The sequence below is a fragment of the Bufo gargarizans genome, chromosome 5 (genome assembly GCF_014858855.1).
Source record: "Bufo gargarizans isolate SCDJY-AF-19 chromosome 5, ASM1485885v1, whole genome shotgun sequence".
Lineage (NCBI taxonomy): Eukaryota > Metazoa > Chordata > Amphibia > Anura > Bufonidae > Bufo > Bufo gargarizans.
In genome coordinates, this window is record NC_058084.1 from 307720792 (window position 1) to 307792880 (window position 72089).

Sequence of the window (72089 nt, forward strand, 5' to 3'; positions counted from 1 at the left end):
TATTTTTTTTAAAACATTATTTTAAAAAAAAAATGTTTTTATATATATCTTTATTTTTACCCTTGATCCCCTTTATTCATTGATCTATCTTCACTATATCCATTTTTTGCAAGGGCATTTTACTATTATTTATTTATTTATTTTTATTTGTTATTCATATTGAGTATCCTCTTGGATTATCATCACTGGCTCACATGACTGAACCATTGTTAATTCATCCACATCTATCCTGAAAGACTTTTAGAATTATTTGAACAGCTGTTGGTTCCTTTAAGACATCTCACTGATACCATTGATGATCATTGACTATTTATTTTACATTTAACACCAACCAAAATCACATTTTAAATAACAATCACATTTTTCACTTTATCCTTACATTCATTTTTTGTATTTTTATATCCATTTTACAATAAAGAATAAATCCAAATATTCTAATTAATCAATAATAAATACCTTCTAGTTTAAACCAAATGCGAATGTGCCATCACAATTCTTCTTCTTTTTAAGCCCATATATTCATAGGTTTTTTAGGTGTACCAGTGATCGAGCACCTCTATTCATATTGGTCAACTGGTGAGCCACTGAGCAATCTTATTCTCTTTCTCCAATACAGGGAGTGCAGAATTATTAGGCAAGTTGTATTTTTGAGGATTAATTTTATTATTGAACAACAACCATGTTCTCAATGAACCCAAAAAACTCATTAATATCAAAGCTGAATATTTTTGGAAGTAGTTTTTAGTTTGTTTTTAGTTTTAGCTATTTTAGGGGGATATCTGTGTGTGCAGGTGACTATTACTGTACATAATTATTAGGCAACTTAACAAAAAACAAATATATACCCATTTCAATTATTTATTTTTACCAGTGAAACCAATACAACATCTCAACATTCACAAATATACATTTCTGACATTCAAAAACAAAACAAAAACAAATCAGTGACCAATATAGCCACCTTTCTTTGCAAGGACACTCAAAAGCCTGCCATCCATGGATTCTGTCAGTGTTTTGATCTGTTCACCATCAACATTGCGTGCAGCAGCAACCACAGCCTCCCAGACACTGTTCAGAGAGGTGTACTGTTTTCCCTCCTTGTAAATCTCACATTTGATGATGGACCACAGGTTCTCAATGGGGTTCAGATCAGGTGAACAAGGAGGCCTTGTCATTAGATTTTCTTCTTTTATACCCTTTCTTGCCAGCCACGTTGTGGAGTACTTGGACGCGTGTGATGGAGCATTGTCCTGCATGAAAATGTTTTTCTTACCTTGCAGACTTCTTCCTGTACCACTGCTTGAAGAAGGTGTCTTCCAGAAACTGGCAGTAGGACTGGGAGTTGAGCTTGACTCCATCCTCAACCCAAAAAGGCCCCACAAGCTCATCTTTGATGATACCAGCCCAAACCAGTACTCCACCTCCACCTTGCTGGCGTCTGAGTCGGACTGGAGCTCTCTGCCCTTTACCAATCCAGCCATCTGGCCCATCAAGACTCACTCTCATTTCATCAGTCCATAAAACCTTAGAAAAATCAGTCTTTAGATATTTCTTGGCCCAGTATTGACTTTTTAGCTTGTGTGTCTTGTTCAGTGGTGGTCGTCTTTCAGCCTTTCTTACCTTGGCCATGTCTCTGAGTATTGCACACCTTGTGCTTTTGGGCACGCCAGTGATGTTGCAGCTCTGAAATATGGCCAAACTGGTGGCAAGTGGCATCTTGGCAGCTGCACGCTTGACTTTTCTCAGTTCATGGGCAGTTATTTTGCACCTTGGTTTTTCCACACGCTTCTTGCGACCCTGTTGACTATTTTGAATGAAACGCTTGATTGTTCGATGATCACGCTTCAGAAGCTTTGCAATTTTAAGAGTGCTGCACCCCTCTGCAAGATATCTCACTATTTTTGACTTTTCTGAGCCTGTCAAGTCCTTCTTTTGACCCATTTTGCCAAAGGAAAGGAAGTTGCCTAATAATTATGCACACCTGATATAGGGTATTGATGTCATTAGACCACACCCCTTCTCATTACAGAGATGCACATCACCTAATATGCTTAATTGGTAGTAGGCTTTCGAGCCTATACAGCTTGGAGTAAGACAACATGCATAAAGAGGATAATGTGGTCAAAATACTCATTTGCCTAATAATTCTGCACGTAGTGTAGTGTCAATTGGTGAGCATTCAAGGCATAAAATGACAGATTCAAAATTTTAACTGTTCCTGTGCTGAGTGGGGGGAAGGGGAGGCTTGACAGGTTATAGCTCCATCCTCCCATTCTCCCCTTCTTTTGAGGTTCTTTTGAGGGATAGGACTGTTTTCTAGTTGCCAACTCTCAAGAAAGTACTCCCAAAACGTCACCTTTAGGCCTCATGCACACGACCGTTGTTGTGTCCCGTGGCCGTTGTGCCGTTTTCCATGATTTTCTGCGGACCCATTGACTTTCAATGGGTCTGTTGAAAACTCGGCTAATGCACCGTTTGTCAACCGCGTCCGTGATTCGTGTTTCCAGTCCGTCAAAAAATTGATAACCTGTCCCATTTTTTCCATGGAAAACGGTTTCGCGGACCAATTCAAGTCAATGGGACCGTGAAAAAACGCGGTGGCACACCCGATTGACATCCGCATCCGCGTCCATTTTATTTCTATCTTTTGCCATGGCCAAACTGTCTGGCAAAACTTGTGCCAATAAAATGAAAAAAAAAATATATATACAGGAAGTTTAAGGTCACAGGTTATGCTTATTGCTAGCCACCTGTGCTGAAAAGCTGTAGTGTGGTGAGGCAGCCATTGCAGCTTTAATTTCTTCAACCATGCCACGCTGGAATGTTGAAAAGCTTATCAATTTGGTACAGGAGAGGCCCGTGCAATTCCTTTCTGGACCGAGTGAGAAAGGATGCTGCGTGGGAACAAGTGGCCCGTAGTATGAGACGGGCCAAATGGGCCAAAGCAGATAGCCGAGGCCGGGCAGATTTAGGTAAGTGATGGCAATGTAGTTGTGCTGTCCTTGCCCTGTGTGTGCCAAAATGATGTAGTTATAAATTCCCCGAGGTCACAATAATGTTTATTTTGTGGTCCAGCTTCATTTTGCATAAAGGCCTGTACATGTTTTTTTTAATGAGTCGTGGTATAAATACCATACCCCACCATTTCTAACTTTAAATGGCTGTCCCTCCCTTTGCCACAGCATACAGTACTCATGTCTAATCACATGTATGGGCACTTTTTAATTGGTGACATGTGTCCTTTTAATTGAGCATCTTATTTTAGTCCAAATGGCTTGCACGACTAGTCTCCTCCTACCTGAACTTGTTCATTAGTATCCCCACACCTGCAGTACTGTACTATGTGCTGTTTAATCTGGCCAATTCAGATAATTTTGTGATTTGTCTTCTTGAACTAGGTTAACATTTCTTTTTATTTTTTATTTTACTATTTGTATGTATTTTTGGATTCTATATTTTTTTTTTATTAATTTGTATATGATGTCATTTTTTAACAGTCAAACAGACTAAAACACGAAGGGCAAGTTGCCGTGACCAGTTTAGAAGGAAGGTCACCAGCAAAGGCTGGAGTGGTGAGGGAACCTCCAGGAAAAGGTCATATATTTACACTGCACAGTTGCAGGCCAGTTATGGATTTGAGGCCGTAAGTATTTTTAATGTTTTTTTGTCATTAAAAATGTTGTTTAAACTTAGGTTAGAATCTTGGTGAGCAATAGTGGAAAAGAATGTAATGGGTTGTGTTGCGTTGTACTATTGATGACCTATCCTTTGAGTAGGTCAGGCATGTCAAAACTGAGGCCATCCAGCTCTTTCCAAACTGCAACTCCCAGCATGCCATAATAGCTGTAAGCTATCCAGTCCTGCTGGGAGTTGTAGTTGTGCAACAGCTGGCGGGCCACAGTTTGGACATGCCTGGTGTAGGTGGTCTCCATCATTTTTGTGGGGGAGTCACACCAGGCACCACCGCAGATGAGCTGTTTGATGAGACGACACGTGCAGTGCGCATATGGCACGTCCCCTCTCTCTTTTGTTCCTGTGAAGCAATATTTTTATGGTCAAGGAACATAGATGTTTGCAATCTGATCAAGAATAGAGAAGGGAGATGGCACGTACGCACTGCACGCATTATCTCCTCATACAGTTGATCCTTGTGTTTGACGGCTGTTGGTCACACACCAATATATTCTTGTGTACCTATCCTATGGATAGGTGTCAAATCTCCAAAGGTAGGATAAACCCTCCTTTTTTTGTGAGCCCTGAATAGTGTAGCCATTTGTGTTTGTTTGGGTTGTGGTTATATTTTTTCCATGGATACCTGTTATCTTTCTTTTGTATGTTTTAGAATTTGATACCCATTAGGTATTCTCATTGTTATTTATATAGGTTAAATGGTATACTACAAACCACAACATGGATTCCTAAAATGTATCATATAAAATGACAATAACATAATACTATGATAATGGAGTATAATGATGTTCCAACTACGTTTGACCAGCAGAATTAAAACTACTACTCCCACCATGGTCAAGTGTTGCCTGGTACATGTTTCTCTGTAAATGATGTTCTACTAGGTTTACATTACATCCTGTATGTTTGGATGGTGGAAGCAGGCCACATACAGACGAGATGGCCTGAATATCAGCACTGGTTTTGGTCCTTGAATGAGTAATCCTCTTCTGAGGCTGGACAGCTCCAAACGCAAAACAATGTGTTCCAAATAGTGTTACATTAGGCCTTTACATGACATGTCCCATAGTTTATTTAAAAAATTTAACACCAATTTTAAATGGAAAAATTCACATAGAAGCTGTTATTCATTGTGTAAAATCAAATATCTGATGTATGCTGCCACACCGTATATATATTGTACACACGCGGCTGTTTACACTTAATATAAATTATGTACTTTTGCAATGATCAAATCAAATTATATAATATATTTTTTTGTGTTTCTTTCAAATACAGTACTGTGGACAGTCTGGATGCCTCTGATGAAACCCCGGCTGTTTTCTCCCCGGCCACAAGTCCCGCACCAACGCGGGCAGAGGACCCTGAAGATTCTACACTGGCCCAGGCCCCCCTACCACTGGCCAGTCCACCAAGAGTTCATCAGCCGCAGCCCAGACGTCGCCGCCAAGTCCCTCCCTCTACCTCTGGGCAAGAGAATCATGAAATGATTGACGCACGCGTCATAGAATTTCTTGCCCAGAGGAGGAGTGATGGCTTGGAGGAGAAGATGCTTAGGGGACTAGGGCCACTAATGAAGCAGGTCACTTCTGAAAAATACCATGAGTGTCTGGCTTCATTGGCCCTAGTCATCAAGATGTATAGTACCCCTTACCAGGGAGACATTCTTGCGAAAATTAATGAGATACTAAATGCTGCTCAGCAGCAGCAAACAGGCACCTATCATCTGCCTCCCCAAACAACCCAAGGGCCATCTTCCCCCCCCCAACCACAATACCAGCAATCTCAAGACCCAACACATCATGTGGGTTAGCACTTTGCCAACTAGGGCAACACAACAGGACCATGTACGGCCACGGTCGTCATTTGCTCCTGGATTGTTTACCCAGGACCTATTTGAATTATAAATATTATATTTTTTCTTAAAAATATTCTAGCACTTTTTATGTATATGTTTTTAATTTATCTACATTGCTATTAGTTTTGGATTTGTGATCCAGATATTTTATTTAAAGTTTGTTTGGGAGAAAACAATTTGACTGGTGTTTATTTTCTCAATCCACAAAACATTTAGAGTTCAACACAATGTAAAAACACTTCCACACGCACTGTTGCTCACAAAGCAACACTTTATTTTAAAGAACAACATCTTTATTTTAGGATACTGTGATCATGAGGTATTAGAAAATTTTTCGACCCATATATGCCAAATAATAAAGATGTTTAAGTCAATTGACATTTGATGAAAACATCTTTAATATTTATTTATATGCAGTTTAAAATATGTGATGTCCAAAAAATCTCAGCCTGCAAGCCCACGTCAAGGGTCCTCATTCTCTTGCGAGTCCCTACACTCAACTACCACAATAAATTTTAGTAATCTATCTACAAAATAATAAACAACTAATGAGACCAGAAGATTTAAAAAAATGCCACAAATAGGGTCCCTCTGCCTCTGGGCTGTAAAAGTAGTCTGCAAAGAGTTCCCGAACTGCAATGCCTGCAGTCCCAGGTCGTCTATACAGGGTCCTTTCCAAACAGGGCCGGCCTTAGGTGTTCAGGCGCCCCGTGCGAGCTAACCTTGTGGCGCCCCCCCCCCCCCCTCAAAAAAATAAAATAAAAAATATTGTGTGGCACAGTGTATGCTATATGTGTATAACAAACATATTTCACATGAAAACTTACAATTACTTGGCCCTTGGGGATCTCGGACGCCACTTCCACCCTTGTAATGCCCCCATTTGAGCTTATGTCCTCATAGTGCCCCCATAATGTGCCAGTGTAAAATATCCCTATATAGTGCCCCTAGTAAATGACCCCATAGTGCTCCACACCCTCCTTCCTCCTAGTGCCCCCCATAATGTACCAGTATAAAATGCTCCAGTAGATGCCCTCAGTGTCCCCCATAATTTGCAAGTATAAAATACCCCTTCTTAGTGCCCCCCGTAGATGACCCCATAGTACTCCTCTCCCCCCTTGCCCATAGTACCCACCATGTGTCCCAGTATAAAATTGTACTGTACAGAGAGCCCATATAAAATACCCCTTCTTTGTGGCCTCAGTAGATGCCCCTATAGTGCCCCCAATCATGTGCCAGTATTAACAGCCCCCCCCGTGCCAGTAATAATAGCCCCCTATGCCAGTAATAGCAGCCCCCCTGTGCCAGTAATAGCAGCCCCCAGTAATAAGAGCCCCTCTGTGCCAGTAATAACAGCCCCCAGTAATAAGAGCCCCTCTGTGTCAGTAATAACAGCCCCCAGTAATAAGAGCCCCTCTGTGCCAGTAATAAGAGCCCCTCTGTGTCAGTAATAACAGCCCCCAGTAATAAGAGCCCCTCTGTGCCAGTAATAAGAGCCCCTCTGTGTCAGTAATAACAGCCCCCGGTAATAAGAGCCCCTCTGTGCCAGTAATAACAGCCCCCAGTAATAAGATCCCCTCTGTGTCAGTAATAACAGCCCCCAGTAATAAGAGCCCCTCTGTGCCAGTAATAACAGCCCCCAGTAATAAGAGCCCCTCTGTGTCAGTAATAACAGCCCCTCTGTGTCAGTAATAACAGCCCCCAGTAATAAGAGCCCCTCTGTGCCAGTAATAAGAGCCCCCAGTAATAAGAGCCCCTCTGTGTCAGTAATAACAGCCCCTAGTAATAAGAGCCCCTCTGTGCCAGTAATAAGAGCCCCTCTGTGCCAGTAATAACAGCCCCCAGTAATAAGAGCCCCTCTGTGCCAGTAATAACAGCCCCCAGTAATAAGAGCCCCTCTGTGCCAGTAATAACAGCCCCCAGTAATAAGAGCCCCTCTGTGCCAGTAATAACAGCCCCCAGTAATAAGATCCCCTCTGTGTCAGTAATAACAGCCCCTCTGTGTCAGTAATAACAGCCCCCAGTAATAAGAGCCCCTCTGTGCCAGTAATAACAGCCCCCGCCAGTAATAACAGCCCCCCCTTTGCCAGTAATGTTATGGGTGATCTGTGGATGACAGACACTGTTATGGGGGGATCTGTGGATGATGGACATTGTTATTGGAGGATCTGTTGATGACGGACACTTATGGGGGGATCTGTGGATGACGGACACTTATGGGGGGATCTGTGGATGACGGACACTTATGGGGGGATCTGTGGATGACGGACACTCATGGGGGGGATCTATGGATGACGGACACTTATGGGGGGATCTGTGGATGACAGACACACACTTATGGGGGGATCTGTGGATGACGGACACTTATGGGGGGATCTGTGGATGACGGACACTTATGGGGGGATCTGTGGATGACGGACACTTATGGGGGGATCTGTGGATGACGGACACTTATGGGGTTGATCTGTGGCTGGCACTGTTACAGGGGGATCTGTGGCTGGCACTGTTATATATGTACCATCCACAGTGCCCCCCCCAGCCCATAACAGTGCCACCCACAGACCCCCACCCCTTAACTGTGCCATCCACAGATTCCGTGTGCCCCCCGCCGCCGCTTAAAGTTATTAAACATGCCCCCCTCACTCCTAATAGTACCGTACACTACGTGCAGAATTATTAGGCAAATGAGTATTTTGACCACATCATCCTCTCTATGCATGTTGTCTTACTCCAAGCTGTATAGGCTCGAAAGCCTACTACCAATTAAGCATATTAGGTGATGTGCATCTCTGTAATGAGAAGGGGTGTGGTCTAATGACATCAACACCCTATATCAGGTGTGCATAATTATTAGGCAACTTCCTTTCCTTTGGCAAAATGGGTCAAAAGAAGGACTTGACAGGCTCAGAAAAGGCAAAAATAGTGAGATATCTTGCAGAGGGATGCAGCACTCTTAAAATTGCAAAGCTTCTGAAGCGTGATCATCGAACAATCAAGCGTTTCATTCAAAATAGTCAACAGGGTCGCAAGAAGCGTGTGGAAAAACCAAGGCGCAAAATAACTGCCCATGAACTGAGAAAAGTCAAGCGTGCAGCTGCCAAGATGCCACTTGCCACCAGTTTGGCCATATTTCAGAGCTGCAACATCACTGGAGTGCCCAAAAGCACAAGGTGTGCAATACTCAGAGACATGGCCAAGGTAAGAAAGGCTGAAAGACGACCACCACTGAACAAGACACACAAGCTGAAACGTCAAGACTGGGCCAAGAAATATCTCATGACTGATTTTTCTAAGGTTTTATGGACTGATGAAATGAGAGTGAGTCTTGATGGGCCAGATGGCTGGATTGGTAAAGGGCAGAGAGCTCCAGTCCGACTCAGACGCCAGCAAGGTGGAGGTGGAGTACTGGTTTGGGCTGGTATCATCAAAGATGAGCTTGTGGGGCCTTTTTGGGTTGAGGATGGAGTCAAGCTCAACTCCCACTGCCAGTTTCTGGAAGACACCTTCTTCAAGCAGTGGTACAGGAAAAAGTCTGCAAGGTAAGAAAAACATGATTTTCATGCAGGACAATGCTCCATCACACGCGTCCAAGTACTCCACAACGTGGCTGGCAAGAAAGGGTATAAAAGAAGAAAATCTAATGACAAGGCCTCCTTGTTCACCTGATCTGAACCCCATTGAGAACCTGTGGTCCATCATCAAATGTGAGATTTACAAGGAGGGAAAACAGTACACCTCTCTGAACAGTGTCTGGAAGGCTGTGGTTGCTGCTGCACGCAATGTTGATGGTGAACAGATCAAAACACTGACAGAATCCATGGATGGCAGGCTTTTGAGTGTCCTTGCAAAGAAAGGTGGCTATATTGGTCACTGATTTGTTTTTGTTTTGTTTTTGAATGTCAGAAATGTATATTTGTGAATGTTGAGATGTTATATTGGTTTCACTGGTAAAAATAAATAATTGAAATGGGTATATATTTGTTTTTTGTTAAGTTGCCTAATAATTATGCACAGTAATAGTCATCTGCACACACAGATATCCCCCTAAAATAGCTAAAACTAAAAACAAACTAAAAACTACTTCCAAAAATATTCAGCTTTGATATTAATGAGTTTTTTGGGTTCATTGAGAACATGGTTGTTGTTCAATAATAAAATTAATCCTCAAAAATACAACTTGCCTAATAATTCTGCACTCCCTGTATATCCGAATTTCTTCTGTATAATGCCGGCAGGCGGGCCGGGCGGCCAGCGCGTCCCTCAGTGATGTCACTTGTCTGCGCCGCCTGCTTCATTCATAAAGCAGGCGGCGCAGGCACGTGACATCACTGAGGGACACGCCGGCCACCCGGCCTGCCGGCATTATACAGAAGAAATTCGGATATACGGTACTATTAGGAGTGAGGGGGGCATGTTTAATAACTTTTAATTCAATAATACATTTTATATTAGTATACCGGAGGGAGCAGTGGGGAGGGGCTATAGTACAGTGACTGCACCGCCCCACCTTTGTTGCCAAATTATTGCCATATAATACTGATAGCTTTTACTTGGTCACCTACAGTGCATCCTTTAGCATCAAATTCCATCTCACTTGTAAAACAGAGCATGTCAACAACATGTCTTATTTAGTGCAAATGTGGGGTGCAATACTTGGGCCGTAAAAAACCCACGAACTACATAACTGGGTGAATCAGCAGTGGCACAACATTAAAAATGGGTATTTGAAACATGGCTTATCCAAGCATTGTGCCTTGAAACAAAGATGAACTGGATTGTATTTCTGTTACCCCCATCAATCTATGACCTACTGTACTTGTGACACGTATAATCGATTTGAAGTCCTCCGGCGAAGGGAAATTTATTCAATGTACTGTATAAGTTGGGATCCATCTGCCCGTTTGGACTTTTGGAGAATCCTGAAACAGTCCTGTAAAGTGATTTTACATTTTATTTAGTTTTTTTTTTAAATGTAATTGTATTATTAAAAAGCTATGCTTTATTACTTCTCCTTTCTTCCGTACAGGACTTCCCTGACCCCTTGTGGCCATTCTCTAGTACTACAGGGCTTACTCTAAGTACTGTATATCATAGAATAGTTAATGTCCTTATTTGGTTTTATTTTAAAAATTGTCGCTTATACCCCCATATGCTTTTATGGATTACATAGCCACATGCCTTACAAGTGTAAACAACCATTGTTTATTTTGGTCTTAATACTGCATTAACCCCTTCTACCCCAGGCCTATTTTCACCTTCCTGCCCAGGCCATTTTTTGCTAATTTGACATGCGTCACTCTGTGGTAATAACTTTGGAACACGTTTACTTATCCAAGCCATTCTTAGATTTCTCATCGCACATTGTACTTCATGAAAGTGTAAACCTTGAGTCGATATATTTCTCTACTTTTAAGGCCTCACGCACACGACCGTTGTTTTGGTCCACATCCGAGCCACAGTATTCACTTCAATAGGCAGTTATATTAATGGCTGTCCGCGCCGTTCCGCAAATTGCGGAATGCACACAGATGCCATCTTGGCTGTAAAAATGAAAAGCTAAATTTCTTCTAATAAAATGTTGCTTTAGCCCCAAATTTTAGATTTTCACAAGGGATAACAGTTGAAAAATGTTACCCATGTTGTCCTGAATACAACAACACCCCATATGTGGTGGTAAATTGCTGGAAGGGCACATGTCAGGATGAAGGAGTGCCATATGGCTTTTGCAGCGCAGATTTAGATGGATTGGTTATTATGGGCGCCATAGATTTTTTATTTTTTTGGGCGATTGTCTTTTGTAGGGGCTCATTTATTGCGGGATGAGGTGATGTTTTCATTGGTACCATTTTTGGGTACATATGACTTTTTGATCACTCGATATTAGGCATTTTGTAAGGTTAGGTGACAAAAAATTTTACTGTTTTGACGCTGTTTTTATTTACTACAAGAAAATTTTGACTAGAACATTCAGAATCACAGGTGCATATCCATAAAGGAAACATGATTGGTGAAAAAGAAAATGGCTGCACACCATTATACATACAAACAATAGAACTAAGAAATGGGGTTCATTCTAATTAAAAGTGGTACAATACCTACTAGAATGAATGTCAATGGAAGCTCTTAGCGTATTATTATGTGCAGCTGTTTTTATTTATTTATTTTTACAGCCTTCACTAGATCATGCAATATTTTTATAGAGCCGGTTGTTACGGATGTGGCAATACCTAATATGTCTATTTTATTTTTTTGTTAAGTTTTACGCAGCAAAAGCATTTTTTAAAAGAAAAAAATCTTGTTTTTTGTTGCCATTTTCTGAGTGACATTTTATTTTTATTTTTGGGTGATTGTCTTAGGTAGGGCCTCATTTTTGCAGGATAAAATGACAGTTTGATTGGTACCATTTTCGCATACATACGACTTTTTGATCACTTGGTATTACACTTTTTGTGAGGGAAGGAGACAAAAAATAGCTGTTTTGGCATTGTTTTTATTTATTTATTTTTACCGCATTCACTTGACGGGATGGATCATGTAATATTTTTATAGAACTGGTCGATACAGATGTGGCAATACCTAATACAGGTGTGTGTATTTCCCCCCCCCCTATTTCTTACAATTTTATATAACATAATTATGTGAAACATACAGTCCTATGTAAATAATATCACCCCTCAACATTCAGTCCCAGTTAAATAACCACAACTCCCAGCATTACTCTGCCTCTCACACTGAGAATCTACCCTTTCGCTTACCTCTGACACACACCTCTACACAGCTTCTTTCCAAGGACTTCTCCTCTTCACTGCTGAGCCGTCCTCTCCTGCACTGGTCACATGATGGTGACATCATCCCAGGTACTTCTCAGCCACTGCATTTAGAACTGATCACATGACTGATGTCATCACAGGTCCTTCAGCTCTTGCAGTGCATCAGATTCTGTCCTGAGGACGGCAATACAGTTGTATCTAGCTGGCAGGCAGTACATTCGGGACCTGGGACAAAACATCCAGCGCATAGCTCCTGAATGTTTTAACCTAGCAACACCCCTGCTCCACAATCACCATCTATGCCACGGTCAGCCCTGACCATGGCATAGAAGGGGTTAATGAATCTGCATTGTTGTTTTCACCGATTCTGGCATATACAGCAGGAACTCAGCTGTCAGTGACTTCTGGGCCCTTGCTGCTGATCAGTCAAGCGCAGCTGTACCTGTAAAGCCTGGTCAGGAAGGAGTTAATATAATGTTTTTTTTTATTATTTACCTTTGTGCATTTTAATTGATTTATTTATTCATTTATTTCCATTATTTATTCATTTATCTCACCCAGCTCAGGTATCTGTGTGGGATATACACGCCTCCCAGCACTTGTACTGTACACATCACCACAAAGGTTTAAGGTGCGGGGAAGGCAGGTTCCCTGATGTCGTGACGCCAACACCCTTGGGTGCAAATGAGGTGGTAAAAGAAAGAGACGTCCATTTGAATAAAGAAATTGAACATTTACTTGCCTTTAGATAGATGTACAGATGTAAGGATTATTGCAATACAAAGTGGTAGTTGTAATCCATTCAAAGGACATCACAAGTTAGTTATATCTGAAATCCTAATAACAGGCTCTTGGTGAGATGTTGACTCTGGTCACACATTTAGGCTATTGTAACTTCTGGCTAACTGTCTATCTTCCAAGTGTGGAATATACATCAATAAAATTTGCTATTTCACATGGCCAGTACATATATCTTCTTTAGCTTACTCACAATTTCCAATAATACGTCCACACTGTCTATAGGGGAATGCGTCTCCAAAATACAGGTTGTACTTCACTGTAGACTGTGAACAGGCACTGTAGGCTAACTCCTGTCTCACATGGGTGCTAATGGAGTCTATCGGCTGAGGTGGCACTATTACCTCCACTAGCCTATCTTTATACTCCTCAAAAATCTGGGTTTCTGTTCTTCCTTTCTTAAGGCTTACCCTTTGTCTGCGCACAACTCAGAGGGATAGCTAATTGTCAGCTCTTTAAGGTTCAGCAGGTCCAGACCTAGTTTTGGTCATCAGGCTCTTTTTGTCTGACTGTGCAGTCTGGCTGAGGCGTCTGACTTTTGTGTCTGACTCCAGAGGTAGCGTTCCTTGGCTGTGGACTAAACTGATGCTGCCCCTTTCTTTAAGCCACAATTACTCTCTGCACTTCACTTCTCTGTGTCTCAAATGCACACTTCTCACTCCACACACTAATTTCCTTATCCTCCTTTTCTCCATATATATGCGATGCCAGCACCACCTAGGGGTGACTGGGTGTATCTACATGCTCTATCTAAATACATCTTATTAAACAACATACTGCAAATACCCAAATATATACAGGGCCCCACTACTAATACTGCACATGAGTCTACAATATTGAACTTTTTCACAATATTCTAATTTTCTGAGATACTGACTTTTGGATTTTTATTAGCTGTAAGCCATAATCAACATTAAAAGAAATAAATGATTGAAATGGATCACTCTGTGTGTAATGAATCTATATGACATGAGTTTCACTTTTTTATTTGAATTACTGAAATAAATTAACTTTTCGATGATATTCTAATTTATCAAGATGCACTAATATATTCCTTCAGTTTACTGCCAGTAGTTCTATCACATATTATGGTGTTGCCGTTTGCTGGTGCTAGGTGGATAGGTTGATATTAGTTGAGAGCGTGTTATCATTTATGCTACACCTCATGCTGGAAAAAGTGAAGTCAGCTTCTAATCCTATATTTTATGTTCAAAGTTTAATTAATCTGGGAGTAAAAGGTTGGTGGTGGTGGTGGGGGCGGTGGGGGGGGGGGGGGGTGCGGAGAGAGGTTTTCAATTGGGTATACTGCAAATGGCATGCATATCTGATGAGCAAGAATCAGAGCAGTGACATAGCTATAGCGGAAGCAGAGGAATCGACTGCTTTGGAGCCCAAACAGAAGGGGTCCATCCAGGAGGAGGACTGCAAGATTTTATTGTCAGGGTCACTCAACAGTATTATATATTGACATTATATACAGTGACACTATAGTAAACGTATAGCTGCACGGCTTGGTCTGAGAGAATGATTTTTACTAGACAGAGTTCGGGTTGCAAAGGAGAAAGGGATTGTGAAGTTGCTCTGAGGGGGGGCCGTCCAAATATAGGCCCATTCATATCTAGTTATGCCACTGACTGGGCTGGATACTGCTTATGGATTCCTGGAGCAGGTACGTTCAGTGCAGAGGTGCTAAGGACATTCAGTACTAGCACAGAATGTTGATTGGACAGACAGGCATATTCTCATTCTGCCTGCTCCAAAATCTATAAAAGGTTTGGTAGCTCATGGGCATGGGTGTAGGAAACCCCCCAAAAAATATGCAAAATGAACAGTTCTTTGTTTATCAGGTCACAGAAATTAACCAAACGTTTGGCATATATTTTAGTTATTCCGGGTACTTTCTCTGCCCCCCCCTTCCCCCCCCCCGCCGAAACAATAATCTCCCCTTATATAAAATTTACTTACAGTTCTGAAGACTCAGGGGTGCTGGCTGGCTTGGCCTCAGGGGTGCTGGCTGGCTTGGCCGGGAAGAAGGAGTGTGGGAGACTGTGAGGCCTTTTTCTCCAAGATGCTCCGGACCAGTGCTCTGGGCAGCTGGCCTCCGGGCTGGAAGTGGGCACAATAAGAAAAAAATATTTTTCATTACACCACAGGTCAGACCACCAATCAGACCCCCAATGTTATTCAGACCTCAGCTAACAGCCCCAATAAGATCCCCAATGTTAATAAGACCTCAGATCACACCTCAGCTCAGACCCCAATATGAATGACCCCCAATCAGACCTCAGATAAGAGCCCCATGCCTCATAGCAGCCCCCGTGCCTCTCATCAGCCCCCCGGCGCCTCTCATCAGCCAGTAATAACAGCCCCCCCAATCATGTGCCAGTAATAACAGACCCGCACTCATGTGCCAGTAATAACAGACCCCCCACTCATGTGCCAGTAATAACAGACCCCCCCCAATCATGTGCCAGTAATACCAGGGCCACCCCAATCATGTGCCAGTAATACCAGGCCCCCCCAATCATGTGCCAGTAATACCAGGGCCCCCTCAATCATGTGCCAGTAATACCAGGCCCCCCCAATCATGTGCCAGTAATACCAGGGCCCCCCAAATCATGTGCCAGTAATATCAGGGCCCCCACATTCATCTGCCAGTATTACCAGACCCCCACAATCATCTGCCAGTAATACCAGACCCCCCATCATGTGCCAGTAATACCAGACCCCCTAATCATGTGCCAGTAATACCAGACGCCCCCAATCATGTGCCAGTAATACCAGACCCCCCCAATCATGTGCCAGTAATACCAGACCCCCCAATCATGTGCCACTATACCAGACCCCCCCAATCATGTACCAGTAATAGCAGACCCCCAATCATGTGCCAGTAATACCAGACCCCCCAATCATGTGCCAGTAATACCAGACCCCCCAATCATGTGCCAGTAATACCAGACCCCCCCAATCATGTGCCAGTAATACCAGACCCCCCAATCATGTGCCAGTAATACCAGACCCCCAACCATGTGCCAGTAATACCAGACCCCCCCAATCATTTGCCAGTAATACCAGACCCCCCAATCATGTGCCAGTAATACCAGACCCCCCAATCATGTGCCAGTAATACCAGACCCCCCAATCATGTGCCACTATACCAGACCCCCCCCAATCATGTGCCAGTAATACCAGACCCCCCAATCATGTGACAGTAATTCCAGGGCCCCCCCAAATTCCCCAATCATGTGCCAGTATAATACCAGGGGCCTCCCCATTATGTGCCAGTAATACCAGACCCCCCAATCATGTGCCAGTAATACCAGACCCCCCAATCATGTGCCAGTAATACCAGACCCCCCAAACATGTGCCAGTAATACCAGACCCTCCAATCATGTGCCAGTAATACCAGACCCCCCAATCATGTGCCAGTAATACCAGACCCCCCAATCATGTGCCAGTAATACCAGACCCTCCCCCAATCATGTGCCACTATACCAGACCTCCCCAATCATGTGCCAGTAATACCAGACCCCCCAATCATGTGCCAGTAATTCCAGGGCCCCCAAATTCCCCAATCATGTGCCAGTATAATACCACGGGCTCCCCATTATGTGCCAGTTAAAAAAACTGTATTGTATATAGTTAAAAAAAATAACACTAAGTTATACTTACCTCTTTGGAGCGATGTGATGCATGCCTCTTCCGGCCTGTGTCCCGGCGTCGGCCTCTGATAAGCTGCCGGTCTAGTAGTGCTGGCAGCCTATCAGAGGAACAGGAAAGGGACACACTTCCCTGTCCTGCTCCTCCTCAGCCTTCTATTTGTATCGCTGTCCTGAGGACGACGATACAAACAGAAACAGATCACTATGGAGATGAGCTCTTCGCTTCCACAATGGAAGCGCTCATCTCAGTGCCTGCCCCGCCGCCGCCGCACACACTGCCGCTGGCCTGGGGGGGATTTGACCAAACCTGTTCCCCCAGCATTGTTTCCTGGGGGGGGGGATCCGTCCCCCCGCTTCCTACACCCATGCTCATGGGACATGATGAGGTGTAGACCCTAAAATAATCCAAACCTGCATTGCAGTGGCCAAAAAGCAAGAACCAGTAAAGGCCCGGCACTTCCCCCTTTGTTAAGACAGCAGGTGCAGAGGGAAACTCTTCAAATGGCCATTCCAATCTGCACAGAAGCACCTTTTTACATCCAGCAAATCTTCCCGTAAACTGACACCCTTGTTTGACGCTCTCAAAAATGCACCCTTACCTGTTGATTTGCGCCGTCACCTGTTGATGTGCATGGATCCACACCTGACTGAAGAATGAAGCATCTTGGCTGCTGCCAGGCAGGAAAACAGCTACAGTTGTGTTCAAAATTATTCAACCCCCAATGCTGTAAAGGGTTTTAGGGAATTTAGTGTACATTTGTAATTGTGTTCAGAATGAAATCTTACAAGGACTTTTTAAAGAACCAAATGCAACTAAAATGACATCAATTGTTTTTGTAATACAGTATTAAATGTTTTTTTTTGTGATTTTTTCATTGACACAATTATTCAACCCCTTAAAGACTACCACTCTTAAGAACAGAGGTTCATTCAAGTGTTTTCGATCAGGTATTGAAAACACCTGTGGATGTCAAGGAGCAGCAATCAAGCATAATAATTACCAATTAGGCAGATTTAAAAGGACTGTGATACTCAGCTCCTTCTAGACATTTACTGGTGTGTTTACAAACATGGTGAAGTCAAGAGAATGGTCCAGGAAGACAAGAGAAGAGGTGATTTCTCTTCACAGGAAGGGCAATGGCTATAAGAAGATTGCAAAGATGTTAAACATACCAAGAGACACCATAGGAAGCATCATTCGCAAATTCAAGGCAAAGGGCACTGTTGAAACGCTACCTGGTCGTGGCAGAAAGAAGATGCTGACTTCGACTGCTGTGCGCTACCTGAAGCGCAAAGTGGAGAAAAGTCCCCGTGTGACTGCTGAGGAACTGAAAAAAGATTTGTCAGATGTGGGTACTGAAGTTTCAGCTCAGACAATAAGGTGCACACTGCGTAATGAAGGCCTCCATGCCAGAACTCCCAGGCGCACCCCCTTGCTGTCTCCAAAGAATAAGGAGAGTCGACTGCAGTATGCCAAAAGTCATGTGGACAAACCACAAAAGTTTTGGGATAGTGTTGTTCTGTGGACTGATGAAACAAAATTAGAACTGTTTGGGCCCATAGATCAACGCTATGTTTGGAGGAGGAAGAACAAGGCCTATGAAGAAAAGAACACCTTGCCTACTGTGAAGCATGGCGGGGGGTCAATCATGCTTTGGGGCTGTTTTGCTTCTACAGGTACAGGGAAGCTTCAGCGTGTGCAAGGTACCATGAATTCTCTTCAGTACCAGGAGATATTGGATGAAAATGTGATGCAGTCCGTCACAAACCTGAGGCTTGGGAGACGTTGGACCTTTCAACAGGACAATGATCCCAAGCATACCTCCAAGTCCACTAGAGAATGGTTGCAGATTAAAGGCTGGAACATTTTGAAGTGGCCATCGCAGTCACCAGACTTAAATTCGATTGAGAACCTCTGGTGGAACTTAAAGAAAGCAGTTACAGCACACAAGCCTAATAATGTGACTGAACTGGAGGCTTTTGCCCATGAAGAAGGGGCGAAGATACCCATAGATCGCTGCAAGACACTTGTGTCAAGCTATGCTTCACGTTTAAAAGCTGTTATAACTGGAAAAGGATGTTGTACTAAGTACTAAGATTGAATGTCACTTGGGGGTTGAATAAAACTGATAATGATGTGAGCACAGAAAAGACATTTGTGGTTATTTCATTATAAATGTTATGTTATATTTGTCTGACTTACAAGTGCCTATTTGATTTAATTGTAAACAAGATGACTGAAATGATCAAAATCAATGTCAAACTGGCCAAAACACTCAATTTCAGTGGGGGTTGAATAATCTTGAACACAACTGTAGGTCCCATTGTGATGTCATCATCCATGGATTTTGAGGGGTTCCATTGTGACACGCTCAGTGTTCCGTCTACTGAAATTTTCATGGGGGCTGCCATATTGATTTTCTGGAGGCTGCCATTGATTTGCAGCTAAACAGAGCAATGAATTCAATGAACAAGCAATGTTGGTGTAAGCCGTGTACCGGGCTAGGCTCCCCAGGACGCGACGTCACGAACGTTGAAAGCAACTCTGACACCAGCTTTTGCAAAAACAGAATTTTACTAACACGTGATAATAAACACAACCACAAATGCTGAGAACATAAAATAAGTTTACATACACCCAGCCCAAAGGCTAGGACCCCTGTGTTGCACAGCACAGCACCCCCTGATGGATGCCAGCAGAAATTTCACGGTAATTTACCTACTGGTGGGCACAACTAAAACTACCTCTCCATACCTATTATTACCCTGAAACAAACATGAACAATTGGTTGGGTGCTTAGTATGGGCTGGCCTGCGGTGCAACACAACAGTTCACAATCTTAACGTGCTCTATATAATTCCCCCTCCCATAACTAGTCCAGTAGCACGTGCCTGATTATTTCTCCTGAGCAAAACGCTGAACTGGATAGAGTTCGTGGGAGTGTTTATCAGCTCTCAATGTCCCTGTTAGTAATGGAGTCCTTCTAGTACAGTAGCAACACTTTAGGCCTGAAACAAAGCAGAGACCCTAACTATCTAGCTACAGGCCTGGTCTAAGTCTCTAGGCACCAACACTGCAGTGTGATGCGTGCACGATCTTACCGACGCGGGTCTGCTCTTTATCCACTGATGTCTCTGAACCAAACAACTTTGATTCCTGGAGCAGATAGGGAAGGTGCAGAGGCGCTAAGGACATTCAGTACTAGCACAGATCATTGATTGGACAGACAGGCATATTCTCATTCTCCCTGGTCCAAAAATCCATAAAAGGTATTTTATCTCATGGGAGTTAGTAAGGTTCAGATGCTAAACTGATGGATGGCTGTTTTAGGCTTGCTAAAACACACTGGACAGTATTCCAGGCTGCACAGAAGCACCTTTTTGAATCAAACAAATCTTCCCATACTCTGACACCCTTGGATGACACACAAACAAACACTGATGTGCACCCTTACCTGTTGATGTTTGAGCATTATTGATTTAAGCTGCATTAGAATACTGGGCTGGATCCTGTTTATGTATTCCTTGAGCTGGTTCAGAGGTGGTAAAGACATTTGGCAATAACCACACAATGTTAATTGGTCAGACAAGCCTCATTCTCATTTTCCCTCATCCAAAAATTCATAAAAAGGTATGGTATCTCATATGAGGTGGTGAGGTGCAGACACTAAACTGATCTAAAGGTTGGTGGCCGTCTCCTCCCATTGTGTTGAGAATTCGAGTGCAGAGGGAATGGCCATAACATCAGAAAGAGGTAAAAAGATTTGTGTGGCCTGGGCATGCTAAAATATGCGTGACATTATTCCAATTTGCAGAGAGGAGCCCTTTTTCCATCAAACAAGTCTTCCTATAAACTGCCACCCTCGTTTGACACACACAAAAATGCACACTTACCTGTTGTTTGTTCCCTTACCTGTTGATGTGCATGGATCCGCACCTGAAGAATGAATGGCTGCTGCCAGGGAGGAAAACAGCAAGAGCCTGTAGCTGGCCAGCTAAGACCTCTCCTAGGTTGCTAACATAGCTTATATGTTTATACAGCTAGACCTGCCAATAACCTTAATACAGTTCCTATGTAGTGATGGACGAACATCTGCCGGGGCGGTTTGCGAATGCGATCAAATGTTCGCGAACCGCAAGTTCGTGGCGGGTCCCATTCATTTTAATGGCAGGCGAACCTGAAAAACCTTCAGCTCATATTTGCAGCCAATAAATAATTACTAGAAGTGCACAAATAGTCCCACAACATGAACTGACATACCAGATGTATTATTCGAATTTGCGATCTCCATTCATTTTTGTTTTCAATGCGAAATATCGGCAATATACAGGGAGTGCAGAATTATTAGGCAAGTTGTATTTTTGAGGATTAATGTTATTATTGAACAACAACCATGTTCTCAATGAACCCAAAAAACTCATTAATATCAAAGCTGAATATTTTTGGAAGTTGTTTTTAGTTTGTTTTTAGTTTAAGCTATTTTAGGGGGATATCTGTGTGTGCAGGTGACTATTACTGTGCATAATTATTAGGCAACTTAACAAAAAACAAATATAAACCCATTTCAATTAATTATTTTTACCAGTGAAACCAATATAACATCTCAACATTCACAAATATACATTTCTGACATTCAAAAACAAAACAAAAACAAATCAGTGACCAATATAGCCACCTTTCTTTGCAAGGACACTCAAAAGCCTGCCATCAATGGATTCTGTCAGTGTTTTGATCTGTTCACCATCAACATTGCGTGCAGCAGCAACCACAGCCTCCCAGACACTGTTCAGAGAGGTGTACTGTTTTCCCTCCTTGTAAATCTCACATTTGATGATGGACCACAGGTTCTCAATGGGGTTCAGATCATGTGAACAAGGAGGCCATGTCATTAGATTTTCTTCTTTTATACCCTTTCTTGCCAGCCACGCTGTGGAGTACTTGGACGCGTGTGATGGAGCATTGTCCTGCATGAAAATCATGTTTTTCTTGAAGGATGCAGACGTCTTCCTGTACCACTGCTTGAAGAAGGTGTCTTCCAGAAACTGGCAGTAGGACTGGGAGTTTAGCTTGACTCCATCCTCAACCCGAAAAGGCCCCACAAGCTCATCTTTGATGATACCAGCCCAAACCAGTACTCCACCTCCACCTTGCTGGCGTCTGAGTAGGACTGGAGCTCTCTGCCCTTTACCAATCCAGCCACAGGCCCATCCATCTGGCCCATCAAGACTCACTCTCATTTCATCAGTCCATAAAACCTTAGAAAAATCAGTCTTGAGATATTTCTTGGCCCAGTCTTGATGTTTCAGCTTGTGTGTCTTGTTCAGTGGTGGTCGTCTTTCAGCCTTTCTTACCTTGGCCATGTCTCTGAGTATTGCACACCTTGTGCTTTTGGGCACTCCAGTGATGTTGCAGCTCTAAAATATGGCCAAACTGGTGGCAAGTGGCATCTTGGCAGCTGCACGCTTGACTTTTCTCAGTTCATGGGCAGTTATTTTGCGCCTTGGTTTTTCCACACGCTTCTTGCGACCCTGTTGACTATTTTGAATGAAACCCTTGATTGTTCGATGATCACGCTTCAGAAGCTTTGCAATTTTAAGAGTGCTGCATCCCTCTGCAAGATATCTCACTATTTTTGCCTTTTCTGAGCCTGTCAAGTCCTTCTTTTGACCCATTTTGCCAAAGGAAAGGATACTAATTATGCACACCTGATATAGGGTGTTGATGTCATTAGACCACACCCCTTCTCATTACAGAGATGCACATCACCTAATATGCTTAATTGGTAGTAGGCTTTCGAGCCTATACAGCTTGGAGTAAGACAACATGCATAAAGAGGATGATGTGGTCAAAATACTCATTTGCCTAATAATTCTGGACTCCCTGTAATTTTCGCGTACGGGCATGCGCAAATGCACTATACAGTACCCAAATGCACTATAAAGAAAGTATATTGGTATATAACAACCCGCTTCAATCTGTTTTTTTTGGGGACAACTGGTATATCACACTAGTAGAAATTATTTGTCCCAATAACGCTTGTCCCTCTATACACCTGCAGTATCGCAGCAGAACCGCACACAACTGCCGCACAATACAAATGCACTATAATATACTTTCTAACATAGAAAGTATATTATAACATTGTACAAGGAAGGCAATCCATTAGAATATGCAGTACAGACCAAAAGTTTGGACACACCTTCTCATTCAAAGAGTTTTCTTTATTTTCATGACTATGAAAATTGTAGATTCACACTGAAGGCATCAAAACTAGGAATTAACACATGTGGAATTATATACATAACAAGTGTGAAACAACTGAAAATGTCATATTCTAGGTTCTTCAAAGTAGCCACCTTTTGCTTTGATTACTGCTTTGCACACTCTTGGAATTCTCTTGATGAGCTTCAAGAGGTAGTCACCTGAAATGGTCTTCCAACAGTCTTGAAGGAGTTCCCAGAGATTCTTAGCACTTGTTGGCCCTATTGCCTTCACTCTGCGGTCCAGCTCACCCCAAACCATCTAGATTGGGTTCAGGTCCGGTGACTGTGGAGGCCAGGTCATCTGGCGCAGCACCCCATCACTCTCCTTCATGGTCAAATAGCCCTTGCAAAGCCTAGAGGTGTGTTTGGGGTCATTGTCCTGTTGAAAATAAATGATGGTCCAACTAAACGCAAACTGGATGGAATAGCATGCCACTGCAAGATGCTGTGGTAGCTATGCTGGTTCAGTATGCCTTCAATTTTGAATAAATCCCCAACAGTGTCACCAGCAAAGCACCCCCACACCATCACACCTCCTCCTCCATGCTTTACGGTGGGAACCAGGCATGTAGAGTCCATCCGTTCACCTTTTCTGCGTCGCACAAAGACACGGTGGTTGAAACCAAAGATCTCAAATTTGGACTCATCAGACCAAAGCACAGATTTCCACTGGTCTAATGTCCATTCCTTGTGTTCTTTAGCCCAAACAAGTCTCTTCTGCTTGTTGCCTGTCCTTAGCAGTGGTTTCCTAGCAGATATTCTAACATGAAGGCCTGATTCACACAGTCTCCTCTTAACAGTTGTTTTAGAGATGTGTCTGCTGCTAGAACTCTGTGTGGCATTGACCTGGTCTCTAATCTGAGCTGCTGTTTACCTGCGATTTCTGAGGCTGGTGACTCGGATGAACTTATCCTCCACAGCAGAGGTGACTCTTGGTCTTCCTTTCCTGGGGCGGTCCGCATGTGAGCCAGTTGCTTTATAGCGCTTGATGGTTTTTGTGACTGCACTTGGGGACACTTTCAAAGTTTTCCCAATTTTTCGGACTGACTGACCTTCATTTCTTAAAGTAATGATGGCCACTCGGTTTTCTTTACTTAGCTGCTTTTTTCTTGCCATAATACAGTCTATTCAGTAGGACTATCAGCTGTTTATCCACCTGACTTCTCCACAACACAACTGATGGTCCTAACCCCATTTATAAGGCAAGAAATCCCACTTATTAAACCTGACAGGGCACACCTGTGAAGTGAAAACCATTTCAGGTGACTACCTCTTGAAGCTCATCAAGAGAATGCCAAGAGTGTGCAAAGCAGTAATCAAAAGGTGGCTACTTTGAAGAACCTAGAATATGACATATTTTCAGTTGTTTCACACTTTTTTGTTATGTATATAATTCCATATGTGTTAATTCCTAGTTTTGATGCCTTCAATGTGAATCTACAATTTTCATAGTCATGAAAATAAAGAAAACTCTTTGAATGAGAAGGTGTGTCCAAACTTTTGGTCTGTACTGTACATGAAGACAAAACGTAACCTTTAATAATTTTACTATGAGGGTCCATTCACGCGTCCATAAGTGTTTTGCGGATCCGCAAAACACAGACACCGGCAATGTGCATTCCGCAATTTGTGGACCGCACATCGCTGGCACTATAATAGAAAATGCCTAATCTTTTCTGCAATTGCGGACAAGAATAGGAAACGGAAGCACAGATGCGGAAGTGCGGATCCGCGGATGTGGCCCCATTTTGCGGACGTGTGAATGGAAAAGATATCCCTCAAAATGAAAATAAATGAAGTTAAGCAAAAAGAATAGATGTGGTAGGCAATAACAAGTGCTCGGTGGCACTAAATCAGGTACTCGGCGGCACCAAATCAGAAACCATATGTCCTACCACAATCTGGGGGGTTCCAATGCACATCGATGAATCCAGGAGGGAAAGCAAAAAAACATCCATCCCTGGGCTAGATGATGATGTGGTATTGAAGGACAGGGTGGGCAAGGAACTGTCCCTGATATTGCCCTACAGGGGGGTTCTATTCTGGCCCTGATAGCCTAACCACAGACCACCCACCCTGATAAGAGCGACCCCGTCCGGAACCTTACCCTATATAAAAATGGCCCTAGTAAGCCCCTAGCCCCTAGGCCCCTGACTTCCAGGTGATCACTATATAGATCTATGTGAGTAGTAAGAGTAGGGATGTTTCGTCAAAGTGACAGGTACCACGCCCCTTTTACACGCCCCCTTTTTATATAGTTTTATATAGTTTGATATCAATTTTATATCAAACTATAGACTTTTTATATCTATTTATATAGCTTGATATCAATTTGATATTAAAATATAAAAATTTATAGGACTCGCTATTAAAATTTATAGGGCTCGCTATTATTTATAGGTCTAGCGATTAAAATATTTAAATTTATAGGGCTCGCTATTATTTATAGGTCTAGCTATTAAAATATTAAAATTTATAGGGCTCGCTATTAAAATTTATAGGTCTAGCTATTAAAATATTAAAATTTATAGGGCTCGCTATTAAAATTTATAGGGCTCGCTATTAAAATTTATAGGGCTCGCTATTATTTATAGGTCTAGCTATTAAAATATTAAAATTTATAGGGCTCGCTATTAAAATTTATAGGGCTCGCTATTAAAATTTATAGGGCTCGCTATTAAAATTTATAGGGCTCGCTATTATTTATAGGTCAAGCCATTAAAATATTAAAAATTATAGGACTCGCTATTAAAATTTATAGGTCTCGCTATCGCTATTAAAATTTATAGGACTCGCTATTAAAATTTATCGTGTTTGATATTAAAATGTATAATGCATGATATTTTAATATAATAGTATTAAAAATCAAAACAATGACAAATATAATTTGGTTAAAAAGCTTTATTCATTTTCCTTATTTACAACATCCCCGTAGGGACAGACACGTTTGACTGTAATTATAGCAGCGTATACATAACCGTTTCATGCGTTTTGTTACAAATGATAGCACAATACGGTCATTTTTTCTAAAATCGTTAGTGAACATTTTTAACACATTTTCAAAAGAGCTCCCTTTAGCGAGGCATTGCAAGATATAGATACAGTAATGGCCGCAGACCGTACTAACGGCGTCTTGTATTTGTCTGTTTTGGTACCTTATAGTCTTAGAATTTTTATATAAAAACTGCATAAACTCGCCCGGAAATATTTCATTTTCGGGGGATAAACCATAACTATCAAAAAAAATAGATATATCATTCGGGTATAATATAATTAAAATCCAATGCTTCCCCCGCTGATACGAATTATCCGTATTTACAATGTAGGCCGCGGGCCTGTCGATGATCTTACCCCCCGGTAATAAATCACACGGGAATACACCTTTAAATATGCGCCTGGCGTTAATATCAGCATTAATAACACATGCAATTTCATAATTATTCATGTCTATTGAAAATCATATAATACCTCACGACGATTATTTATTTCAATAATATTTTCATGAACTGAATATACAATCATATTAATTGTGTTCGCAATCGGCTCGGCAAATCTAATTTCAGCTCGCAGATTGCCAGTTTTTACTAGAGAGAAATGACCGCCGGGCTCCTGATCCGGCGATAAATCAAAAGCGAACAAAGTGTAACCGTTCAAAAACTCGTGTCGATCGACTGATAAAGCGTTGTCGGCCTTGTGTTTCCCCGAAATATGTACTAGTGACATATATTCACGAACAGCTGACTCGTCTTGGAAGTTAGGTTGAAAAGGTTTTGCAGGTATCTGTTGACCATCCAAATATAAGGCTGCATAATTCACATTATAGTGGTTGAAGCACAAAGGGTTTCTTTGGTAACTCCCGGAAAATGATTCGTTATCCACAAATGCTAGTATTACTGTTTTTGGTAGGTTGCCGAGGAAAAGATTCTCGTGGTTACATATGCGAGTACCGGCGGGGACGCTATACACTTTAAGCGACGCCCGATCGATCGAGTACTTTGCGTTAGCGGTTAACAGAGCACGACTGTGACCGATTCAAACAGGGAAGCGTGCTGTATCTGTACTTTAAAATGTGCCGCCTCGGCCGACATAAGGCAGAAAGTGTCTTTGTTTCTTGTCAATTTTATCTTTAGATCTAAACCGTTCAGTATTAACTTTGGTTGATTAAATATATCGGCGTAAATGGGGCCCATTAATTCAACACTCCTAGAGCGGGCTGAATACTTTGCTCTCTTGCTGAAGCCGTCATTACGCCCGTCGAGAACCCGGTCATCATGATGTCCCGCTGTGTCTTTATAGAATAAACCGGCTGTAAATTGGGACGCTAAAGTTTGTGAATTATAATTTATTAGGGACTCTATATACGCTCTATACGTATAAAGGTTGTCGCTTCTTGAAATCAACGTGTCGCCGAGCGTTATATCCAGCTGATTAAAAAGACTCGCTATAGGGTAGTTTAATAAGTGCAACGCGGGATCCTTCCGGTATGGGGGTGTTGTCAGGACTAACGATTTTGCAAACGACGTGTAACAATGTGTTATTAAGGTCGTAATAATATTCACCGCTGCCCGTGATGTAGAATTCCAAAGGTGCATTGTCAGTTATTGCGGCGATTGGCTGCACCTCTACATAAAGCGATTTTTCAATGCTTGTTTGGGTAGGTGGTATTTGAAAGATATCCAACTCTGATTTGGCGTACTCGGCGGAGGCGTCATGCACGAAAGCCATAGCGTCTAACTAGAAGATGTCACTCGGTGAGCGACTTCTTGTTTTCTGGCGGCGACGTCTCTTAGGTTGTGCTACTTTATTCATAAAAGATGGTAAGACAAAGGCCGCTCGTTCACGTTTTCTTTTACGCGTTTTTTTACGTATTTGAACGACACCAGAGCCCTCCTGGTTCTGCGCCGACCTATTTACACGATCCATAAAGGCGGTCGAAGCCGTAGTAACAACGTCTTTAGCGATGTTACGGGCGGCTGTTTTCACATGTGGTTTTGCAAGCTCCAAACCTCTCTTAAATAGGGGAACGACACGGCGGAACAGACCCCGAAATAACCCGGCGAGTCCAGAACCATGCATGAATTCAGTACCGTGGAAGCCGTCCAAGCCATGACCGGCTTGCGTTATGTAATAATGCGTATAAGCGTCCGGGTCACCGTACACTCTCTGGGACAACATTTTAGTGCGTCGTCACCGCGCGCGGTCTAAAGTGTAATCGCACAATAGTCTTACCGTATTTGAATTTAACAGGTTTAGCCTGATCCGTCAGTATCGATATTGTAACCGTGTCAAAATGATGTTTACAAACAGGTATATAGTCCGGCCGGTGATACTTTTGCGTGACGATATCACCATTCTTGCCGCCTAACTCGACAGTTCTTAAAAGTTGTACGTAACTATCGCCAACAAGTTGATGTTGGACGATATCGGTACACACAAACAATGTATAAAAACCGGCTTTAATATCGGCATTAATTTTTTTCTCTTTTGATGAAACTAGAGCAAGCCCCTTTATACCACCAACATGATGTTCTAAAACAGGTAATCCGGGTCCTTTGTAGCGGAGAGTGATGTGCTCGGTGTCGACATTCTTGAGCGGCGGAGCTTTCGAATACCCCGTAAGCCCAAAATATTCCCCAACTTCACACAAGGCATGAACTTGTATGCTGGTGAATTCAGTACATAAACGGTTCTGTCAATATCATCGTATCTTAGACGCAATTGATCGGGAGGTATTTTTATAGATTCAAGCTTGCTATTAATGGCTTTGATGAGATCTTGCATATTGGAGTAATAACCCGATTTAACAAAAAGTTCGCTGATCGTCTCGTCGCGCTGGGCGACGTAGAATACACCATCTCCGGGGCCAAAGGTTTCCCACGTATGTGGATACTGAATCTCCACTAAAGCTACTTCGTAAGGGCCGCGAAGATGCACCGCTTTTGCTAACTTAGTGGTGTAATCGGCGATGCTGTTTTCGGGATAAAGTTTGGCGGAGGCGTTGCAAGGCAGCGTGATAAAAAACGATCCGTCCTCCATAGTTTACAGACGCATCAACTGTTTTTCAGGCACCCAAGAGTTAAACTTGTCAGGGTAACCTATCCACTTTACAAAACACAACGTTTTACCCCGAACTTTCTTCTTTTTCAGTATTTTGTCTATCCTGTAAACGCGTCGCTTGTCGAGAGTTACTTTTTGGACTTCTTCCGGGTAGAACGAGCCTTCAATGAGCTCATCGGACAGGTCTTTCAGCTTATAAAGGGGTCTGAGGCCCCTAGTGTTTACAGCATGAATTTTAAATATCTCGTCCGTATAGGTTTGTTCATACCCCTTTGTAAAAACACCCTTATAACGAACAATTCTGACATGGTCACCTATTTTTAATACCTGTTTAACTTTTTTAATAGTATCGTAACACCCGTAGATATTTTTCCAAACGGTTAAAGAGTTCTCTTTTGACACATCGATGGGGCGCCGCCTTATAGTTCTGTGGTATGTGTGGTTATAACTATACACCAAGTCTTGCAACTTGTCGATGTACCTGTACGTGTTTTGTTCTCTAAGATAGCGCCACATTTTAGTTTTCAGCGTTCTATTAAAACGCTCGACCAACGCTGCCTTAACAGCGTTTGTAGTTAAAAAATGATGTATTTTATAGGTTTCACAAAGATGCCGCATAGGTTTGTTTATAAACTCACGGCCCCGATCAGTCTGTAGCTTTTGGGGGGTTCGGCCGCTTAACTTAAATATCTGCTCAAAAGCGGTAGCCACGGTCGCCCCGGACTTATTTGAAAGGCCCGACACCCAGGCATATTTAGATAGAATATCAACGACCGTCAGCAGGTATTTTACACCATTATTTTCTTTAGAAAAATCCATCATCGACACAAGATCTGCCTGCCATTGCGCATCTATATCAGACACCACAACCTTGTTTCTTGTAAAGGTTTTTTTAACAGGTTTGTATAATGTGTAAGTATCCTCGTTACTCAACCAGTTTTTGACAGAGTCTTTTCTTATTCCAAATTTCCGTACTTCTCTGAATAAGGCGTCAACGCCCCCATAAGAGCCGACAGCTTTTGGCGTGTAGTACTGTTTTCGCAATATTTTGCTTTTTGCAGGCATTTTAGCTGTGTTTTAAACAGCGTCTACTCAACAACACGTCCTAACTGTTTATACAATTTTAAATAATCAAGCTATTATATTTATTGTAAAAAGAAAAAACTGAATACATTTTTATTTTAAACAGTTTATGTATAGTAAATAAACATTATAAGACATTACACACAAATACATTTTATATACAGGCACAGTAAAAATTTATGTAAAACAAATAAAAGTATTATAACATGTTTAATACAAACAAAATTTATATACAATCGCCAAAGTAAGAAAATTTACAACGTTAACCAAGCAGCTTGCAACAAGGGCGGTGGCCTCTTTTTAGGTAGTAATGACCCACGCGGCGATACAGTAGGAGCACTTAATAACCCCGGGGGTGTAAAAGGGCTTCGAGCCACGTCAAAGGGCTCACTCAGCGACCGTTTTTTCAAATTATCGAAAAGTTCTCTTGTTCTTGTGTTACCGATAACCGTTGACGGGGCGTTCAGCTGTGCGATAGTCTCCATAAAATAGTCCCAACCGTTAGGTTTAATATTAGGCAAGCCGTGACTCTGGGTAGCCGTTCGAATCAGGTCAATAATGTTGGATCCGGGTACCGTTTGTTCTTTGTAAATGAACTCACCCATAGCGTTCCAGCACGGCTTATTACCAGAGCGGTACAGTTTACTTAACAATAGTTCGGCATTTTTTCTATAACGTGTGTTAATACTGTCAAGTATCTCGTTATTATCTGTGCTGCTTGAGGCTGCATTTGACAATTGTTGTTGATCGGTTTGCGGCTGTGTAATTAGGGTTATACCAGACATTTCTTTACCGGACTGTTTGTTGAGCATTAAGTACCTCTGTAACACAACTGTGTAGCTCTTAATTTTTTCATCATCTGAAAGGTCATTTCTGTGTAGTATTTCGCTAATCTCAGCATCTAAGCGCCGTATGGCTGTTTGGCGTATATCTGTTGCATCTACGGAGATATTTTTAAGCCGGTCCATTTCATTTTTGGAAACCAGGAACATTTTCTCTGCATACTGCATTATGAACCACCGGCGGTATTAGCTATCAGGCTAGTGATTAAAGGTATGGCAAAGCCGAGCAAAGCTCCTATAAAACCGCCGCTCTGGCTCACAATGCGTTTCTTTCCTTTAATGGAGTACTTTTTATCGCTTAATTTCTTTATAGCCCTACGCCATTTTTTCAATATATTTTTTTGGCGCTCTTTAACCTCTTAAGGACATAGGGCATACAGGTACGCCCTTGTGCCCTGGTACTTAAGGACACAGGGCGTACATGTACGCCCTGTGCATTTTCGATCACCGCCGCACGGCGGGCGGTGATCGGAACCCCGTGCCTGCTCAAATCATTGAGCAGGCACTTGGAGCAAATGCGCCGGGGGGTCCGGTGACCCCCCCATGTATGCGATCGCAGAAAACCGCAGGTCAATTCAGACCTGCGGTTTTCTGCGTTTCCGGGTTATTCGGGTCTTTGAAGTCCCGATAACCCGGAACAGGATGGTGATGGTGGTGTGATTTCACCCCACCAATCACCATCCAGCGATCCTGAGTGGTGATGGTGACATCACCACTCAGGATCGCTTTCTGATTGGTCTGTGGGCGGTCCGGCGGCAGATTCAAAAGAGGCAGGCGCTCCTCTCCTCCTCCTTTTGTGTTCCGGAGCCGGAGGAGAGAGGAGCTGCCTGCACGTGTCTGCCACCGCTGCCTGCACCCCGATCTGTGCCCCCCAGGACCCGATCTGTGCCCCCCAGGACCCGATCTGTGCCCCCCAGGACCCCATCAGGTACATAGGGACAGCTAGGGAAAGTTTGGTTTAGGCAGGGAAAAAAAAGGGAAAGTTAGTTTTTGAACTTTGATTGCATCACCCTAAGTTAGGGTGTCTGGGGTCCACAGCACAGTGGCCCTAGACCCCCCAGGGGTGCTGCCACTTGCCCCCCCCCCTGCCCCCCCCCCCACCTTTTTTGGGGTGCATTTTTTTTTTTTTCGTGTACGCTGACTGTGGCTGGCACTTAGTGTCCGGCCACTGTTAGCGCATCGCACACCCCACCGCTGATCAACTTCGGACGGTTGATCAGCGGTTTTGAATTTTTTTCCCCACATTTTTTGCCCTTTTTTTTAGTTAGTTTATTTTATTTTATTTTTGTTTGTTAGTTTTAGGGTGAGTTCGTGAACACCCGTGCCCCCACACACACGCACACAAAATAAAGAGTTACACACACGCACATATACACGCAGACACACACTCCCCTATGGCCCGCCGGACGTTCTCGGCCGAGGAGGCATACGCCCAGATTGCCTCTGACTCCGAGAGTCCCAGTGAGGATGAGGATGACCCCACATTCCTGTTGTCATCCGCATCCTCCTCATCATCTAGCGATGATGATGAGCCCCCAAGGCGGCGGAGACGCCGCCAGGCGGAGCAAGGGGACCGCCATGTTAGGGACCCTGTGGCCCACACTAGTACGAGCAGCTCTGGGGCTCGTACTGGTTTCCCGGCCCACCAGTTAAATCCACCGGAGCCCCCTGCCGGTGAACTTGTCTGGTGTAGCCCAGAGCGATACGAGCCTGTGATTCCTGATTTTGTAGGCCAATCAGGAATCCAGATTTCCACAGTGGGCTACACTGAATATGACTTTTTTTGTCATTTTTTCAGTGACCCACTGGTAAATCTGATGGTGGAGCAGACGAATCTGTACGCCCAACAGTTCGTCGCTCAACACCCGGGCTCCTTTTTGGCCAGGCCCGGTGGCTGGACGCCGGTCAGTGCAGCCGAAATGAGGACATTTTGGGGCCTCGTGCTGCATATGGGCCTGGTCAAAAAACCCAGTGTCAGGCTGTACTGGAGTGGGGACGTCCTATACCAGGCCCCACTTTACAGTACAGCCATGACACGCTCCCGGTTTGAGGCCATCCGGAAATGTCTGCATTATTCCGATAATGCAGCATGTCCCCCCCGAGGTGATCCTGCCCATGACCGTCTGTACAAGATACGGCCGGTCATCGATCACTTTGGGGCCAAATTCATGGAGGCCTATGTACCTGGAAGAGAGGTCGCGGTTGATGAGTCTCTCATTGCGTTCAAGGGGAGACTCATTTTCCGCCAGTATGTGCCCTCCAAGCGGGCGAGGTATGGCGTGAAGCTATACAAAATTTGTGAGAGTACCTCAGGGTACACTTACAAATTTCGTGTGTACGAGGGGCGAGATTCCCGGATTCAACCCCCAGAATGTCCCCCCACTCTGGGTGTTACCGGGAAACTTGTGTGGGACCTTATGTACCCACTGCTGGATAAGGGTTACCACCTTTACGTGGATAACTTTTATACCAGTATCCCCTTGTTCCAGTCCCTTGCCGCCAGATCCACGTCCGCTTGTGGGACCGTGCGGAAAAATCAACGCGGCCTCCCTGCCCACCCCCTCCAGGTACCTATCCCCAGGGGTGAGACCCGTGCCCTTACCACTGGAAACCTGTTGCTGGTCAGGTATAAGGACAAGAGGGATGTCCTTATGCTGTCCACAATTCATGGTAACGGCATCACCCCTGTCCCTGTGCGAGGTACCGCGGCAACGGTCCTCAAGCCCGATTGTATCGTCGCTTACAATCGGTATATGGGAGGAGTTGATCTCTCTGATCAAGTCCTCAAGCCATATAACGCCATGCGCAAAACCCGGGCATGGTACAAAAAAGTTGCGGTCTACTTGGTGCAGGTTGCCATGTACAACTCTTTTGTACTATCCCGAAGCGCTGGCAGCACAGGGACATTCCTCCAGTTCTATGAGGCAGTCCTCAAGGCCCTGATCTTTTCGGACCGGGAAAGAGCAGGCCGGAGTACCTCGGGAACTGTAGGTGCCCGGATCGTCCCTGGCCAACACTTTCCAGGTGTGGTCCCCCATACTGGAAAGAAGGGACGAACCCAAAAAAAGTGCAGAGTGTGTCGCAGGAGGGGGATACGGAAGGACACAACTACTCAGTGCGACACTTGCCCCGATCATCCGGGCCTCTGCATTGACGGTTGCTTCAGGGAGTATCACACTTCCATGGAGTACTAAATTTATATCCCAATTTAGCACTGACATCGGATAAAAAAAACTGGTTCTCAGACTTGAGACACCCAAAAAAAACTAAAATAATTTATTAAAAGTAGACATATTAGGTATCGCCGCGTTGGTAATAATCTCCTCTATAAAACTACCCCATGACCTAACCCCCCAGATTAACACGGTCAAGGAAAAAAAAAAAAAAAAGGTGCAAAAAAAGGTTTTTTTTGTCACCTTACATAATAAAAAGTTTAATAGCAAGCGATCAAAAAGTCATATAGCCCCCCAAAAAGTGCCAATAAAGCCGTCCACTCATCCCACAAAAAATGAGCCCCCACATGAGATAATTGGATAATTTTTTTTTTTACAAAAATGACCCTTAGACTTTAGAGATACCCCCAAAAAAATTTTAATCAAAAAAGATAATATAGTCTAAAACCAAAATAATTGTAAAAAAAGTTGACTTATCAGGTATTGCCGCGTCCGTAAGAATCTCCTCTATAAAAATACCCCATGACCCAACCCCCCAGATTAACACGGTCAAAAAAAAAAAAAATAGGTGCAAAAAAATAATTTTTTTGTCACCTTACATAACAAAAAGTTTAATAGCAAGCGATAAAAAGTCATATAGCCCCCAAAATAGTGCCAATAAAACCGTCCGCTCATCCCGCAAAAAATGAGTCCCCACATGAGATAATTGGATAAAAAAAAAAAAAAAAAATGACCCTTAGACTTTAGAGATACCCAAAAAAAGATTTGTATCAAAAAAGATAATATAGTCAAAAACCTAAATAATTGTAAAAAAAAAGTAGACTTATTAGGTATTGCCGCGTCCGTAAAAATCTCCTCTATAAAAAACGAAAAAAAACCGCTATTTTTGGCACTTTTCCATTTCAATCAGTTTTTTCCGGTAATAAAACAAGGGTTAACAACCAAACAAAACTTAATATTTATTACCCTGATACTGCAGTTCACAGAAACACCACATTTGTGGTCGTAAACTGCTGTATCAGTAAAAGGGAGGCCGCAAAAGGAAAGGACCGACATGGTTTCTGGAAGGCCGATTTTGATGGCCTTTTTTATTGACACCATGTCCCTTTTGAAGCCCCCCTGATGTACCCTAGAGTAAAAACTCCCCAAAACTGACCCCATCTAAGAAACTACACCCCTCAAGGTATTCAAAACTGATTATACAAACTTCATTAACCCTTTAGGTGTTCCTCAACAGTTAATGGCAAATGGAGATGAAATTTCAGAATTTCAATTTTTGGTAACCTTGCGTCACAAAAATGTAATATAGAGCAACCAAAAATCATATTTACCCTAAAAATAGTCCCCAAAAAAATGCCACCTTATCCCGTAGTTTCCAAAATGGGGTCACTTTTAGGGAGTTTCTACTCTAGGGGTGCATCAGGGGGCTTCAAATGGGACATGGTGTAAATAAACCAGTCCATAAAAATCAGCCCTCCAAAAACCAAACGGCGCACCTTTCCCTCTACGCCCCGCTGTGTGGCCGTACAGTAGTTTACGGCCACATATTGGGTGTTTCTGTAAACGGCAGAGTCAGGGCAATAAAGATACAGTCTTGTTTGGCTGTTAACCCTTGATTTGTTAGTGGAAAAAATGGGTTAAAATGGAAAATTAGACAAAAAAATGAAATTTGCTAATTTCATCCCCATTTGCCAATAACTCTTGCGCAACACCTAAAGGGTTAACGACGTATGTAAAATCAGTTTTGAATACCTTGAGGGGTGTAGTTTCTTAGATGGGGTCACTTTTAGGGAGTTTCTACTCTAGGGGTGCATCAGGGGGCTTCAAATGGGACATGGTGTAAATAAACCAGTCCATAAAAATCAGCCCGCCAAAAACCAAACGGCGCACCTTTCCCTCTACGCCCCGCTGTGTGGCCGTACAGTAGTTTACGGCCACATATTGGGTGTTTCTGTAAACGGCAGAGTCAGGGCAATAAAGATACAGTCTTGTTTGGCTGTTAACCCTTGATTTGTTAGTGGGAAAAAATGGGTTAAAATGGAAAATTAGACAAAAAAATGAAATTTGCTAATTTCATCCCCATTTGCCAATAACTCTTGCGCAACACCTAAAGGGTTAACGACGTATGTAAAATCAGTTTTGAATACCTTGAGGGGTGTAGTTTCTTAGATGGGGTCACTTTTAGGGAGTTTCTACTCTAGGGGTGCATCAGGGGTCTTCAAATGGGACATGGTGTAAATAAACCAGTCCATAAAAATCAGCCCGCCAAAAACCAAACGGCGCACCTTTCCCTCTACGCCCCGCTGTGTGGCCGTACAGTAGTTTACGGCCACATATTGGGTGTTTCTGTAAATGGCAGAGTCAGGGCAATAAAGATACAGTCTTGTTTGGCTGTTAACCCTTGATTTGTTAGTGGAAAAAATGGGTTAAAATGGAAAATTAGACAAAAAAATGAAATTTGCAAATTTCATCCCAATTTGCCAATAACTCTTGCGCAACACCTAAAGGGTTAACTACGAATGTAAAATCAGTTTTGAATACCTTGAGGGGTGTAGTTTCTTAGATGGGGTCACTTTTAGGGAGTTTCTACTCTAGGGGTGCATCAGGGGTCTTCAAATGGGACATGGTGTAAATAAACCAGTCCATAAAAATCAGCCCGCCAAAAACCAAACGGCGCACCTTTCCCTCTACGCCCCGCTGTGTGGCCGTACAGTAGTTTACGGCCACATATTGGGTGTTTCTGTAAACGGCAGAGTCAGGGCAATAAAGATACAGTCTTGTTTGGCTGTTAACCCTTGATTTGTTAGTGGAAAAAATGGGTTAAAATGGAAAATTAGACAAAAAAATGAAATTTGCAAATTTCATCCCCATTTGCCAATAACTCTTGCGCAACACCTAAAGGGTTAACGACGAATGTAAAATCAGTTTTGAATACCTTGAGGGGTGTAGTTTCTTAGATGGGGTCACTTTTAGGGAGTTTCTACTCTAGGGGTGCATCAGGGGTCTTCAAATGGGACATGGTGTAAATAAACCAGTCCATAAAAATCAGCCCTCCAAAAACCAAACGGCGCACCTTTCCCTCTACGCCCCGCTCTGTGGCCGTACAGTAGTTTACGGCCACATATTGGGTGTTTCTATAAACGGCAGAGTCAGGGCAATAAAGATACAGTCTTGTTTGGCTGTTAACCCTTGATTTGTTAGTGGAAAAAATGGGTTAAAATGGAAAATTAGACAAAAAAAAGAAATTCTCAAATTTCATCCCCATTTGCCAATAACTCTTGTGCAACACCTAAAGGGTTAACGACGTATGTAAAATCAGTTTTGAATACCTTGAGGGGTGTAGTTTCTTAGATGGGGTCATTTTTGGGTGGTTTCTATTATGTAAGCCTCGCAAAGTGACTTCAGACCTGAACTGGTCCCTAAAAATGTCGTTTTTGTAAATTGCTGAAAAATTTCAAGATTTGCTTCTAAACTTCTAAGCCTTATAACATCCCCAAAAAATAAAATATCATTCCCAAAACAATTCAAACATAAAGTAGACATATGGGGAATGTAAAGTCATCACAATTTTTGGGGGTATTACTATGTATTACAGAAGTAGAGAAACTGAAACTTTGAAATTTGCTAATTTTTCCAAAAATTTGTTAAATTAGGTATTTTTTGGTGCAAAATAAAATATTTTTTTGACTTAATTTCACCAGTGTCATGAAGTACAATATGTGACGAAAAAACAATCTCAAAACGGCCTGGATAAGTCAAAGCGTTTTAAAGTTATCAGCACTTAAAGTGACACTGGTCAGATTTGCAAAAAATGGCCTGGTCCTAAGGTGTAAAAAGGCTGTGTCCTTAAGGGGTTAAGGGGGATCTTTCCTTTAAGAATGTTGAGAGCTATCTCGCCAATAGCCGATATCAAATCATTACTGGCGTTACGTAATATTGATTTTCGGGCCTTCAGATTTGATTTGACTAATGCTTTTAAAAGGTCCCAATTACGCCGGATCCTGATCGACATCCTTACAGCACCAGCGCATCTAACAAAAATAACCGTAAAGTTCTGAGTCGCAGGTCCTCAGGCGTGTCAGATCTTAAATCTACAAGTAAATAGCCGTAAGGCTTGTGTGTAGCATCTTCAAAAGCTTCTAAAAAGAAACGTGTTTTACCGGGGTACATCTGCCGAGCCAACGTAATAACCTGTAATTTATCACGAGGGTTCTTAAAAAGGACCATGTATTTAGTGTTTAAATTTATGGTTCGGCTTTTCTTACCCTGACAAAAAACGTTTTGAACGAGATACATAATGCTCAAATTTCTGTGGTGCACGTATTTGGTGAATGCGTTTTGTATTTCAAGATTTTCACAAGCCGCCTCCATAAGATCATCAACAACCGCCAAATTTACCTTGTCCGTCGGAAATAGATCCGTGTCTGTAAAATTTTGCGGGACCCCCTCGATAAACCTGATATTTGTAAACAAACGGGTTAGTTCATCATACAATTTCTGCCAACAGGCGTAAAACCAAATGACATTATCAGGTTTGTGCGACATTAACGTATCCTTGTGCATTAATACATTTTTAACAAAAAAACTCTTTCCGGAATTTGAGGGTCCTGCTAGAATACATGAAAAAGGGTGTTGAAATTGTGCAGTCATATTTAATAGCCAAAAGGCAGCGTTGTAAAGTCAACCGTCAGCTGTCTCTTTGTGTAGACGCACTTTTGCGTTTTACGTAACGGTCTTGTCTCTATGGTCAAGCGCTTCCTATTTCTGATAATTCCGTCTTGCTCGATGCCTATTGTTTTCTGCGTCTCGGGGTCGCTGTTGTGTGAGTAATCCAACACAAGGTCTTTTAAACTGTCAAAATTAACAAGCCTTGTGTTAGCGACATTGAGTGTTATACCCTTAACCTTCAATACGGTTTTGCCGTTGTTAAGTTTGTAGCCGTAAGTCTTTGGGCCTGCGGACACAAACTCGGTAATGTGGGCATCGTCGGGTATTTCACTAGTTAGTTCACCGAGAAAATCACCCAAGGGTGGTGTCCATTCAGTCCCCTTACTCACGAATATGACTGAGTCTGTGTCATGATAAAGGCAACGTTCCTGTAGCCTGTCTAGTAGCGTGTATAATTCGAGTCTGGCATAGGCGGTTGTAAAACAGGCTATAAAAATGTTTGTGTTTTTGTTGTGGGTGTAGCGCTCTTTTACATAGCGCCAATTGACTAAGGCCGTATCGTCATCGATGAAATTAACCTCGGAGAGGTCGTAGTACGGCACAAAAGCTAATTTGAAAAGCTCGTCAGGGTCCGTGACTATGCTGGTACGTGACAAGTTAGAACGCTGGCCAAACTTACCCCACAAAGAGTTTAGGAACAGTTTTGAAATTTGTATTTTTGCGGGGTTTACAGCTATCTTATCAGAGCGCAGGCAGACATCTTCTTTTTTTAAAAATGCCTCTATGTAAGCGGCTTTTTCAGAATCCGTTTTACACCAACTGGGATAACCGGAAGCCTCCTGTTTATCTCTGAGGTGTAATTTGATGTATGGGGCGAACAAATTGTCTGTTGTATTCGGAAAATGCCAGATCTCGTAGATCTCGGCAATCCTGTAACCTTTTTCAACAGCTAAAACTAGCTCTATGGTGCACCATGTCCCGGTTAGGGACCGCTCATCGTCTGTGTGACTGCAAATGTCTTTCTGACAACCCAAGGCACATGTGTAACATAGCCGAAACATTAGTTTTTTATTTAGCTTTACAGGGAGGACCGGAAAAAATAAGTCTCTTGGCGGGTACACTTTAACTCGTGCAATGCCAAAGTATTTTTTGATGTATCCAAAATGATCATAAATGATTTTTGGGTGCCCCGCAGGGTATGTCTTAGTTTTATTAACAAAAGGGTACAGACTGGTGAAATCGTAATAATGCAATGTTTCATCGGCCTGCACCTTGTGGTAAAGTTTAATGGCGTTAGTTCGCCCGCCGTAAAGCGCGTCACGAGGATCCAAAGGAGCTGGGAATTTCATTTTAATCAGAAAGTCTTTGACCCCCGAATCGTTTGCAATCATTTCCCGCCACTCGTGTTCCCACAGGACGCGGACCGTAAAGCCTTGTCGCTGTAGTCGACTTTTCCTGACTAGGTAAGATTGGTATAGCTGCCCGTAGGTCGATTTAGTAAGCTCGTTGCTGTCCTGCTCGTTATAACACACAGGACACCCATGATAAAAACAGCCCTGAAATTCAAAAGCGGTGTGCTTACCGTTAACAAAAGCATACCCGTCCAAAAAATATTTATCAACCTTTTTTTCACCGCCCTTTAACGCGTGTTGTATAGAAATGCCTTCAGCATGTTCAAGGTACATGAGCCAATGTATAGCGGGTGTTGAAAAGCGTTTCTGGGTCTTGTGGTAATTATCTGCAGGGACAATCGCTATGGTATTTTTGGGTAGAAATTTAAACCGATACATGGCCATGCACACGGATGCCAATGTGATAAGCTGGAGTGGATCAATACATTTAGTGACCGTTCTGTATTTGTTTTCACTTTTAATGTATTGCAACACTTTTTGTTCCGTCATGGCCATAATCGTGTCCCTGTAACACTCACAAGCCCTTCTCAAAACCTCAACATCCTGCTTACAGTAAGCTTTTAACTCTTTTTGAAAATTGAAGGTATCATTTTTATGTTTCTCATACCAATCTGTGAATTCTTTTTTATCACCGGGCATCATGTATTCGACACCATAATACATAGCGGCCGGTAGGGCGCCTATGTAGTTTTGATTTTCGGCCGTGTTGAAAAAATGCGGGAAGTGCCCCTTGGCGCCTGAAAAACCCATAGCCTCGGGCATCTTGCTGAGTTTCATAGGCATGAAATTCAGAGAGTCTATGAACCTAATTTTTAAGTCCCTAAGGGTAACGCACATTAACCGACCACCTTGATTTATAATATCAATTTTAAATTTTTCATTAATCAACGCCTGTAAAACAAAATAAGCGTCGTAGCGGCCTGCATTGTGCGCTATGAACGTGTAACCCGAAAACTTACCGTCGGCAAAAAATCGCACAAAGTCAAACGTACAGGTTTTTCCGCTAAACTGCCAGGAGTCGGGTCCGTATAGTGTGGTTGCGTAAATGAAATTGGGTACATGCAAGCCTGTTTCTTGCATGCATTCAAAATCGTAAAAGATGTACTTGTCAGTCATTTTTTTGGGGGTGTATGGCTGCATGTAACAAACATGGTCGTCAAATTTGTCAACCTGGCCGCCGCAGATGGGGCATTTTAAACCGTTACATTTGTGCTCCTCGCCGTTGTCTATATATTTGTAACAAAATCCGCAAAAAGTTTTTTTCTTACAAAGAGCTTTATCACTAAGTGACAGGTTTCTATGTGTTTCAAAACATGCAGCTGATCGGCAGTACGTCCTACATATCGGGCAACGTGTATTATTAGACTGCTCCGCACAATTCGGGCTCTGGCACGCTTTACAAAACTGCATGCACCCGTGTCGGTATTTATGACTGTATACAGTGCAACAAACATCGCAAAAATAATCGCAGCCGATAAAGGCTTTTAGATTTTTTATGCCATAATAATGCTTTTCATGGTGCAATATATAGACGGTCTTTTCTTTAGCTGTGCGGGCTGTGTGATAATAACGCCACTGACCCCTATTGTGGTACAAAATTTTAATTGTGATGTTTAATTTTTTTTCAAATTCAGCAACGTCTGTAAAAGACACCAAATACCCCTCAGGTATTTGTAAGTCTCTGTGCAGTTGTCGAGCTTTCTCTAACAAAGCAACATCGCCCAAAGCAGCACCCTCCAAAATAGCGTAAACACTAGCGGCCAGACAAACGTTATTATCGTAATTATTGAAATCGTATAAATGTTGTTTTTTACGATCAATAATACGACTATACGCGACACCGCCCAAACGTCTTCGGGCCCCACCACGGCGGCACCTGACAATGATGACAACTAGTTTAAGTGTATTACCGGCTATGCACTCCGCGTTACTCTGTAAAGCGTTAGCGATATTGTTCAAAAATGTTTCGGCGCTAAATCCATCTCTAGAATACCTATTAGAAAAAATCGAATCAAACGTTTCACCGCCGTCTAAACGCAATTGTATGAAATCACCCGGCTCGGCGTCCCGTAAAATCCTATCTAGCAATGTCTGTACAGCAGCGTGTATTGCATCAAGAGCGTCAACAAATGAACGAATGGCTTCGAGGTTAGCGAACCTGAAGTGTTCCGTGTACATGGTACTGTTAAAATTCAGTAAGTCACGCTGTTGCTGATATACACGTTCTAGATAAACAGATCTAACATTTTGTGTTTCAGGGGGGTCGTCTGTAATAGCCGTGTTATATGGCCCGTCGCCTGAATGACGGCGCTTTGATTGTGTGTTAGAAGGTCTATTAGCGGGCTCGCTGTTTGGCCGACTGTGCTCCGCTTGCGCGGGCTGCGGTTGCTGATGTGTTTGTCCAGCGTTCAGACTAGCTGACGCACCAGTCTTGTTACGACACTCCTGTCTTTTTTTGCTAACTTTGTTCGGACGCGCCGGCGGCCCATTGTTACGCCGGCTACGCCTTTTTTCTCTAGCTCTTTTAGAGCGTTTAACTGAAAAACAGATTTTTATAGCCTTTTTTAACTTTCTAACCCTAGCACTTACAGTTGTTTTTGTGCTTTTAAAAGGGGGTCCACCACCCCCACCAGTCATGACTAGTCAGTCTCGGCGTAGCAGCTCTTTTTCAAGAGCGTCAAGATGCGTGATCAGTCGTCTGCATTTGTCACGCGTAGCGTGTATTTGTCCCTCAGTATTTTTGTTGGGACTGTTAAACGCTAGAGACGTAGAGTCTTTAACGTAACATTTTAAATGCAACGCCACGCGTGCCATTTTGTCATTACATTTCGCGATATCCCTCAACGCGTCGTACGTCTTTCCACCCCGACAATAACAGGAATGGACAAGAGGCGCGTCTCGCTGTTGGGGTTCGCTTATCTGTTGTACGTTGCTGCATGTGTCTGGCGTATCAAATGTGATGCGCTTTTTACAAGGTACTACATCCTGTGTATTGGGTGCTGGTGTTATGTCGCATAAAGCTGTAATATCATTTATTACGCTAGTTGGCTCACCACTCTGTAGACCCGGCAGCGGCGTTGTTAGAACTCCCGCTATCGACGAAAACTGCTCCTGATGCTGTTTAGTGGTCGATCGTTGTCTCTCTTTAGCGATTCGGGCTTTGTTGTTTTGTTTTCTTTTGGCTGAAAATTAAAGACAAACATTAAGATATAGTATTAAGAATTTTAAAGCGATATAATTAAAGTGCTATTATAAAAATATTGAAAAATGCTAGAATTTACATAGTTGTGTTATTTAGATGTATAGCTACATAGCTAGATAAATGGGTATATCGATAGATAGATAGATAGACTGATAACTATATATGTCATTATGACTTTTATTAAAAATTTAAAGACAAGCAGCCAGCTGTATGCCTTAAGAACATAAAGCGGCGCTAATTACATCAGAGCACCCCGTGTAATATTAACTTACGGGCATCAGGACAACGGATGACCGACATTGCTGTATTTTCCGCAAGCCAACTGTCGTGGGCGTTAGTGATCGCCTCTGGTGGTTCGGTAAATGAAGCTGTTCTGTTGGTACGGGCGCTACTACCCGGCAGGCGGGCGTTGGTGATCGCCTCTGGTGGTTCGGGGAATGAAACAGTCCTGTTGGTACGCGCGCTACTACCCGGCAGGCGGGCGTTGGTGATCGCCTCTGGTGGTTCGGGGAATGAAACAGCTCTGTTGGTACGTGCGCTGCTACCCGGCAGCTGAAAAACTATAAATTAAAAGGTTTGATTAAACAACATTGTTTTATACCGGTTTAAAAGTTATAGACATTGTTTTTTGAGCCGCTGTAGCTGGATCATTACCCTTTGTGTTAGCTTTCTTTGTTTCCGTTTTGGAGCCGCCAGTCGTGGCCATTTTTCTTTTCAACGCTGCATTTAAAGAAAGTATTAGACTTATAGCCATTGTTTAAAATATATTACAGCCTCAATGCATTTTGATCCTTACGCTGTTTGCCCCGCTTGCGCTGCTTTTGTAGGGCCTCCTCGGATAGTGTCGCGATGTCATCAATTGTATAGACTTTTCTTTCCAGCACTGCAGCAAAAAGTGTATTAGAAATATAGATAATGTTTAAAACAGCCAACATCAAAGAAGTCGATCGAGCCTTACGGGTTTTGGCTAGCCTGGTCGTCTGTTTCATTTCAGGGCGCCCTGGGGTTGTGAGATCGATAACTCGCGACGGATCGTTCTCCTTTAGCTCGGCAGAATTGTTGTTGCTAGTAACTTCAATGTTTGAATGTACTGTATTTTCAGTATCAACGTCTCTGGTAGCGATTCCTAAAATGTCGCGGATTTGCGTGTCTGTAATAAATGTACATGAAATATAGCGAGCTCTAAAACTACATATGTAATAAAAGCATAAGCTGGTTATACTTACCGGGTAGGCAAGGTGATGTCGGATTGTAATCGGGTTCGCTTGAAATATACGTATGAACTAGCCCCATACTGGGCGAATCGTCTGAAAACAATTGCGCACCACCACCGCTAATGTACGACTCATAGTAATCATCGACCGCCATAAGCAGCTGCGCATCGGGCATGTTGTCATCCCCCCATAAATCTTGGTACGAATCCATCTAAACGAAAATGTATATTGTTAGTTAAATTACAACTATATAGCTGACACGTTCGAAAGATTAATTGTAGTTGCGGTATTTGTCTGTATGTATACATAGATGGATAGCTAGGTACCTAGCTAACAGATAGATGTAAAGCTAGATAGTTAGCTAGTTAGATAGATAGATAGATAGATAGATAGAGGGATTGATAGAATTTAGATAGTTGGGGGTCTTTGGCGGTGTGCACACATAGATAAAATGGATAGATAGATAGATATATAGACGTTACATAGATTCAGATAACATAAGACATATAGAATAGATAGATACATAGATAGATGTATAGATAGATGGATTGATAGAATTTAGATAGTTGCGGTATTTGGCGGCATGTACACATAGCTAAAATAAGACATATTGAATAAATAGTGAAAGATATTGCTAGTTAAAATATAATCTAATTTGTATGTGGTAAAAGAAAAAAAAGCCAGTTAGTAAAGCATTACGAATATAAATAAGCAACGTTACATAGCGGCAGCTAAAATAATGCATATTCAAAATAGTGAAAGCTTTAAAAGCACAAGTGCCAATAAATCTTACCTTAAATGTATTATGACTTGCTGGTCTCTGCGTCTATGTGTCCAAGTCTCTCTGTGATAGCCATGCAGAGACCGGACCCCTGTTTATATAGGCGGTCCGTGTTGTAACACTTGTCAGGTGGTAGCGATTAGCATATTGCATAGTTGCAAAAAAATAAATAAAAAAAAATAAATCAAGCTGTATAAAATGATATAAAGAGATATCAATGTGTTTAGCCTTTATATCAATGTTATAAAATTACAAAAAATATTATTTATAATACCTAATTAAATTATAGTAGTTAAATTATGTTTTATAAGAATTTATATGTTTATTATAGGTCTTTTTATGCATTAATCTTAATTTTATATCAGTAGCTTCTGGGGTGCTATAAAAGGACTTGTGAGTTTCTTTTGCTTTTATTTAAAATGAAAGTTATAAAATGTATAAAATGATATAATGTGTTTTTGATGTCCCTGACAGGGGGCTATGGCCTTGTAGAGCAACACGATGACAGGGGCTGGGGCAATCTTGAATTGTGCAATGTGTTTGTAGATAAGCCATTTAGGCCCGTATCGATTGAAAATGTGCTTTGCAAGCGGGCGTGTCGATGACAGTGTCTGGGGGCACTCTTGAATTGAACAATGTGTCTTGCAAACATTTGTGATCAGCACTTTGAAGGGAAATAAACTTGATATCAAGCTATTTGAAAAATTTGTGATCAGCAGTTTCAATATTGAAAATGTGCTTTGCAAGCGGGCGTGTCGATGACAGTGTCTGGGGCACTCTTGAATTGAACAATGTGTTTTGCAAACATTTGTGATCTTGAATTGAGCAATGTTGAGCAATGTGGTTGCAAACATTTGTGCTCAGCAATTTAAAGAGATATAAACTTGATATCGCACATTTGTGCTCAGCAATTTCAAGAGATATAAACTTGATATCAAACTAGATATAAAAAGTCTATAGTTTGATATAAAATTGATATCAAACTATATAAAACTATATAAAAAGGGGGCGTGTAAAAGGGGCGTGGTACCTGTCACTTTGACGAAACATCCCTACTCTTACTACTACTTATGTGTTATAAAAGTATATTATAAGTATATCGCACCCCTCTGTGTATCACACATATCGATAGCACAGCTATACTAGTGCTTAAAATGACTTTTGTGGCCCTATTAGCTAGCGTTTGGTGTCCCTAACAGCCTGTCCCTGCTCCACACAGCAACCTCTCCCTACACTGGCAAAACACTGAATGTAAAATGGCAGCCAGATCAGGTTAATTTATAAGGTAGGGGGTATGTCCATGTGCTGAAATGTCTCAATTGGCTGTCCTGTACCATCTGATGGATTTGTCATGGGTCAAAATTCTTCACAATGTAAAAGAATATGGCGGGCGCGAATTTCTCCATATGTTCGCATGTTCGGCAAATCGCGAGCACGCAAAGTTCGCCGCGAAACAACCACCGGGCGAACTGCAAAGCCATCTCTATTCCTTTGTTTGTGTGTTAAAGACAAAAGCAGAGTTATTTACAGTGACGTCATGTTTGGATGTCATATAATTGTTATATATATTGTGTTCACAGAAGCAGAAAAGATATTATGCCTTTGGAATCATTATATGGATTCAAGGTAAGCTCAATGACACAGCAGAAACAACAGAAAGCATAGAGTTAAATTGTTGTTGCTGGGCAGGAGTCTAGACCAATCACAGCCAGCCTCACACACAGCAGGAGTCTTGGCCAATCAAGGTCAATCTCACACACACACAGTCTGTGTGGGGAATTCCCTAGCAGGAGCTTCTAGAAATTATTATTCACCAGAGAGTGAAGCTGAACAGACATTCACTCCACTAAGAGCTGTGTTTTATGGAAGCAGAGAGGCCAAAATAGGTATTTAAAACAGAATTGCAATCATTCAAATTCCATATTGCAATCCAAATTGCATACAACCATACCAGATCATACTCAACCAATCTGCAAATAGTTACTGCTAACTGTATACTGCAAATTGCGACCAAATTCAGCAAGTGAACTATTAGTTAGACCTCAGATATACCTCTCAGAGAGATCATAAAGTGCCTAATTAACTTAAAGTGAAAGTACAAATACTCAAGAGAGAAATATATCCACCTTTTTATGTTGAATGACAAAATTGAACAGTTGAACCACAATCTTATGCATACTGCCATTTTATGATACTTTATTCAACACGTGTTAGGTACATGGACTATCTGCTGTGGAGGCGGCAGTGTTATATATGAAGAAAAGTTGAAGTTAATAAAGAAGTTATTTCAAGCATTTGGTGTGCTCTTTAAACCTACTGTTTCCATAGAATTACAGACAGTCTGTTTAGACTAAAAGTCAGAGATATCAAAGTTCTTCTAATGCCACAGCGCAAAAGGCACTTCATAGTGCTGTGCCTGCCACAGACCCATTGTAATGTCATCATCCATGGATGCTGTGGGGTTCCAATGTGACATTCTCCTTGTTCCATCTATTGAAATTTTCATGGGGGCTGCCATATAGATTTTCTAAAGACTGCCATTTTGATTTGCAGTTAAAAACAACCATTAATTCAATGAATTTGCAATGTTGGGAAGGGTTTGGATTTCAAAAGCAAAAGTCAGCAAGGAGGAAGCCTTATCTCTGAACATTATTTCTTGCAGCTGCATGGAAATACTGGACTAGAACCTGCTTTTGGATCCTTGGAGCAGGTACATCAGGTCCAGAGGTACTAAGGAGATTTGGTCATAGCACAGAAGGTTGATCAGACAGACAGACAGACAGTCTCATTCTCCCTGGTCTAAAAATCCAAAAAAAGGTATGGTATCTTACAGGAGGTGGTGCCATACCGTCAGAAACAGTTAAGAAGGTTTGTGTGTTCTGGGCTTGCTAAAATACACTGGACAGTATTCCAATCTGAACAGAAGCGCCTTTTTTTCCATCAATCAAATCTTCCCATTAACTGACACCAGACAGAGTGAGGATGGTGATCCTTATTAAAACTTAACTTTTAATTCATTTGATAGAATAAAGTCCCTAGATATTTTTATTTGATAACAAAAAAGTGCATGATAACACAAAAGATAGTGAATAACGCGGTGCACGGCGGCACCTAAGGTAACCGGTAGTCCTACCGTCCTCCCGTTTTTGTAGATATTCAGTAGATGTGTTATTACTGAGGAAAGAGCAGTCAGCGCTGGACCGGGTATTAGTGGGTTCTGGGTCCCTAGATAGCCCTAAGATGTGGGTGCTAGCGTGACCCTAGCGTCCTAATCACGGAGCACCCGTTCTAATAAGAACGACCCTGTCCAGAACCTTGCCCTTTTGCTACTTGGCCCTATTGTGCCCTAGTGCAGCTAATCCCTACACTCATGTTTCGTGTCAGAACTCATCAGGGGAATATTTAGCACATTTAGAGGGGCAATACAATAACATATGGTGTTGGTACCCATAAATCAGTGATCAACACACACAGTTATCAAATATGACAAAAAAGACACATTGATACCTTACAGGTGGTAGCCTCTGTTCCAGGCTCCACACACGTATCGGGGCTCAGTGCGTACCTAAGAATGAGAAGGCAGTGTTGAATGGGCGGCCTAGTGATAATAGGGTCCCTATTCATGAGCGCAGCGATGTATCCTGAAGCTGTGGTGTAGCCTACTCGAGGGGAATCACCCGCTCGTATTTAACCAAACTTTGGCCTCAGAACGAGGCTTGGAGCGCAGCGCGGTGACGTCAGCAGGGCGGTCGGCATCATCGCGCATGCGCTGTTCATGCTGAAGATAGACAGCACTTGTAGGATGCGAGTGCGTCATTGCAGTTGCGAGTGCGTCATTGCAGATGGCCGTCATTGCAGATGGCCGTGGGTTGTGTCATCAGCCCGGGACACATTAGATCCAGCGGACATTGTTTAATAGGTTACCTAGTAACCGGGACAGTTTGTGGCAACCATCACTATAGCACAGTCTATAGCAAAAGCGGTGCATATTATAATGGCATTTCTGGCAGTGAGATGAAAGTGGAATTATTCTGGTCAATACAGTCCTTACACAGACACATGTTCTAGCATAGGCTTACACAGGAAGTATATTTTTTATATTAGGATGAATGAACCTGTCAGATATAAAAGACAGGAATTAATGTCCATCATTGTCTTTTGCTATGGTTGTCAGATGAAGAAACCAAAGCAGAATTGTTTATTTAGATCATGGGATCCTTGTCTTGCGCTATGGTTGTCAGATGAAATAACCAAAGCAGAGTTGTTCATTTAAACCATGGGGGGCTACAGTACGCAGGGTATGGATCCAACGGGCTTCATGTTGTAGAAGTTGTCATGGAACCATGAACCAGACGTACAACAGAGATAGGTGGAATAAGAAGGCTTTATTGAAAATCAAGCCGTAGCTAAAGTCCAAACGGATGGCTAAACCGAAGCAGGGTCTTGCGTAGACGGAGGTCAGGAACCAGGAGGGTAGTCAGACGTAGCCAGGATCGGGAACCAACGGGGTAGTCAGACGAGGCCAGGATCAGGAACCAGAAGCAGCAGCAGTCTTTGAAGCATGTGCACACAGGAGGACCAAGCAAGGAACTGAAGCCACAGACCTTCTATATATATGAGCTAGGCATCCAGCTCCTCCCAGTGGGAAGGAGGAGCCGCAGGGTGGGAGGCTACAAGAAACCCAGAAACCAAGATGGCCGCCAGCACATGTCAAACGAAGGAGAACAGTGAGAAGGTAAGACCATGACAGTACCTCCCCCTCAAGGGCCCCTCCTCCGCGGAGTAAGGAACGGTTTCAGAGGGAAGCGTGCGTGGAAGGCTCGGAGCAACGCAGGAGCATGGACATCTGTGGAGGGAACCCAGGAACGCTCCTCTGGACCATAACCACGCCAATGGACCAAAAACTGCAACCGACCGCGGACCAGGCGTGAGTCCAGGATATTGCTCACCTCATATTCCTCACGATTGCCCACTTGGACCGGACGGGGCCGAGGAACCGAGGAAGTGAAACGATTACACACCAATGGCTTCAACAGGGAGACATGAAACACGTTGGAGATCCGCATGCCAGGAGGAAGCGCAAGGGCATAGGCTACCGGGTTTACCCTGTGAAGCACTCGGAAGGGACCAACAAAACGAGGCGCCAGCTTGGGAGTGGGCACTCGAAGGTTGAGGTTGCGGGTGGACAACCATACACGGTCTCCGACCTGGTAGGAAGGAGCGGGCGCTCGTCTGCGATTAGCCTGGAGTCTCTGGCGTTGCGCAGAGACCTCAAGGGACCTCTGGATCTGTACCCAAGAAGTACGTAGGACGGAAAGGTGATCCTCCACAGCCGGAGTATCCTGGGGAGAGAATACCTCCGGTAACACGGCAGGTTGGAACCCATAATTGGCCATGAAGGGAGACGTCCCAGAGGAAGAGTTCACCGCCGTGTTCCTGGCAAACTCAGCCCAAGGCAGGAGGTCAACCCAATTGTCTTGGTGATCGGAGACATAGCAACGAAGGAATTGCTCCAAGGCCTGATTGGATCGTTCTGCGGCCCCATTGGACTGAGGGTGGTAGGCCGAGGAGAAAGAGAGATGAATCCCCAACTGGGAGCAAAAGGCGCGCCAGAACCTGGACACAAACTGACTCCCCCGATCCGACACAATCTCCTTGGGCAAACCGTGCAACCGGAAGACCTCCCTGGCAAAAATCGAGGCCAACTCTTGTGCAGAGGGTAACTTCTTGAGAGGAACACAGTGGCACATTTTGGAAAACCGATCCACAATCATGAGAATGACCGTATGGCCTCGGGATGCAGGAAGGTCCACAATGAAATCCATCCCCAGGTGTGACCATGGACGCTCCCCGGTGGCTATGGGTTGCAAAAGGCCCAACGGAAGGTGCCGAGGGGACTTACTCTGGGCACAAACGGAGCATGCCGCTACATATGCGGCGATGTCGGAACGTAGAGAAGGCCACCAGAACAGACGTGAAACCGCCCAGGACAGCTGATTCTTTCCAGGGTGCCCCGCGGCCTTGGAGTTATGGTAGGTTCGCAACAACCGAGTGCGCAACTCCTCAGGCACAAAACATCTGCCGTTGGGTCTCCCAGAGGGAGCACCAGATTGAGCCGCCAAAATCTGCTCACCCAGAGGAGAGGTCAGGCTGGTGCGAATAGCAGCCAGGATCTGATTCGGGGGTATGACCGTAGTCGGAATCGACTCCTCCCCGGACAGCTCGGAGTACTGCCGTGATAAGGCATCCGCTCTGATGTTCTTGGAGCCGGGTAGGTAGGAGACCACGTAATTAAAACGTGACAAGAACAGAGCCCATCTGGCCTGACGTGGTGTCAATCTCTTGGCCTCAGAGAGGTAGGTCAGATTCTTGTGGTCCGTCAGGATGAGAACCGGAACCACCGAGCCCTCGAGCAAGTGCCTCCATTCTTTAAGGGCCTGCACGATGGCCAATAACTCCCTGTCACCAATCTGATAGTTGCACTCCGCGGAAGACAGTTTCCGGGAGTAAAACCCACAAGGAAGCAGAGGACCCTCTGGTGTTCTACGCTGAGACAGGAGGGCGCCTACTCCCGTCTCAGACGCGTCCACCTCGAGGACAAAAGGCAACCCAGGGTTGGGATGCGACAGAATCGGAGCCGACACAAAGGCGGACTTTAGAGCCTCAAAAGCTCGGATGGCCTCGAGCGGCCAGACCTGAGGATTACTGCCCTTCCTGGTCAGATCCGTGAGAGGCTTGGCTAGCATGGAAAAGTCCCTGATGAACTTCCGATAATAATTGGCGAAGCCCAAAAAGCGCTGCAGGGCACGAAGCCCACTGGGCTGGGGCCACTGTAAGACAGCCGAAACCTTCTCAGGATCCATGGAGAACCCCTCAGCGGAAATGATGTAACCTAAGAAGGTTACCTGGGATCGGTGAAATTCGCATTTCTCAAGCTTACCGAACAGCTTGTTCTCTCGTAAGCGTTGCAACACTCGTCTGACATCCAGAATGTGGGCCTCCATGGATGCAGAATATACCAAGATGTCATCCAAATAGACCACCACACACTGCTGCAACAGGTCACGGAAAACATCGTTGATGAATTCCTGGAAGACTGCGGGCGCATTGCACAACCCAAAGGGCATAACCAAGGATTCATAATGACCGGTCCTGGTGTTAAACGCGGTCTTCCACTCATCGCCCGCCTTGATCCTTACCAGGTTATATGCCGCCCTCAGGTCGAGTTTGGTAAAGACCGTGGCCCCTTTGAGGCGATCGAACAGCTCGGAAATCAAGGGTATCGGGTAAGCGTTCTTGATCGTGATGCGATTGAGACCCCTGTAGTCGATGCAAGGCCTCAACTCACCGCCCTTCTTTTTCACAAAGAAAAATCCAGCCCCTGCCGGGGACGAGGATTTGCGAATGTGTCCGCGTGAAAGCGCCTCCCTCACGTACTCCTCCATGGCCTCATTCTCCGCTACCGACAGTGGATAGACTTTGCCACGAGGAGGAACGGCACCAGATTGTAACTCTATGGCACAATCGTATGGGCGGTGCGGAGGTAGGGCAACCGCACGCACCTTATCGAATACATCCCGGTACTCCTCGTATTCAGGAGGCAACAGAGAGTCCGAGGAAGTACACAGCAACTTGACAGGCCCATGGATGCAACTAGCCCCACACTGCGGTGACCACGAGAGGATCTCGGCCGATCTCCAATCGAAAGTCGGATTATGCTTCTGGAGCCAGGGGTACCCCAAGACCACCGAGTAGTGTGGAGACGAAATAACCTGGAGACAGACCGACTCTCTGTGAACGGCACCAATGGCCATCCCCACTGGAAGGGTCTCCTGAGTCACGTGTGGCGGCAGAAGGGGTCTGCCGTCTATCGCCTCAAGAGCCAGTGGGGAACCTCGAGGCTGCAGAGGAATGGAATTGGCGGCGGCGAACACACTATCAATGAACAAGCCACCAGCACCAGAGTCCACCAACGCCTGGGTCGTCACCGAGCCCCCGACCCAGGAGAGGACAACAGTAATCAGTGGTTTGTCAACACGGGAAACCGGGGACGAGGAGACTCCACCCAAGATCTGTCCCCGACAGGATCTCAGGTGCGAGCGTTTCCCGGACGGTTCGGGCATGCCAACCGAAAATGCCCACCGAGACCACAGTACATGCATCGGCCCTCGCGTCTCCGGAGTACCCTCTCCCCCTCGGACAGGCGAGCAACCCCCAGCTGCATGGGTTGACCCCCAGACCAGTCATCCCCAGGAGGCGTGGGAGGAGAGGGAGGCACGGGTGGGACAGCAAACGTAGGCGCCAATCTGTTAGAAGGCCTCCGCAGGCTCTCCTTAAAGGAAGGTCTCTCCCTGAGTCTGGTGTCAATCAAAATCAGGAAAGAAATAAGGGACTCGAGCTCCACTGGTAGGTCCTTGGCTGCAATCTCATCCTTCAAGGCATCCGAGAGACCATGAGAGAAAGCAGCGACCAGAGCCTCATTATTCCAGCCCACCTCTGCTGCCAGGGTACGAAACTCAATGGCGTATTCAGCTACGGATCGTGAACCCTGTCTGATGGACATAAGGAGCTTCGCAGCAGAGGCAGCACGAGCCGGCACATCGAATACCTTCCGAAGAGAAGCAACAAAACCGGAAAACTCGGCAACCACCGGATTGTTGTTCTCCCATAAAGGGCTGGCCCAGGCCAAGGCCTTGTCCGAGAGCAGCGAGATCAAGAAGCCCACCTTTGATCTCTCAGTAGGAAAGGCATGTGGCAGCAACTCGAAATAAATGGCCACCTGGTTAAGGAAACCTCGGCACTGAGTTGGCTCTCCCCCAAAGCGCTGTGGAAGGGGGGCAGAACCGGTCATACCCCGAAACACCGCAGGTGCAGCAACAGGTGTCGGGGTAGACTCTGGCGCAACAACCGGAGCGGCAGTAGGAGCGGGCCCAGGAGCGACAACCGACCCATCGGCAACGGAAGCTAAATGAGCCGTGCGTTCAAGCAGGGTTTGTAACGCCACAGCGAACCGACCCAACAGGTGATCCTGCTGATCAAGTCTGGCAACCAGCGTAGGTAGCGAGGATGGCCCTGTACCGTCAGAATTCATGGCTTGGTCCTAATGTCATGGAACCATGAACCAGACGTACAACAGAGATAGGTGGAATAAGAAGGCTTTATTGAAAATCAAGCCGTAGCTAAAGTCCAAACGGATGGCTAAACCGAAGCAGGGTCTTGCGTAGACGGAGGTCAGGAACCAGGAGGGTAGTCAGACGTAGCCAGGATCGGGAACCAACGGGGTAGTCAGACGAGGCCAGGATCAGGAACCAGAAGCAGCAGCAGTCTTTGAAGCATGTGCACACAGGAGGACCAAGCAAGGAACTGAAGCCACAGACCTTCTATATATATGAGCTAGGCATCCAGCTCCTCCCAGTGGGAAGGAGGAGCCACAGGGTGGGAGGCTACAAGAAACCCAGAAACCAAGATGGCCGCCAGCACATGTCAAACGAAGGAGAACAGTGAGAAGGTAAGACCATGACAGAAGTATACGGTCTGACAATTCACTGAGTAGTAAGAACCTTTCTGTTTTTATCCTTATGTTTTCTGCATGTTTATGTAAGTCTTTTATTTCTTTACATTTTTTGTAACCAAGTAATGTACCTTTTTAGTAAAGCACATCTTTAATAGTTTTGCGTTGTGCCCTGAATGAGCCCGGTAACCTCCATTTTTAAGTGTATTAGGGCAGTGTGCATTACGGTGTATTTGCAATAAGTGTGGACTGTGCCACTGTGAGATTGCTTGTGAGTGGGGCACTGTGTTTTTTTTTTATGAGCCCCTAATTATTGGGTGTATTAATATAAATGTCATAGATGGTGGCAGCATGTTGAAGTGCATGAAAGGCTGCAAGGGCCCATTGTGATGTTATCATCCATGGATGCTGACGGATTCCATTATTCCGTCTATTCAAATTTTCATGGAGGCTGCTGTATTGATTTTCTGGAGCTTCCATTTTGATTTACAGTTAAACGGAACATCAGTTCAATGAATAGGCAATGTTGAGAAGGGTTTGGATTGCAACAACAGAAGTCAGCAAGGAGGAAGACTAGTCTCTGAACATTATTGCTTGCAGCTGCATTCGAATACTGGGCTGGAACCTGCTTTTTGATTCCTAGAGCCAAAAGGACAGTTGCACAGGAGCTAAGAACATTCAGCAATAGCACAGAACGTTGATTGGACAGACAGTCACATTTTCATTCTCCCTGGTCCAAAACTCCATAAAAGGTATGGTATCATATGGGAGGCGGTGAGGTGGAAAAGCTAAACTGATCTGAACCTGGATTGCAGTGGCCAAAATGCAAGAACCAGAAAAGGCTTAGCACTGTCGGTGGCCGCTTACTCCCCCCTCATATTGAGACAGTACAGTCGTGGCCAAAAGTTTTGAGAATTACATAAATATTGGAAATTGGAAAAATTGCTGCTTAAGTTTTTATAAAAGCAATTTGCATATACTCCAGAATGTTATGAAGAGTGATCAGATGAATTGCATAGTCCTTCTTAGCCATGAAAATTAACAATCCCAAAAAAACCTTTCCACTGCATTTCATTGCTGTCATTAAAGGACCTGCTGAGATCATTTCAGTAATCATCTTGTTAACTCAGGTGAGAATGTTGACGAGCACAAGGCTGGCGATCATTATGTCAGGCTGATTGAGTTAAAATGGCAGACTTGACCTGTTAAAAGGAGGGTAATGCTTGAAATCATTGTTCTTCTATTGTTAACCATGGTGACCTGCAAAGAAACGCGTGCAGCCATCATTGCGTTGCATAAAAATGGCTTCACAGGCAAGGATATTGTGGCTACTAAGATTGCACCTCAATCAACAATTTATAGGATCATCAAGAACTTCAAGGAAAGAGGTTCAATTCTTGTTAAGAAGGCTTCAGGGCGTCCAAGAAAGTCCAGCAAGCGCCAGGATTGTCTCCTAAAGAGGATTCAGCTGCGGGATCGGAGTTCCACCAGTGCAGGGCTTGCTCAGGAATGGCAGCAGGCAGGTGTGAGCGCATCTGCACGCACAGTGAGGCAAAGACTTTTGGAAGATGGCCTGGTGTCAAGAAGGGCAGCAAAGAAGCCACTTCTCTCCCAAAAAAACATCAGGGACAGATTGATCTTCTGCAGAAAATATGGTGAATGGCCTGCTGAGAACTGGGGCAAAGTCATATTCTCCGATTGTTTGGGGCATCAGGAAAAAGGCTTGTCTGAAGAAGAAAAGGTGAGCGCTACCATCAGTCCTGTGTCATGCCAACAGTAAAGCATCCTGAGACCATTCATGTGTAGGGTTGCTTCTCAACCAAGGGAGTGGGCTCACTCACAATTTTGGCCAAAAACACAGCCATAAATAAAGAATGGTACCAAAACACCCTCCAACAGCAACTTCTTCCAACAATCCAACAACAGTTTGGTGAAGAACAATGGATTTTCCAGCACGATGGAGCACCGTGCCATAAGGCAAAAGTGATAACTAAGTGGCTCGGGGACCAAAACATTGACATTTTGGGTCCATGGCCTGGAAACTCCCCAGATCTTAATCTCATTGAGAACTTGTGGTCAATCCTCAAGAGTCGGGTAGACAAACAAAAACCCACTAATTCTTACAAACTCCAAGAAGTGATTATGAAAGAATGGGTTGCTATCAGAAGTTGATTGAGAGCATGCCCAGTCGAATTGCAGAGGTCCTGAAAAAGAAGGGCCAACACTTCAAATACTGACTCTTTGCATAAATGTCATGTAATTGTCGATAAAAGCCTTTGACAGGTATGAAGTGTGTGTAATTATATTTCACTACATCACAGAAACAACTGAAACAAAGATCTAAAAGCAGTTTAGCAGCAAACTTTGTGAAGGTACAGAGGGGAATTCTCAAATGTTCAAATGGCCATAATGTCAGAAACAGATAAGAAGGCTTGTGTGTTCGGGGTTTGCTACTATACGCTGTACAGTATTCCAATCTGCACAGAAGCACCTTTTTTCCCTCAAACAAATCTTTCCATAAACTGACACCATCAATTAATACACAAAAGCGTACCCTTAATTGTTGATTTGCGCCCTTACCTGTTGATATGCATGGATCCACACCTGACTGAAAAATGAAGCATCATGGCCGCTGCCAGGGAGGAAAACGGCAAGGGCCCATTATGATGTTATCATCAATTGGATGCTGAGGGGTTCCATTGTGATGCGCTCAGTGTTCCATCTATTGAAATTTTCATGGGGGCTGTCATATTGATTTTCTGGAGGCTGCCATTTTGATTTGCAGTTAAACAGAACCGTCAATTCAAGAGAATGATAGTGTTGGAAAGGGTTTGGATTGTAACAACACAAGTCAGCAAGGAGGAAGACTAGTCTCTGAGCATTATTGCTTGCAGCTGCATTGAAATACTGGGCAGGAACCTGCTTTTAGATTCCTGTTGCAAGCAGGACAGGTGCAGAGGTGCTATGGACATTCAGTTCAAGCACAGAACATCAATTGGACAGACAGGTGCATTATCATTCTCTCTCGTCCAAAAGTCCATAAAAGATATGTTATCTGATGGGACGTGGTGAGGTGCAGACACTTAACCAATCTGAATCTGCAGTGCACTAGCGAAAAAGCAGGAACCAGAAAAGTCTTAGCACCGTTGGTGGCCACTTCCATCCCTATGTTGAGACAGTGGGTACAGAGAAAACTCTTGAACTTCATATGGCCATAACCCAGAAACAGATAATAAGGCTTGTGTGTTCTTGGCTTGCTAATATACACTGGTCAGTATTCCAATCTGCACAGAAGCGCATTTTTTCCCTCAAACAATTCTTTACATAAACTGAAACCCTCATTTGACACACACAAAAAGACACCATTACCTGTTGATATGTCATATCCCAGAAACAGATAAGAAGGCTTGTGTGTTCTGAGCTTACTAATATACACTGATCAGTATTCTAGTCTGTAAAGAAGAACTTTTTTCCCCTCAAATACTTCCATAAACTGACTTCCTCATTTGACATAAACAAAAACAAACTCTTAACTGTTGAACCGTCCAAATTGAATTTTTGAGAAATTCACTCAATTTTCACACACTGAAAAAAACACCCTTACCTATTGATTTGTGCCCTTACCTGTAGATGTGTATGGATCCACACCTGACTGAAGAATGAAGCCTCATGGCTGCTGACAGGGAGAAAAACATCAAGGCCCCATTTTGATGTCATTATCCACGGATGCTGAGGAGTTCCATTGTAACACGCCTAGTGTACTGTCTATTGAATTTTTCATGGGGGCTGCCATATTGATTTTATGGAGGCTGCCATTTTGATTTTCAGTTAAACAGATCAGTGAATTTTTTGAATAAGCAATGTTGGGAATGGTTTGGATTGCAACAACAGACGTTAGCAAGGAGGAGGCCAGGTCTCTGAGCATTATTGCTTGCAGCTGAATTGGAATACTGGGCTGGAACCTGCTATTGAATTTGTAGAGCAGACAGTGAAGGTGCAGAGGTGCTAAGGACATTTAGTACTAGCAGAGATCGTTGGAAAGACATGCGTATTCTTATTCTCCCTGATCCAAAAATCCATAAAAGGTATGGTATTTCAAGGGAGGGTGGTGAAGTGCAAACGCTAAACTGATTCTTAACCTGCATTGCAGTGGCCAAAATTCAAAAAACAGAAACGCTTAGCACCGTTGGTGGCCTCTTCCTCCCCCTCTATTGAGATAGTATGTCCAGAGGGGAACTTTCAAATGGCAATACCGTCCAAAACAGATAAGAAGGCTTGTGTGTTCTGAGGTTGTTAATATACGCTGGATAGTATTGCAATCTGCACAGAAATGCCTTTTTCTCCTAAAACATTATTTCCATAAACTGACACCCTCATTTGATGTACTCAAAAATGCACCCCTACCTGTTGATTTGTGCCCTTACCCGTTGATGTGCATGGATTCACACCTGACTGAAGAATAAAGCATCATGGCTGCTGCCAGCCAGGAAAACAGCTAGGTCCCATTGTGATGTCATCATCCATGGATGCTGAGGGGTTCCATTTTGACACGCTTAATGTTCCGTCTATTGAAATTTTCATGGAAACTGTCATATTGATTTTCTAGAGGCTGCCATTTTGATTTGCAGTTAAACACAGCAGTGAATTCAATGAATAAGCAATGTTCGGAAGGGTTTGGATTGCAACAACAGACGTCAGCAAGGATGAAGCCTAGACTCTGACTAATATTGCTTGCAGTTGCATTGGAATTCTGGGCAGGAACCTACCTATGAATTCATGATGCAAGTAGGGCAGGTGCAGTATTGCTTACATTCAGTTCTATCACAGAACGTTAAATGGACTAACAGGCACATTCTCATTCGCTCTCGTTCAAAAGTCAATAAAATATTTGGCATCTCATTGTAAGAAGTTAGGTGCAGACGCTAAACTGTGAACAAAATGTGAACTGCATTGCTTTGACCAAAAAACAGGAACCAAAAAAGCTTAGCCCCGCTGGTGGCCACCTGCTCATCCCATTTTGAGACAGCGAGTACAGAGGGGAGCTTTTGGAAGATCATATGGTCATACCCCAGAAACAGATAAGAGGGCTTGTGTGTTCTGAGCTTACTAATATACACTGATCAGTATTCTAGTCTGTAAAGAAGAACTTTTTTCCCCTCAAATACTTCCATAAACTGAGTTACTCATTTGATATAAACAAAAACAAACTCTTACCTGTTGAACCGTCCGAATCGAATTTTTGAGAAATTCACTCAATTTTCACACACTGAAAAATACACCCTTACCTTTTGATTTGTGCCCTTACCTGTAGATGTGTATGGATCCACACCTGACTGAAGAATGAAGCATCATGGCTGTTGACAGGGAGGAAAACATCAAGGCCCCATTGTGATGTCATCATCCACGGATGCTGAGGAGTTCCATTGTAACACGCCTAGTGTACTGTCTATTGAATTTTTCATGGGGGCTGCCATATTGATTTTCTGGAGGCTGCCATTTTGATTTGCAGTTAAACAGATCAGTGAATTTTTTGAATAAGCAATGTTGGGAATGGTTTGGATTGCAACAACAGACGTTAGCAAGGAGGAGGCCAGGTCTCTGAGCATTATTGCTTGCAGCTGAATTGGAATACTGGGCTGGAACCTGCTATTGAATTTGTAGAGCAGACAGTGAAGGTGCAGATGTGCTACGGACATTTAGTACTAATAGAGATCGTTGTAAAGACATGCGTATTCTTATTCTCCCTGATCCAAAAATCCATAAAAGGTATGGTATTTCATGGGAGGGTGGTGAAGTGCAAACGCTAAACTGATCTTAACCTGCATTGCAGTGGCCAAAATTAAAAAAACAGAAACGCTTAGCACCGTTGGTGGCCTCTTCCTCCCCCTCTATTGAGATAGCATGTCCAGAGGGGAACTTTCAAATGGCCATACCGTCCGAAACAGATAAGAAGACTTGTTTGTTTTGAGGTTGTTAATATGCGCTGGACAGTATTCCAATCTGCACAGAAATGCCTTTTTTCTCTCCAAAAATTATTTCCATAAACTGACACCTTCATTTGATGTACTCAAAAATGCACCCCTACCTGTTGATTTGTGCCCTTACCCGTTGATGTGCATGGATTCACACCTGACTGAAGAATAAAGCATCATGGCTGCTGCCAGCCAGGAAAACAGCTAGGTCCCATTGTGATGTCATCATCCATGGATGCTGAGGGGTTCCATTTTGACACGCTTAACCCCTTAAGGACACAGGGCGTACAGGTACGCCCTTGTGTCCTGGTACTTAAGGACACAGGGCGTAAATGCACGCCCTGTGTATTTTCAATCACCGCCGCGCGGCTTGCGGCCATCGGAGCCCCGTGCCTGCTCAAATCATTGAGCAGGCACTTTTGGCAAATGCGTCGGGGGGTCCGGTGACCCCCCCATGTATGCGATCGCAGAAAACCGCAGGTCAATTCAGACCTGCGTTTTTTTGCGTTTCCGGGTTATTCGGGTCTCTTAAGACCCGATAACCCGGAACAGGATGGTGATCGTGGTTTGATTTCACTCCACCAATCACCATCCAGCGATCCTGAGTGGTGATGGTGACATCACCACTCAGGATCGCTTTCTGATTGGTCTGTGGGCGGTCTGGCAGCAGATTCAAAAGAGGCAGGCGCCCCTCTCCTCCTCCTTTTGTGTTCCGGAGCCGGAGGAGAGAGGAGCTGCCTGCACGTGTCTGCTGCCACCGCTGCACCGCTGCCTGCACCCGATCTGTGCCCCCAGGACCCGATCTCTGCCCCCAGCACCCCATCAGGTACATAGGGACAGCTAGGGAAAGTTTGGGTTAGGCAGGGAAAAAAAAGGGAAAGGTAGTTTTTTTGAACTTTGATTGCATCAGCCCAGTTAGGGTATCTGGGGTCCACAGCACAGCTGTGTGACCCTAGACCCCCCAGGGGTGCTGCCACTTGCCCCCCTCGCCCTGCCACTTGCCCCCCCACCTTTTTTGGGGTTCCTTTTTTTTTTTTGCGTACGCTGACGGTGGCCGGCACTTAGCGTCCTGCCACTGTTAGCGCATCGCACACTCCACCGCTGATCAACTTCGGACGGTTGATCAGCAGTTTTGAACTTTTTTTCCCCACATTTTTTGCCCTTTTGTTAGTTAATTTATTTTTTCTGTTAGTTTTAGGGTGAGTTCGTGAACACCCGTGCCCCCTCACACACGCACACCAAATAAAGAGTTACACACACGCACATATACACGCAGACACACACTCCCCTATGGCCCGCCGGACGTTCTCGGCCGAGGAGGCATACGCCCTGCTTGCCTCCGACTCCGAGAGTCCAAGTGAGGATGAGGATGACCCCACATTCCTGTTGTCATCCCCATCCTCCTCATCATCTAGCGATGATGATGAGCCCCCAAGGCGGCGGAGACGCCGCTAGGCGGAGCAAGGGGACCGCCATGTTAGGGACCCTGTGGCCCACACTAGTACGAGCAGCTCTGGGGCTCGTACTGGTTTCCCAGCCCACCAGTTAAATCCACCAGAGCACCCTGCCGGTGAACTTGTCTGGTGTAGCCCAGAGCGATACGAGCCCGTGATTCCTGATTTCGTAGGCCAATCAGGAATCCAGATTTCCACAGTGGGCTACACTGAATATGACTTTTTTTGTCATTTTTTCAGTGACCCACTGGTAAATCTGATGGTGGAGCAGACGAATCTGTACGCCCAACAGTTCGTCGCTCAACACCCGGGCTCCTTTTTGGCCAGGCCCGGTGGCTGGACGCCGGTCAGTGCAGCCGAAATGAGGACATTTTGGGGCCTCGTGCTGCATATGGGCCTGGTCAAGAAACCCAGTGCCAGGCTGTACTGGAGTGGGGACGTCCTATATCAGACCCCACTTTACAGTACGGTTATGACACGCTCCCGGTTTGAGGCCATCCGGAAATGTCTGCATTATTCCGATAATGCAGCATGTCCACCCCGAGGTGATCCTGCCTATGACCGTCTGTATAAGATACGGCCGGTCATCGATCACTTTGGGGCCAAATTCATGGAGGCCTATGTACCTGGAAGGGAGGTCGTGGTTGATGAGTCTCTCATTGCGTTCAAGGGGAGACTCATTTTCCGCCAGTATGTGCCTTCCAAGCGGGCGAGGTATGGCGTGAAGCTATACAAAATTTGTGAGAGTACCTCAGGGTACACTTACAAATTTCGTGTATACGAGGGGCGAGATTCCTGGATTCAACCCCCAGAATGTCCCCCCACTCTGGGTGTTACCGGGAAACTTGTGTGGGACCTTATGCACCCACTGATGGATAAGGGTTACCACTTGTACGTGGATAACTTTTATACCAGTATCCCCTTGTTCCAGTCCCTTGCCGCCAGATCCACGTCCGCTTGTGGGACCGTGCGGAAAAATCAACGCGGCCTCCCTGCCCACCCCCTCCAGGTACCTATCCCCAGGGGTGAGACCCGTGCCCTTACCACTGGAAACCTGTTGCTGGTCAGGTATAAGGACAAGAGGGATGTTCTTATGCTGTCCACAATTCATGGTAACGGCATCACCCCTGTCCCTGTGCGAGGTACCGCGGCAACGGTCCTCAAGCCCGATTGTATCGTCGCCTACAATCGCTATATGGGAGGAGTTGATCTCTCGGATCAAGTCCTCAAGCCATATAACGCCATGCGCAAAACCCGGGCATGGTACAAAAAAGTTGCGGTCTACTTGGTACAGGTTGCCATGTACAACTCTTTTGTACTATCCCGAAGCGCTGGCAGCACAGGGACATTCCTCCAGTTCTATGAGGCAGTCCTCAAGGCCCTGATCTTTTCGGACCGGGAAAGAGCAGGCCGGAGTACCTCGGGAACTGTAGGCGCCCGGATTGTCCCTGGCCAACACTTTCCAGGTGTGGTCCCCCATACTGGAAAGAAGGGACGAACCCAAAAAAAGTGCAGAGTGTGTCGCAGGAGGGGGATACGGAAGGACACGACTACTCAGTGCGACACATGCCCCGATCATCCGGGCCTCTGCATTGACGGTTGCTTCAGGGAGTATCACACTTCCATGGAGTACTAAATTTATATCCCAACTTAGCACTGACATCGGATTAAAAAAAAAATGGTTCTCAGACTTGAGACACCCAAAAAAACTGATATAATTTATTAAAAGTAGACTTATTAGGTATCGCCGCGTCTGTAAGAATCTCCTCTATAAAAATACCCCATGACCCAACCCCCAGATTAACACAGTAAAAAAAAAAAAAATAGGTGCAAAAAATTTTTTTTTGTCACCTTACATAAAAAGTTTAATAGCAAGCGATCAAAAAGTCATATAGCCCCCAAAATAGTGCCAATAAAACCGTCCGCTCATCCCGCAAAAAATGAGCCCCCACATAAGATAATTGGATAAAAGAAAATAAAAATATGACACTTAGACTTTAGAGATACCCAAAAAAAATGTTGTATCAAAAAAGATATTATAGTCAAAAAACTAAATAATTGTAAAAAAAAAGTAGACTTATATATTGCCACGTCCGTAAGAATCTAAGAATCTCCTCTATAACAATATCCCATGACCTAACTACCCAGATTAACACGGTTAAAAAAAAAAAAAAAAAGGGTGCCAAAACTGCTATTTTTGGCACTTTTCCATTACAGTCCGTTTTTTCCGGTAACAAAACAAGGGTTAACAACCAAACAAAAGTTAAAATTTATTACCCTGATACTACATTTTACAGAAACGCCACATTTGTGGTCGTAAACTGCTGTATCCGTAAAAGGGAGGCCGCAAAAGGAAAGGACCGACATGGTTTCTGGAAGGCCGATTTTGATGGCCTTTTTTATTGACACCATATCCCTTTTGAAGCCCCCCTGATGCCCCCCTAGAGTAAAAACTCCCTAAAAGTGACCCCATCTAAGAAACTACACCCCTCAAGGTATTCAAAACTGATTATACAAACTTTATTAACCCTTTAGGTGTTCCTCAACAGTTAATGGCAAATGGAGATGAAATATCAGAATTTCAATTTTTGGTAACCTTGCCTCACAAAAATGTAATATAGAGCAACCAAAAATTATATTTACCCTAAAAATACTCCCCCCAAAAATGCCACCTTATCCTGTAGTTTCCAAAATGGGGTCACTTTTAGGGAGTTTCGACTCAAGGGGTCATCAGGGGGCTTCAAATGGAACATGGTGTAAATAAAACAGTCCATAAAAATCAGCCTTCCAAAAACCATACGGCGCACCTTTCACTCTACGCCCCGCTGTGTGGCCGTACAGTAGTTTGCGGCCACATATTGGGTGTTTCTGTAAATGGCAGAGTCAGGGCAATAAAGATACATTCTTGTTTGGCTGTTAACCCTTGATTTGTTAGTGGAAAACATGGGTTAAAATGGAAAATAAGGCAAAAAAATGAAATTTTCAAATTTCATCCCCATTTGCCAATAACTCTTGTGCAACACCTAAAGGGTTAACGACGTATGTAAAATCAGTTTTGAATACCTTGAGGGGTGTAGTTTCTTAGATGGGGTCACTTTTAGGGAGTTTCGACTCCAGGGGTGCATCAGGGGGGTTGAAACAGGACACGGTGTAAATAAACCGGTCCCTAAAAATCAGCCCTCCAAAAACCAAACGGCGCACCTTTCACTCTACGCCCCGCTGTGTGGCCGCACAGTAGTGTACGGCCACATATTGGCTGTTTCTGTAAACGGCAGAGTCAGGGTAATAAAGATACAGTCTTGTTTGGCTGTTAACCCTTGCTTTGTTAGTAGAAAGAATGGGTAAAAATGAAATATTAGACAGAAAAATGAAATTCTCAAATTTCATCCCCATTTGCCAATAACTCTTGTGCAACACCTAAAGGGTTAACAACGTATGTAAAATCAGTTTTGAATACCTTGAGGGGTGTAGTTTCTTAGATGGGGTCATTTTTGGGTGGTTTCTATTATGTAAGCCTCGCAAAGCGACTTCAGACCTGAACTGGTCCATAAAAATAGAGTTTTTGTAAATTTCAGAAAAATTTCAAGATTTGCTTCTAAACTTCTAAGCCTTATAACATCCCCAAAAAATAAAATATCATTCCCAAAATAATTCACACATGAAGTAGACATATGGGGAATGTAGGTGCAGTATTGCTAAGTACATTCAATTCTATCACAGAACGTTAAATGGACAAACAGGTACATTCTCATTCGCTCTCGTTCAAAAGTCAATAAAAGATTTGGTTTCTCATTGTAAGTAGTTATGTGCAGACGCTAAACTGTGAACAAAATGTGAACCTGCATTGCTTTGACCAAAAAACAGGAACCAAAAAAGCTTAGCACCGCTGGTGGCCACCTCCTCATCCCATGTTGAGACAGCGGGTACAGAGGGGAGCTTTTGGAAGATCATATGGTCATACCCCAGAAACAGATAAGAAGGCTTGTGTGTTCTGAGCTTACTAATATACACTGATCAGTATTCTAGTCTGTAAAGAAGAACTTTTTTCCCCTCAAATACTTCCATAAACTGACCGTTTATTCACTCAATTTTCACACACTGAAAAATACACCCTTACCTATTGATTTGTGCCCTTACCTGTAGTTGTGTATGGATTCACACCTGACTGAAGAATGAAGCATCATGGCTGTTGACAGGGAGGAAAACATCAAGGCACAATTGTGATGTCATCATCCACGGATGCTGAGGAGTTCCATTGTAACACGCCTAGTGTACTGTCTATTGAATTTTTCATGGGGGCTGCCATATTGATTTTATGGAGGCTGCCATTTTGATTTTCAGTTAAACAGATCAGGGATTTTTTTTAATAAGCAATGTTGGGAATGGTTTGAATTGCAACAACAGACGTTAGCAAGGAGGAGGCCAGGTCTCTGAGCATTATTGCTTGCAGCTGAATTGGAATACTGGGCTGGAACCTGCTATTGAATTTGTAGAGCAGACAGTAAAGGTGCAGAGGTGCTAAGGACATTTAGTACTAATAGAGATCGTTGTAAAGACATGCGTATTCTTATTCTCCCTGATCCAAAAATCCATAAAAGGTATGGTATTTCATGGGAGGGTGGTGAATTGCAAACGCTAAACTGATCTTAACCTGCATTGCAGTGGCCAAAATTCAAAAAACAGAAACGCTTAGCACCGTTGGTGGCCTCTTCCTCCCCCTCTATTGAGATAGCATGTCCAGAGGGGAACTTTCAAATGTCCATACCGTCCGAAACAGATAAGAAGACTTGTTTGTTCTGAGGTTGTTAATATACGCTGGACAGTATTCCAATCAGAACAGAAATGCCTTTTTGCTCTCCAAAAATTATTTCCATAAACTGACACCCTCATTTGATGTACTCAAAAATGGACCCCTACCTGTTGATTTGTGCCCTTACCTGTTGATGTGCATGGATTCACACCTGACTGAAGAATAAAGCATCATGGCTGCTGCCAGCCAGGAAAACAGCTAGGTCCTATTGTGATGTCATCATCCATGGATGCTGAGGGGTTCCATTTTGACACGCTTAATGTTCCGTCTATTGAAATTTTCATGGAAACTGTCATATTGATTTTCTAGAGGCTGCCATTTTGATTTGCAGTGAAACATAGCAGTGAATTCAATGAATAAGCAATGTTCGGAAGGGTTTGGATTGCAACAACAGACGTCAGCAAGGATGAAGCCTAGACTCTGACTAATATTGCTTGCAGTTGCATTGGAATTCTAGGCAGGAACCTACCTATGGATTCATGATGCAAGTAGGGCAGGTGCAGTATTGCTAAGTACATTCAGTTCTATCACAGAACGTTAAATGGACAAACAGGCACATTCTCATTAGCTCTCGTTCAAAAGTCAATAAAAGATTTGGTATCTCATTGTCAGTAGTTAGGTGCAGACGCTAAACTGTGAACAAAATGTGAACCTGCATTGCTTTGACCAAAAAACAGGAACCAAAAAAGCTTAGCACCGTTGGTGGCCACCTCCTCACCCCATGTTGAGACAGCGGGTACAGAGGGGAGCTTTTGAAAGATAATATGGTCATACCCCAGAAACAGATAAGAAGGCTTATGTGTTCTGAGCTTACTAATATACACTGATCAGTATTCTAGTCTGTAAAGAAGAACTTTTTTCCCCTCAAATACTTCCATAAACTGACTTCCTCATTTGACAGAAACAAAAACAAACTCTTACCTGTTGAACTGTCCAAATCAAATTTTTGAGAAATGTACTCAATTTTCACACACTGAAAAATACACCCTTACCTATTGATTTGTGCCCTTACCTGTAGATGTGTATGGATCCACACCTGACTGAAGAATGAAGCATCATGTCACAACCAGACAGCTGAGAAGCTCTGACAGAAGCCTTTCAGAACCTCCTCCTTGAGTTTTCTTTGTTTTGAATTTCAGTTCCTCATCTCGTTAGCCTCTCTCAGCTGTCATGTAGTTGGACTGATTGCATCCCTTTAACCACTTCAACCCCGCTAGCTGAAACCCCCTTCATGACCAGGCCACTTTTTACACTTCTGCACTACACTACTTTCACCGTTTATCGCTCGGTCATGTAACTTACCACCCAAATGAATTTTACCTCCTTTTCTTCTCACTAATAGAGCTTTCATTTGGTGGTATTTTATTGCTGCTGACATTTTTACTTTTTTTGTTATTAATCAAAATGTAACGATTTTTTTGCCACAAAATGACATTTTTCACTTTCAGCTTTAAAATTTAGCAATTTTTTTTTATTGTTCTACATGTCTTTGATAAAAAAAAATGTTTGGGCAAAAAAACATGGTTTGGGTAAAAGTTATAGCGTTTACACGCTATGGTACAAAAATGTGAATTTCCGCTTTTTGAAACAGCTCTGACTTTCTGAGCACCTGTCATGATTCCTGAGGTTCTACAATGCCCAAACAGTAGAAAAACCCCACAAATGACCCCATTTCGGAAAGTAGACACCCTAAGGTATTCGCTGATGGGCATAGTGAGTTCATAGAACTTTTTATTTTTTGTCACAAGTTAGCAGAAAATGATGATTTTTTATTTTTTTTTCCTTACATAGTCCCATATTCCACTAATTTGCGACAAAAAATTAAAAATTCTAGGAACTCGCCATGCCCCTCACGGAATAACTTGGGGTGTCTTCTTTCCAAAATGGGGTCACTTGTGGCGTAGTTATACTGCCCTGGCAATTTAGGGGCCCATATGTGTGAGAAGTACTTTGCAATCAAAATCTGTAAAAAATGACCGGTGAAATCCGAAAGGTGCACTTTGGAATGTGGGTCCCTTTGCCCACCTAGGCTGCAAAAAAGTGTCACACATCTGGTATCGCCGTACTCAGGAGAAGTTGGGCAATGTGTTTTGGGGTGTCATTTTACATATAACCATGCTGGGTGAGAGAAATATCTTGGCAAATGACAACTTTTCAATTTTTTTAAACAAAGTTGGCATTTGACCAAGATATTTTTCTTACCCAGCATGGGTATATGTAAAATAACACCCCAAAACACATTCCCCAACTTATCCTGAGTACGGCGATACCAGATGTGTGACACTTTTTTGCAGCCAAGGTGGGCAAAGGGGCACATATTCCAAAGTGCACCTTTCGGATTTCGCAGGCCATTTTTTACACATTTTAATTGCAAAGTACTTCTCACACATTTGGGCCCCTAAATTGCCAGGGCAGTATAACTACCTTACAAGTGTCCCCATTTTGGAAAGAAGACACCCCAAGGTATTCCGTGAGGGGCATGGCGAGTTCCTAGAATTTTTAATTTTTTGTCACAAGTTAGCGGAAAATGATGATTTTTATTTTTATTTTTTTCCTTACAAAGTCTCATATTCCACTAACTTGCGACAAAAATTTAAAAAATTCTAGGAACTCGCCATGCCCCTCACGGAATACCTTGGGGTGTCTTCTTTCCAAAATGGGGACACTTGTAAGGTAGTTATACTGCCCTGGCAATTTAGGGGCCCAAATGTGTGAGAAGTACTTTGCAATCAAAATGTGTAAAAAATGGCCTGCGAAATCCGAAAGGTGCACTTTGGAATATGTGCCCCTTTGCCCACCTTGGCTGCAAAAAAGTGTCACACATCTGGTATATTTGGGGTGTCATTTTACATATACCCATGCTGGGTGAGAGAAATATCTTGGCAAAAGACAACTTTTCCAATTTTTTTATACAAAGTTGGCATTTGATCAAGATATTTATCTCACCCAGCATGGGTATATGTAAAATGACACCCCAAAACACATTCCCCAGCTTCTCCTGAGTACGGCGATACCAGATGTGTGACACTTTTGCGCATCTAGGCTGCAAAAGTGCCCAAATTCCTTTTAGGAGGGCATTTTTAGACATTTGGATCCCAGACTTCTTCTCACGCTTTAGGGCCCCTAAAAAGCCAGGGCAGTATAAATACCCCACATGTGACCCCACTTTGGAAAGAAGACACCCCAAGATATTTAATGAGGGGCATGGCGAGTTCATAGAAATGTATTTTTTTGGCATAAGTTAGCGGAAATTGATTTTTTTTTGTTTTTTCTCACAAAGTCTCACTTTCTGCTAACTTAGGACAAAAATTTAAATCTTTCATGGACTCAATATGCCCCTCAGCGAATACCTTGGGGTGTCTTCTTTCCAAAATGGGGTCAGTTGTGGGGTGCTTGTACTGCCCTGGCATTTGAGGGTCTCCGCAATCATTACATGTATGGCCAGCATTAGGAGTTTCTGCTATTCTCCTTATATTGAGCATACAGGTAATGAGATTTTTTTTTTCCGTTCAGCCTCTGGGCTGAAAGAAAAAAATGAATGGCACAGATTTCTTCATTCGCATCGATCAATGTGGATGAAAAAATCTCTGCCAAAAAAAAAAAAAAAGGAGGGGAAAGGCGTCTACCTGGACATAGGAGCTCCGCCCAACATCCATACCCAATTAGCTCGTATGCCCTGGCAAACCATATTTCTCCATTCACATCAATCGATGTGGATGAATAAATCATTGCCGGGATTTATTTATTTTTACATACAAAGTGTTTGCCAAAGCATAGGAACGCAGCCTCCTCCTCAGCTCGTATGCCTCGGCAAACGTATCTGTTACTGCAGAGTAGAAATCTCGTCTTGCAGCGCCGCATACACCGACTTGCGTGTAATCTGACAGCAGCGCAATGCTTCTGTCAGAATGCACATCAGTGCTGCAGCTAGTCGAACGGTTGGTCCACCTGGAAGGTAAAAAAAAAAAAAGAAAAAAACAGGCCGCAACGCAATAATTTTATTAACTTTGGAACACAACATATAAACTTTAACTTTTTGAACTTAACATTAACCTTTTTGCTTACTGGTGTTTTTTTTGTTTTTTTTTGTTTTTTTACCTTTATAGAACAAACCTCTCCTTCCCCATGGGTCAATGTGCAAAGCGCAAATCGCCCAAAGATGTGGCGAAGTGCGTTATGCACTTTGTCCCAGGTGAAAGGAGAGGTTTGCAGCAGCTGTATGTGAATGGGCCCTAATAGCCCTGTGTGCCTGTCCTGGTGAGATGATCCCTATGCTAATAGTGTACCTGTGTGTGGTACTTCCGGAAACACTCTCCAAAGCATAGGGCAGGGTGGTCAGGACAGCCAGGACAGAAATAGTGGGTGTCACGCCTTATTCAAGTTCGTTTACACAAGTCTCCCTAACACCAGGTTTATAAAACCTCCCTTCTCTCGTCATGAATATGTTGACTAATCAGCTAATCTCTAACTGTGGGCTTGATATGGGACCAATCGCAGCGCTTCTACCCGGCAACAGATAGTAGAAGCGCTGCGATTGGTCCCATATCAAGCCCACAGTTAGAGATTAGCTGATTAGTCAACATATTCATGACGAGAGAAGGGAGGTTTTATAAACCTGGCTCCGCCCCCAACACTCAGATCTCTGCCCTAACCCCTGAAGACGCCTGGATAGGCGAAACATGTCGGGGGGCAGCGAGTGAATGTAGTGTTTTAATCAGCAAATAGCCGATCCTCTATCTGAACAAGAGAGGAATGATAATTAAAGTGTAATCCAGCAAGGTGGCAGAGTAGCTTGCACGCTGTGAGCGCAACAGCGTGTAACATATAAGCAGTGGAATTCCTGCATAAAGGATGAACAAAATAAGCC